The sequence below is a fragment of the Dendrobates tinctorius genome, unplaced genomic scaffold (assembly GCF_039654945.1).
Source record: "Dendrobates tinctorius isolate UK_male_01 unplaced genomic scaffold, ASM3965494v1 ptg000038l, whole genome shotgun sequence".
NCBI lineage: Eukaryota > Metazoa > Chordata > Amphibia > Anura > Dendrobatidae > Dendrobates > Dendrobates tinctorius.
The window spans coordinates 1,243,824-1,315,912 of record NW_027361706.1 but is presented as its reverse complement, the minus strand read 5'-3'; the positions used below and the strand labels follow the sequence as shown (position 1 = coordinate 1,315,912).

Here is a 72,089-nt window from a genome sequence, read left to right as displayed (position 1 = left end):
TGTTGGTACAACTTGTGCAACTGCACACGGGCGATGAGGTACATATATTAATTCTTATCTATCTATCTAATAGGATGACGACAGTTGTCCAGACCTGCATCCCACCACAACCACCACTCCGGAGTAATCCCTGGCGAATGCTATCCTCCTCAGTGACACAGTGAGGGGCTACGCGCCCCCTTCTGCTCTGAGGGTATGTACTCATCTAAGAGTGATGCTCAAACTGTTGGGGTGCAGCTGTGGGACCCTATTTTCAGAGATGATGTCCTCCACCCAAGTCTCAAAAGCTGAAAGGGTCTTCAGGAGAGGTGGGTAGTCGAGCTAGGCTATCAGACGGTCACCTCTGTAGCTGTAGTGTCATCCTTCCTATGGTTCCATTCAGGGGTGGAGAGGGGCGGACATGTTGTTGGTACAACTTGTGCAACTACACACGGGCCAAGAGTTAAGGGTACCAATTTCCACTTCCAAAGCTGATGAAGCTGTGCGTTATGATGAGTCATTGGGCTGATCATTAGCATAAAGACAGAATCTAAAATTTATCCACAACAAGACCATTAATATGAGGCATACAGGTAGGACTAGCTTAACATTTCTATTACCTGTATGCTCATATTAATAGGCCATATACGTCTCGCGGGGTGGGTGACAGATTCTATTTAAAGCATAAACAGACATATATAAATTCTTATCTATCAATTGGATGTCGACAGCTGTCCAGACCTGCATCCCACCACAACAACCACTCCGGAGTAATCCCTGGCGAATGCTATCCTCCTCAGTAACACAGTGACTGGCTACGCGCCCCCTTCTGCTCTGAGGGTATGTACTCATCTAAGAGTGATGCTAAAACTGTTGGGGTGCAGCTGTGGGACCCTATTTTCAGAGATGATGTCCTCCACCCAAGTCTCAAAAGCTGAAAGGGTCTTCAGGAGAGGTGGGTAGTCGAGGTAGGCTATCAGATGGTCACCTCTGTAGCTGTAGTGTCATCCTTCCTATGGTTCCATTCAGGGATGGACAGAGGCAGACATTTTGTTGGTACAACTTGTGCAACTGCACACGGGCAATGAGGTACATATATTAATCCTTATCTATCTATCTAATAGGATGACGACAGCTGTCCAGACCTGCATCCCACCACAACCACCACTCCGGAGTTATCCCTGGCGAATGCTATCCTCCTCAGTGAGACAGTGAGGGGCTACGCGCCCCCTTCTGCTCTGAGGGTATGTACTTATCTAAGAGTGATGCTCCAACTGTTGGGTTGCAGCTGTGGGACCCTATTTTCAGAGATGATGTCCTCCACCCAAGTCTCAAAAGCTGAAAGGGTCTTCAGGAGAGGTGGGTAGTCGAGCTAGGCTATCAGACGGTCACCTCTGTAGCTGTAGTGTCATCCTTCCTATGGTTCCATTCAGGGGTGGACAGGGGCGGACATGTTGTTGGTACAACTTGTGCAACTGCACACGGGCGATGAGGTACATATATTAATCCTTATCTATCTATCTAATAGGATGACGACAGCTGTCCAGACCTGCATCCCACCACAACCACCACTCCGGAGTAATCCCTGGCGAATGCTATCCTCCTCAGTAACACAGTGACTGGCTACGCGCCCCCTTCTGCTCTGAGGGTATGTACTCTTCTAAGAGTGATGCTCAAACTGTTGGGGTGCAGCTGTGGGACCCTATTTTCAGAGATGATGTCCTCCACCCAAGTCTCAAAAGCTGAAAAGGTCTTCAGGAGAGGTGAATAGTCGAGCTAGGCTATCAGACGGTCACCTCTGTAGCTGTAGTGTCATCCTTCCTATGGTTCCATTCAGGGGTGGACAGGGGCGGACATGTTGTTGGTACAACTTGTGCAACTGCACACGGGCCAAGAGTTAAGGGTACCAATTTCCACTTCCAAAGCTGATGAAGCTGTGCGTTATGATGAGTCATTGGGCTGATCATTAGCATAAAGACAGAATCTAAAATTTATCCACAACAAGACCATTAATATGAGGCATACAGGTAGGACTAGCTTAACATTTCTATTACCTGTATGCTCATATTAATAGGCCATATACGTCTCGCGGGGGGGGGTGACAAATTCTATTTAAAGCATAAACAGACATATATAAATTCTTATCTATCTAATTGGATGACGACAGCTGTCCAGACCTGCATCCCACCACAACAACCACTCCGGAGTAATCCCTGGCGAATGCTATCCTCCTCAGTAACACAGTGAGTGGCTACGCGCCCCCTTCTGCTCTGAGGGTATGTACTCATCTAAGAGTGATGCTAAAACTGTTGGGGTGCAGCTGTGGGACCCTATTTTCAGAGATGATGTCCTCCACCCAAGTCTCAAAAGCTTAAAGGGTCTTCAGGAGAGGTGGGTAGTCGAGCTAGGCTATCAGACGGTCACCTCTGTAGCTGTAGTGTCATCCTTCCTATGGTTCCATTCAGGGGTGGACAGGGGCGGACATGTTGTTGGTACAACTTGTGCAACTGCACACGGGCGATGCGGTACATATATTAATCCTTATCTATCTATCTAATAGGATGACGACAGCTGTCCAGACCTGCATCCCACCACAACAACCACTCCGGAGTAATCCCTGGCGAATGCTATCCTCCTCAGTGAGACAGTAAATGGCTACGCACCCCCTTCTGCTCTGAGGGTATGTACTCATCTAAGAGTGATGCTCAAACTGTTGGGGTGCAGCTGTGGGACCCTATTTTCAGAGATGATGTCCTCCACCCAAGTCTCAAAAGCTGAAAGGGTCTTCAGGAGAGGTGGGTAGTCGAGCTAGGCTATCAGGCGGTCACCTCTGTAGCTATAGTGTCATCCTTCCTTTGGTTCCATTCAGGGGTGGGCAGGGGTGAACATGTTGTTTTTACAACTTGTGCAACTGCACACGGGCGATGAGGTACATATATTAATTCTTATCTATCTATCTAATAGGATGACGACAGCTGTCCAGACCTGCATCCCACCACAACAACCACTCCAGAGTAATCCCTGGCGAATGCTATCCTCCTCAGTAACACAGTGAGAGGCTACGCGCCCCCTTCTGCTCTGAGGGTATGTACTCTTCTAAGAGTGATGCTCAAACTGTTGGGGTGCAGCTGTGGGACCCTATTTTCAGAGATGATGTCCTCCACCCAAGTCTCAAAAGCTGAAAGGGTCTTCAGGAGAGGTGGGTAGTCGAGCTTGGCTATCAGACGGTCACCTCTGTAGCTGTAGTGTCATCCTTCCTATGGTTCCATTCAGGGGCGGACAGGGGAGGACATGTTGCTGGTACAACTTGTGCAACTGCACACGGGCGATGAGGTACATATATTAATCATTATCTATCTATCTAATAGGATGACGACAGCTGTCCAGACCTGCATCCCACCACAACAATCACTCCGGAGTAATCCCTGGCGAATGCTATCCTCCTCAGTGACACAGTGAATGGCTACGCGCCTCCTTCTGCTCTGAGGGTATGTACTCTTCTAAGAGTGATGCTCAAACTGTTGGGGTGCAGCTGTGGGACCCTATTTTCAGAGATGATGTCCTCCACCCAAGTCTCAAAAGCTGAAAGGGTCTTCAGGAGAGGTGGGTAGTCGAGCTAGGCTATCAGACGGTCACCTCTGTAGCTGTAGTGTCATCCTTCCTATGGTTCCATTCAGGGGTGAACAAGGGCAGACATGTTGTTGATGCAACTGCACACGGGCCAAGAGGTAAGAGGACCAATTTCCTCCTCCAAAGCAGATGAAGCTGTGCGTTATGATGAGTTATAGGGGTGATCATTAGCATAAAGACAGAATATAAAATTTATACACAACAAGACCATTCATATGAGGTATGCAGGTAGGACTAGCTTAACATTTCTAGTACCTGTATGCCCATATTAATAAGTCATATACGTCTCGGGTGGGGAGGGAAAGATTCAGTTTAAAGCATAAAACATACATATATAAATTCTTATTTATCTAATAGGATGACAACAGCTGTCTAGACCTGCATCCCACCACAACCACCACTCCGGAGTAATCCCTGGCGAATGCTATCCTCCTCAGTGACAAAGTGAATGGCTACGCGCCCCCTTCTGCTCTGAGGGTATGTACTCTTCTAAGAGTAATGCTCAAACTGTTGGGGTGCAGCTATGGGACCCTATTTTCAGAGATGATGTCCTCCACCCAAGTCTCAAAAGCTGAAAGGGTCTTCAGGAGAGGTGGGTAGTCGAGCTAGGATATCAGACGGTCACCTCTGTAGCTGTAGTGTCATCCTTCCTATGGTTCCATTCAGGGGTGGACAGGGGTGGACATGTTGTTGGTACAACTTGTGCAACTGCACACGGGCCAAGTGGTAAGGGTACCAATTTCCACTTCCAAAGCTGATGAAGCTGTGCGTTATGATGAGTCATTGGGCTGATCATTAGCATAAAGACAGAATCTAAAATGTATCCTCAACAAGACCATTAATATGAGGCATACAGGTAGGAGTATCTTAACATTTATATTACCTGTATGCCCATATTAATAGGCCATAGACGTCTCACGGGGGGATGACAGATTCTATTTAAAGCATAAACAGACATATATAAATTTTTATCTATCTACTAGGATGACGACAGCTGTCCAGACCTGCATCCCACCACAACCACCACTCCGGAGTAATCCCTAGCGAATGCTATCCTCCTCAGTGACACAGTGAGGGGCGATTCGCCGCCTTCTGCTCTGAGGGTATGTACTCTTCTAAGAGTGATGCTCAAACTGTTGGGGTGCAGCTGTGGGACCCTATTTTCAGAGATCATGTGCTCCACCCATGTCTGAAAAGCTGAAAGGGTCTTCGTGAGAAATGGATTTTCAAGCTAGGCTATCATACGGTCACCTCTGTAGCTGTAGTGTCATCCTTCCTATCTCTCCATTCAGGGGTGGACAGGGGCGGACATGTTGGTGCAACTTGTACAACTGCAGACAGGACAAGAGATAAGGGGACCAATTTCCACCTAAAAAGCAGATGAAATTGTGCGTTATTATAAGTCTTTGGGGTGATCATTAGTATAAAGACAGAATGTAAAATTTATCCACAACAAGACCATTAATTTGAGGCATACAGGTAGGACTAGCTTAACATTTCTATTACTTTTATTCATTCAGTGACATCACTAGTAGAAGGTAATGGGGGTGAAACCAACAACCAAAACATTTAGTGACATCACAAGTAGTGTCTTATGGGGGCAAAGCTAACAACCAAAACATTCCGTGAAATGAAAAATAAGAGCTAATGTGAATGAAGCCAACAACCATAATCTTCCGTGACATCATATGACACAGCTATTTGGGGTGGATCAACTATCCCATCGCTCTAAGACAGTGTTCCCCAACTCCAGTCCTCAAGAGCCACCAACGGTTCATGTTTTCAGGATTTCATTCGTATTGCCCAGGTGATGGAATTTTTGCCTGTGCAGGTACTGCAATTATCACGTAGGCCATACTAAGGAAAGCCTGAAAACATGAATCCTTGGTGGCTCTTGAGGACTGGAGCTGGGGAACGCTGCTCTAAGACATAACAAGGAACAGCTAATGTGGGCAGAGCCAACAGTTACCACATTCCGTGACATCGCAAGTAGCAGCTAGTGGGTGCGGATCCAACAACCTCACTTCCACTGAAGTGCATTGTCCAATATATTAGAGATCAAACTATATGAATCCTACCAATGTGGGGGAATATTTGAATAGTTTTACTACATATGGAGCTAATATGTATATACATCGGTGTTGTACCAGGATTTCCCAATATTGGTTGGATTTATATTTTTGACCTGGACTGTATTTTACTATGTGTCTCTATAACATCCGACAATTACATAATTATCTTCATGTTACATGTGTTCCCTTTACAGGATGTAACTTTAATCTCCCAGATTTGGATGATTCTATAACAATACATGGCCTAAAAATCAAGAAGTCGTCATGTTCCAGTTATGGCTGAGGGGATTCTCTTAATTATAACTAATCTATGGACCTGATGAGCAAGAAAGTCAGAAACCAGTAAAATGTGATGGATAATCGGTAAATCATTGTCATTTCTGTACTTGAAGATAAATCCCGTCACATCCTATGTATCTCTTTACTGTTGGAAGAAAGGCTGTAAAATTTGGACATCTCCTAATATGAGGGGTTCACTATTTATTTTGGACCTGCTTGTATTATAGAGAATAAAGACTCCTTAGTGAATAAAAAATAAATGAGAAATAGATGATAGAAGAAAATGAAGGACACAACAAGAGATGACATAGCGCCGACTTATCTCTCTCCACCGTCTGCAACTGTCTGATGGAATGTTGGCTCTGCAGCTCTTTACACAATGTTTGTGTGTGATGTCATAATGCAAGGGGGCAGAGCCAGAAACCTCAACATTCCGTGACATCATCAGCAGGAGCAGCAGCTGTTTAAAGAGACCAGAGCAGGCCATACAACCAATTCATTACCATATACATGAAATGGACTCTAATTATCCACCTTGGCTTCTTAAAACTTTTATAAAATGCCACAATGTTACCATACACTGTAATTCCGGAGTAGTTCCTACTGATTTGAACAGTGATAAATCAATAATAATAACTCATATATCCCAGTATTATAGAAGATTAGATTATATGGATGGTTGGATGGGGAGGTGGACATGCTACTGTAGGATAATGTTACTATATACCAGGGTTGGGCTATTACTTATCCCAAGGGGCTACATGATAGACTGTAACATATTAATTACAATTATTATTTTATAGTAATAATAACTTTATAACTTAATATTGAGCAGAATTAAATATGCTGACACCCCATACATACCATATGAGCCCATATACAGCTCTCCTCTATACCTCTTTATACTGTAAGAGCTCACACTTAGCTTCCTACATACAGTATGATTCCTCACATAGCCCCTCTATATACGTTGTCAGAACCCACGTAGCCTCTCTATATATAGTATGAGCCCCCACATAGCCTCTATATATAGTATGAGCCTCCACATAGCCACTCTGTATATAGTATGAGCCCCCAAATAGCCTCTCTACATTCAATATGAGCCCTCACATAGCCTCTCTATATTCAATATGAGCCCTCACATAGCCTCTCTATATATAGTATGAGCCCTCACATAGCCCTTTGTATATAGTATGAGACCACACATAGCCTCTATATATAGTATGTGCCCCCACATAGCCACTATATATAGTATGAGCCCCCACATAGCCTCTATATATAGTATGAGCCCCCACATAGCCTCTATATATAGTATTAGCCCCACATAGCCTCTACATATAGTATAAGCCACCACATAGCCACTCTAAATATAGTATGAGCCCCCACATAGCCTCTATATATAGTATGAGCCCCCACATAGCCACTCTTTATATAGTATGAGCCCCCACATAGCCTCTATATATAGTATGAGCCCCCACATAGCCTCTACATATAGTATGAGCCACCACATAGCCTCTCTATATTCAATATGAGCCCTCACATAGCCTCTTTATATTCAATATGAGCCCTCACATAGCCTCTCTATATATAGTATGAGCCCTCACATAGCCCTTTGTATATAGTATGAGACCACACATAGCCACTCTATATATAGTATGAGCCACCACATAGCCTCTCTATATTCAATATGAGCCCTCACATAGCCTCTCTATATATAGTATGAGCCACCACATAGCCTCTATATAGTATGAGCCCCCACATAGCCACTCTATATATAGTATGAGCCACCACATAGCCTCTATATATAATATGAGCCACCACATAGCCTCTCTATATTCAATATGAGCCCTCACATAGCACTTTGTATATAGTATGAGACCACACATAGCCACTCAATATATAGTATGAGCCCCCACATAGCCTCTATATATAGTATGATCCCCCACATAGCCTCTCTATATTCAATATGAGCCCTCACATAGCACTTTGTATATAGTATGAGACCACACATAGCCCCCTATATACAGTATGAGCCAGAGGTGTATCTAGAAGTGATGAGCAAGCCTGCTTGCCACTGCTCAATACTTGATCAAGCATCGCGGTCAGTGGCGTAGCGTGGGGGGGGCAGGGGGGGTGGTCCGCCCCAGGCGGCACGTGTGTGGGGGCGGCGCGGTAGCAGCCGCAGCAATTCCTCTCCTCTGTGGGAGAACTCATTTCCGCCCAGTCTCCCTGGCTGTGGATGGTGCAGCAGTGCTGGAGGTCTCCTCCTTCCTCCAGTTATGGGGGTGGCTGGGATTGCTGTAGGCCAGCCCAGTCTGATGTGTATACACTGGATCCAGGGCAGGGTTTGCTCCATGCTCTCACTCATGCTGAATGTGCCCGGGACAGGAGCTGTACAGCCTGGGAACCAAGTCCTCTGCCAGGCTGATGCCCACTCCTGCCCTGCAGGTAAGCTGCCCCCCTGCTGTGCTGGGGGCACTGTGTGGGTGAGGGGCTATAGAGTGCCAGGAAGCTCTGCTGCAGGGATCTGTGCCCCAGGCATGGGGGGAGCAGGGCAGCCCTGCTAATCCTATTAGTATGTGCAACTAGTAGAAAACTCATGAAGTTTTTTTTTTTTCTTTTTTTATTATTAATGGAAAAAACTGCTTCACCAGGCTGCATGCCCTCTGTATGTGTGATCCCTGCCAAGAGGTTCTGCAGCAGCAGCTCAGAGCTGATAATAGTGATGTGGTTATGCACAGATATAGCAGAGTTGGGTGTGTCATATAACTGCATGCTGTACAAGCAGTGAAGCAATTGCATTGTAAGCACTTTCCCATTCCACATCTTGTAGCCCAGTTTAGGAGCCTGAATTTTACGTACCCTTACGACTTGACTTTTTTACACCCCTTGTGCATGTCGTACAGCAGGCGGTTGACACAACTGATGAGAACTGAGGGGAAAAAAAGAAAGATTGCCAGGGAATTGCTCACAATGCAATTGCTTGATATATAGTAGGACCCAATGCAAAAACAATTGCCTTATTATGTGACAACTAGCTGGAGAGCTCGGCGCTGCCCGGGCATAGTTACTAACTGTGGTTAGTTATAACAAATTATAATTATCCGCCATGCCATAGTCCCGTGCCCATATACCCATCACACATCCTCCATCCCATAGTTCCGTGCCCATATACCTGTCATACATATTCTCCATCCCATAGTCCAGTGCCCATATACCCATCACACATCCTTCATCTCATAGTCCCGTGCCCATATACCCGTCATACATATCCTCCATCCCATAGTCCAGTGCCCATATACCCATCACACATCCTCCATCCCATAGTTCCGTGCCCATATACTCGTCATACATATCCTCCATCCCATAGTCCAGTGCCCATATACACATCACACATCCTCCATCCCATAGTTCCGTGCCCATATACTCGTCATACATATCCTCCATCCCATAGTCCAGTGCCCATATACCCATCACACATCCTCCATCCCATAGTCCCGTGCCCATATACCCGTCATACATATCCTCCATCCCATAGTCCCGTGCCCATATACCCATCACACATCCTCCAACCCATAGTCCCGTGCCCATATACCCATCACACATCCTCCATCTCATAGTCCCGTGCCCATATACCCGTCATACATATCCTCCATCCCATAGTCCCGTGCCCCTATACCCATCACACATCCTCCATCCCATAGTCCCGTGCCCATTTACCCATCACACATCCTCCATCTCATAGTCCCGTGCCCATATACCCGTCATACATATCCTCCATCCCATAGTCCCGTGCCGTATACCCATTACACATCCTCCAACCCATAGTCCCGTGCCCATATACCCATCACACATCCTCCATCCCATAGTCCCGTGCCCATATACCCGTCATACATATCCTCCATCCCATAGTCCCGTGCCCCTATACCCATCACACATCCTCCATCCCATAGTCCCGTGCCCATTTACCCATCACACATCCTCCATCTCATAGTCCCGTGCCCATATACCCGTCATACATATCCTCCATCCCATATTCCCGTGCCCATTTACCCATCATACATATTCGCCATTTCATAGTCGAGTGCCCATATACCCGTCATACATATCCACCATCCCATAGTCCAGTGCCCATATACCCATCACACATCCTCCATCCCATAGTCCCGTGCCCATATACTCGTCATACATATCCTCCATCCCATAGTCCAGTGCCCATATACCCATCACTCATCCTCCATCCCATAGTCCCGTGCTCATATACCCGTCATACATATCCTCCATCCCATAGTCCCGTGCCCATATACCCATCATACATATTCGCCATTTCATAGTCGAGTGCCCATATACCCGTCATACATATCCACCATCCCATAGTCCAGTGCCCATATACCCATCACACATCCTCCATCCCATAGTTCCGTGCCCATATACTCGTCATACATATCCTCCATCCCATAGTCCAGTGCCCATATACCCATCACACATCCTCCATCCCATAGTCCCGTGCTCATATACCCGTCATACATATCCTCCATCCCATAGTCCAGTGCCCATATACCCATCACTCATCCTCCATCCCATAGTCCCGTGCTCATATACCCGTCATACATATCCTCCATCCCATAGTCCCGTGCCCATATACCCGTCATACATATCCACCATCCCATAGTCCAGTGCCCATATACCCATCACACATCCTCCATCCCATAGTCCCGTGCCCATATATCCATCATACATATCCACCATCCCATAGTCCCGTGCCCATATACCCATCACACATCCTCCATCCCATAGTCAACCATTATGACATCATAATGAGCGGAGGCAGGGCTTGCAACCTATGATGACATCAGCGTCGCCATGGCAACCATTGTGACATCATAATGAGGGGCAGGGCTTGATACGCACACACTGCTTCCCCAGGATGCAAATAGGGGCATTATGACATCATAATGAGGGGCGGGGCTTGACGCGCACACACTTTTTCCCCAGTATGTAGGCAGGGGCAAAATTGTTTGGTGAATTGGAACGCACAGGGTTAAAATTTCACCGCACAACATAGCTTAAGACGCTCTCGGGGTCCAGACGTGTGACAGTGCCAAATTTTGTGGCTGTAGCTGCGACGGTGCGGATGCCAATCCCGGACATACACACATACATACATACACACATACATACATACATACATACAGTTGTGGCCAAAAGTATTGACACCCCTGCAATTCTGTCAGATAATACTCAGTTTCTTCCTGAAAATCTTTGCAAACACAAATTCTTTGGTATTATTATCTTCGTTTAATTTATCTTAAATGAAAAAACACAAAAAGAATTGTCCTAAAGCCAAATTGGATATAATTCCACACCAAACATAAAAAAGAGGGTGGACAAAAGTATTGGCACTGTTCGAAAAATCATGTGATGCTTCTCTAATTTGTGTAATTAACAGCACCTGTAACTTACCTGTGGCACCTAACAGGTGTTGGCAATAACTAAATCACACTTGCAGCCAGTTGACATGGATTAAAGTTGACTCAACCTCTGTCCTGTGTCCTTGTGTGTACCACATTGAGCATAGAGAAAAGAAAGAAGACCAAAGAACTGTCTGAGGACTTGAGAAACCAAATTGTGAGGAAGCATGAGCAATCTCAAGGCTACAAGTCCATCTCCAAAGACCTGAATGTTCCTGTGTCTACCGTGCGCAGTGTCATCAAGAAGTTTAAAGCCCATGGCACTGTGGCTAATCTCCCTAGATGTGGACGGAAAAGAAAAATTGACAAGAGATTTCAACGCAAGATTGTGCGGATGTTGGATAAAGAACCTCGACTAACATCCAAACAAGTTCAAGCTGCCCTGCAGTCCGAGGGTACAACAGTGTCAACCCGTACTATCCGTCGGCGTCTGAATGAAAAGGGACCGTATGGTAGGAGACCCAGGAAGACCCCACTTCTTACCTCGAGACATTAAAAAAGCCAGGCTGGAGTTTGCCAAAACTTACCTGAAAAAGCCTAAAACGTTTTGGAAGAATGTTCTCTGGTCAGATGAGACAAAAGTAGAGCTTTTTGGGCAAAGGCATAAACATAGAGTTTACAGGAGAAAAAGAGAGGCATTCAAAGAAAAGAACACGGTCCCTACAGTCAAGCATGGCGGAGGTTCCCTGATATTTTGGGGTTGCTTTGCTGCCTCTGGCACTGGACTGCTTGACCGTGTGCATGGCATTATGAAGTCTGAAGACTACCAACAAATTTTGCAGCATAATGTAGGGCCCAGTGTGAGAAAGCTGGGTCTCCCTCAGAGGTCATGGGTCTTCCAGCAGGACAATGACCCAAAACACACACTTCAAAAAGCACTAGAAAATGGTTTGAGAGAAAGCACTGGAGACTTCTAAGATGGCCAGCAATGAGTCCAGACCTGAATCCCATAGAACACCTGTGGAGATATCTAAAAATGGCAGTTTGGAGAAGGCACCCTTCAAATATCAGGGACCTGGAGCAGTTTGCCAAAGAAGAATGGTCTAAAATTCCAGCAGAGCATTGTAAGAAACTTATTGATGGTTACCGGAAGCGGTTGGTCGCAGTTATTTTGGCTAAAGGTTGTGCAACCAAGTATTAGGCTGAGGGTGCCAATACTTTTGTCTGGCCCATTTTTGGAGTTTTGTGTGAAATGATCAATGTTTTGCTTTTTGCTTCATTCTCTTTCGTGTTTTTTAATTTAAGACAAATTAAATGAAGATAATAATACCAAAGAATTTGTGTTTGCAATCATTTTCAGGAAGAAACTGAGTATTACCTGACAGAATTGCAGGGGTGTCAATACTTTTGGCCACAACTGTACATATATACATACATACATACACACTTTGAGCTTTATATATTAGATGAGTGAGTTATGCCAAATGACAAACATGGCTCTGCTACATCTGTAAGTAAGCTGAATTTAAGCAAAAGCATTATAAATGCAGAATGGTCAAATTGCTGGATGAGCTTTCTGGATGCCCTGGTGCCGGTGTTTGCGCTGTCACGCTACTGCACACCAGGACGTACAGCAACGCGACCAACAGGTTTTGGATTTATTATTTTCTTCTGTGATATTTTATTGGATTGTTTCATTGCAGACAGGGTTTCGCTGTTAATCCACCTTTACTGGGGACGGCCAGATCTTTGTGGTATTAATACACAAACATCTTTAATCCACACAGCTCTTGCTAATACATGGGGGTCCTGGGCAGGTGACCACCTCGCAATGACGGGTATACAGGGTTTATCTTCGTGAGACATTTATTTTGGTTTCCTTTCTTTGGTAGCATCATGGTTGGCACTTGCTATGTGGTGGGGGCCCTCTGTGTGGTGCTGTAGGTGGGGGCCCTCTGTGTGACTGTGTTTGGTGGGGTCCTCTGTGTGGCGCTGTTTGGTGGGGGCCCTCTGTGTGACGCTGTTTGGTGGGGGCCCTCTGTGTGGCGCTGTTTGGTGGGGGCCCTCTGTGTGGCGCTGTTTGGTGGGGGTCCTCTGTGTGACGCTGTTTGGTGGGGGCCCTCTGTGTGGCGCTGTTTGGTGGGGGCCCTCTGTGTGGCGCTGTTTGGTGGGGGTCCTCTGTGTGACGCTGTTTGGTGGGGGCCCTCTGTGTGGCGCTGTTTGGTGGGGGCCCTCTGTGTGGCGCTGTTTGGTGGGGGCCCTCTGTGTGACGCTGTTTGGTGGGGGCCCTCTGTGTGGCGCTGTTTGGTGGGGGTCCTCTGTGTGGCGCTGTTTGGTGGGGACCCTCTGTGTGGCGCTGTTTGGTGGGGGCCCTCTGTCTGACGCTATAGGTGGGGCCCCCATCCCCTTATGTATTATCAACGACCAAAGGGGCGGCAAATTTTTCGACCGCCCCGGGCGCCACAAACAGTTGCTACGCCACTGATCGTGGTGCTTGGTTACACTCGTTACTCGATTGAGTATCGCGGGTGCTCAAGTGCCATTCTCAAGTAGTTTTGGATTAGAGGCATACAGGCAGGATTTATTGCCTTACAGGCCTTCCATAGGTATACTGCTGCTGTAAGCTAAAAACAAAAGTCCTTTTCAAGGCAACATATTTTCTTTTACCTATTAATACCAGAAAATTTGCATGCATAAATTATATACGTAATTTAAAAAAGCACAAGGCGTGGGGTAAGGGACAGAGAAGTTTACGTGCTGCTGATGGTGCACGCAGAGGCCAAAGCCGTTGGCCAAGTGAAACTATGCATGCTTTGGGAACACAACAAACATGATCATCCATGAGACGTAGGTTCCTGTCCCATTTTGCAGAGGGTTGCAGGACACCACTCTTAAAGCCAGATCAGTGGGTGGTTGGTTAAATGGCAGATAATGCTTCCAGTATTTCCCAGCACTACCTGTCTTCCACACGGTCCAGTCTCACTAGCCAGGAGTCTGGACCACAGAATCCTCACCCTGATCCTCTTTCCTCCCACCATGGCGAGTCCCAGGAGCAGTAACGGCGTTAGGGGCAGGCAGACCAGGCAGCTGCCTAGGTTCCCCGCTAACCCAGGGGCCCCCGGGTAGCGGCACATCACACATCCGCTATGGGGCCCGTGAGGCGGGGGGGCCCACCTGCCGCTAGTGGCGACTCCCCCCACCGCCGCCACATTGAACTATACCGGTGTCTGCATTAGTATAGAAGTTGAACCAAAGCAAATGCCGAAATTCTTAAGTGGATTCTATCACTGTGAACAAAAAAATCATACACCAATCAGATAGGAGAATGTATGCATATAAGATATGATTAATCAGAAGCTGTAAAGTGCATTTCTACAAGGACAGCTCCATGGTCTACTTCCATATTTTCACTTGCAGTATGATTAGAATATCACAATACTCCGAGCTCCTGCCCCACTGCTAAGCAGTTCAAATGCTTCATTGATTTTTTCCAGGTCTAGCTTCTTGCTTACTAAATGTTCCAGATTGTTCCTTTTGTTCATATAATTTGTAACCAGTTTTGGGATATCAGAACCCTTGTAGCCTCCAAATATAGATCCTTTCAAGGTACGCCCTGTGACAAGCAAACCTGGATGCAAACAAAGTGTGTCCTTGGGAGATGCCACACCCAACACAACAGCAACACCATTTCCACAGTAAGTACACTGGAGAGCAGTCAGCATGGATTCAGTGTGTCCTGCACATTCAATGGCAAAATCCACTCCTCCGTTAGTTAGCTCTGTAATGACCTCATGGATGGATTTATCATAATCCTTTGGGTTTAGGCACTCAGTGGCTCCCAGTTGTAGGGCTTTTGGATACTTATCCTTATGTGAACCTACGCCAATGATTCGTGTAGCGCTTGCATCCTTGCATCCTACAATTGCTGAACAACCAACTCCTCCCAAGCCAAAAACAGCACAACTAGAGCGCTTGGTCACCTTAGCAGTGTTGACAGCTGCACCATATCCAGTAGCAAATCCACAGCCTATAAGACAAACTTCAACAAGGGCACGGGCATCTGGGTCGCCCTCCAAGGGCTGTGGGGTACTCAGTACCGGGCCAGTGTAAGTGGGATAAGTCACAGCAGCTGTGACCCGGTCCGTGGCCCTGGGCGCCCAAATCAATGGTGGTTTGTAATATAGTTTATGTGATAGTTTGTGACGCCACCTGTGGTGTTTGGCAAGCAAGATGGTAAGCCAACGCTGCGTGCAGATCCTCTGGGGCTGATGGTGTGTTGCAGCATAGATGGTGTAGCTCCCCACAGGTGAAGCTGTAACCCCAGGACAGTGTATAGGCGTAGGCGGTGTGAGGAATGTTGGTAGCCAGATGTAGCGGTGCTGACGGTGTTGGCGCACAAATGAATGGAAGACACCAGGGCTTGCAGTTCCAAAGCTTTACTCACAGTTCATGGTACACACTGGTGCCTGACTCCGGGGTAGAGACTCAATCAACCTCCCGGGCTAGTCAGGATTATCCTCTCCAACACTCCGCCAACATGTACCTTTCCTGAACGACTCCTCTATTGCGCCTTTTAGTGTGAAGAGCTCGAGCACCGTGGTACTCTGAAGTTCCTCCTGTCAGATGTTCCTAACAACTCTACTCGTATGGCAGACAGCTGTAGCCTCTCTTGGGGACTCCCTTCTCCAGAGTCCTGGCTCTCTATTCAGTTGCTGTTATGCCCCAAGTCTTAGATGGGAGTAGTGCATTTACAGCCAACTACTCCACCGGTGTCTGCTGCAGAACCATAAGTGTCCATACAACCTCGGGGACCGGTCCCTGGCCTTGCGCTGAGAACCTATAGGCAGGGTTCCTCTTCCAACCCACAACTCCTCTCTGTTCTCCTACTCCTTCGTTCCGCACTGTTTCTTCTCTCTCTTATGGAAGCTTAGGTTGCAGTTCTACATCTTTCTCCTTCTGTTCCTTTTCCGTGCCAGATGGCTCAGGTCACTGAGGCAGCTGCAGCACTCCTTCCTCCATCCCTTCTTCCAGGGATCCCCACTCCTCCCGAGTGGCTCCTTTCCTTCCTTTCTGACCCTCTGTCAGACTGAACCTCCAGACTGATCTGTAATTCTAAACCTTCCCAACCTTTTATATATCTCAACTCCACCCACCTCCCAGCACATCTCGTGTTACGAAGCAAGGACCCACGAAAGGTGCGCTGCTACCCTCTAAGCATTGAGCCGCAATGTGGTCCTGCTGAACTATCCTGTGTGTGGGGTGCAGGTGTTGGAGTGTGGAAAGGAGTTCCCTACTTACCTAGGTGGTGGGGCACTACACCTTAGGAGAAGGTGCAGTACCTCTGTGGCGACTGAGCCTCAGGGGCGCCACACATCCACTTTGGCAGCGCAAATGTCAGACACCACTGTGTATTCAGTAAATGTACTTGTGCATGCGTAATGATTAGTGTTGAGCTATACCACCCGATACTGAAAAATATCGTATCGGAATGGATCGGCCGATCTAAAAAAAAGTATCGGGTATCGCAGATTCCGATCCCGGAAGTCCCATTCAAGTCAATGGAACAGAAATATCGGAATTAAAAAAAACCCTTTCTTTCCTTGTAGGTTAATTCTACATGAAGAAAAACAACTAATAATAATGTAGAATGTATTGTGGGAGGTGTAGGAGACATTAAAGCCATAGAGGTTTAGCCCAATCAAATGGAATAGCAGGATTTTTTTTTTTTTAAAGACGTTCGTAGTTACAAAGATATTGACTATGTTAAAGTCTTTAATTTTTTGTCAGATATGTATGTTTCACTACTTCCATGCTCTTTACCTTCTTTTTTACTTCTCCCATACTTTCTCCTTCATGATCCTCAGCAGCAGCATCTTTTTCATCAACTTCTTCTTCTTTTTCTTCTTTTTTTTCTTCTTTTTCTTTTTTTTTTTTTACATTCTTCATATTCTTCTTATTCAACTATTACTCTTCTTCATATTCTACTTCTTCATCTTCTTCCTATTCTTCTTCATCATATTCTTATTTGTGTCAGGCATTCCTGTAGTTGTTATCTATAAAAGTTTGAAGATTACACCTTCCGTTCAGCCTGTCACAAAAGATTTACAACAGGATTTGTCCACGTTCAGTTTGTCCTGCAGCAGCAGGCCTTTTCCAGGGGCACCACGAGGAGGAACGGACACACCCCTGTTGTGAGTTCATTTTCCCCTTCACCGTCGCTGTCTGATGAACTCCCTCTTCTGGTGAAGGAAGGTAGTGAGGCTGATTACCAAACACCTGATCTGGTAGATGATGACTGGGTAACAGGAAATTCTGACTGGATATAAGGCAGCCGACGCCCTTCTGAGTCGCTGGTGATTTCTCTGCTGGATTCTTGGAGACCAGTCTGATTCCTGCTTCCCAAAGATAAATTTTTGCTCTGCTATTGAACTTATTAGTTTTGTTTTGTTTACCTTGTTTTTTGGAGTTCAGCCATCCCCGGTCGGGGGTGTGCTGAGTTCCATTTTTGTCTCTTGGCTCTGTCTTCAGAATTTACCTGAGTGCTGATATAGCGACTTCAGGGCCTGTTTTTCCTATCAGACGGTTGGGACATTTTTTGGTAGGGTTTTTTACGGATTGCAGACAGCAGCTTTTCTATCCTGTCCTTTTTAGTTAGCTTGGGCCCCATCGTTTGCTCAACCTATCTTTCTATCTGTGTTAGTGTTTTCATCTTGCTTCACCGTCATTATTTGTTGGGGCTGCCTATTGCTTTGGGGTCTGCTCTGGGGCAGTTTAGATTTCCCCTTTCTTTCTTTAGGCCTATTTAGTTCTCTGGCTGTGATCGAGGGGTCTAGGGCATCGTAGGAACCCCCCACGGCTACTGTTAGTTGTTGTGGATAGGATCAGGGGTCTGCAATCTGATAGCTACCAACCTCTCCGGTTTTTCTGGACTTAGCTTGTATTTTTGTTTTTTCCTCCTTCGGTGACTCATTCATAACAGAATTACCAGCCATACCGCAGATCCTAGGGTACTCAATAGCAGGAAAGAATTGTAAAAAAAAAAAGAGAGTTTGTCAGAATGTTTTTTTTTTTTTGTGTATATTTCTTCCTCTATGTCTCTGAGGCCGTAGGGGGAATTTTTTTTTTTCTTTCTCAATGGAGATGAAGCAATTGTCTGATCGTGTGGAGCAGCTCACTGCTGAAGTGCGGGGAATTTCCGCCTATCTTGCTCATTCTCATGCTGCTGAACCAAAGAACCCTACTCCTGATGTGTTTTTGGGGATCGGTCTAAATTTTTGAATTTTAAGAATAATTGTAAATTATTTTTTGCCTTGAAGCCTAACTCGTCGGGGAGCTCCGCGCAGCAGGTTAAAATTGTCATCTCTTTGCTGCGCGGCGATCCCCAGGATTTCTTTGAAACCTGATGATCCTATTCTTACTAATGTGGACGCATTTTTTCAAGCCTTGGGGTTGTTGTATGATGAACCTAATGCTATTGATCAGGCTGAAAAGGCCCTGTTGGCATTGAGCCAGGGTCGGGATTCTGCAGAGTTGTACTGTCAAAAATTCCAAAAGTGGGCGGTCCTTACTACCTGGAATGATGGTGCCTTGGCAGCTCTCTTTCGGAAGCGTTTGTCAGAAACCGTAAAAGATACTATGGTGGTCTCTTGGCTCTGTCTTCAGAATTTACCTGAGTGCTGATATAGCGACTTCAGGGCCTGTTTTTCCTATCAGACGGTTGGGACATTTTTTGGTAGGGTTTTTGGTAGGGTTTTTTACGGATTGCAGACAGCAGCTTTTCTATCCTGTCCTTTTTAGTTAGCTTAGGCCCCATCGTTTGCTCAACCTATCTTTCTATCTGTGTTAGTGTTTTCATCTTGCTTCACCGTCATTATTTGTTGGGGGCTGCCTATTGCTTTGGGGTCTGCTCTGGGGCAGTTTAGATTTCACCTTTCTTTCTTTAGGCCTATTTTGTTCTCCGGCTGTGATCGAGGGGTCTAGGGCATCGTAGGAACCCCCCACGGCTACTGTTAGTTGTTGTGGATAGGATCAGGGGTCTGCAATCCGATAGCTACCAACCTCTCCAGTTTTTCTGGACTTAGCTTGTATTTTTGTTTTTTCCTCCTTCGGTGACTCTTTCATAACACACCCCCATACACTGCTTAGTCTTCTTCTGCTAATAAATTTGATAATATCCTTTGCTCAGATTTTTAGTCTTATGCTTAATGTTCTTCTGCTTTTGTTTTTTATGCTTCTTGGTCTTCTGTCTCTTGTTGTTCTGCATCTTGGTGGTTGTCTTCCTGTTCTTTGTCCTCTTGGTCATCTTATTCAGGGTCATCTTTTAGGTATTCTTCTGTGTGGTCTTCAGGGTATTTGTCTTCAGGGTCATTTTCATGGAGATCCAGAGTTAGAATCAAAAACCATTTCCACAAGCTTGAACTTGGAAAAGTAGCAGAAGTTACAAGAAGGCTGAGGAACTGTCGAGAACCAGCTGACGGTACTGGAACCCGGAGTGGCAGCAGAATGAACAAGAGCCAATGGCGCAACCGTGGACCAGCTGACTGTGCTGGAACACAGTTACTAAGCAGGAGGTACCTGTGCTCCAAAGCACTACCAAGGACCAGCAGACGTTGCTGGAACTCGGATACCAAGAAGGAGGCACCTAGGCCAAAGGCACTGCCGAAAACCAGCTGACGGTGCTGGAACCCGGATGGGTAGCAGAAGGAACAAGAGCCAATGGGACAACCGTGGAACAGCTGACGGTGCTGGAACACCGTTACTAAGCAGGAGGTACCTGTGCTCCAAAGCACTACCAAGGACCAGCAGACGTTGCTGGAACTCGGATACCGACAAGGAGGCACCTAGGCCAAAGGCTCTGCCGGGAACCAGCTGACGTTGCTGGAACCCGGATGGGTAGCAGAAGGTACCCATGATTAACAAAGTTTTGCATCCGCGAGCAGGCCGCAGTTACCGAAACCCACAGTCCTACAGGGGGTGCTTGTCCTATTGGCACTATGGAACCAGCCTTTTTTACCAGAACCCGCAGCCCAAATAGGAAGCACCGAAACTGCAGGCACCATAGACTCGGCTAACCCTACCGCAACACAACAGGACAACGTATCGGTGGCAAAGTGACGTTGACACTACCCGGAAACAGCAGGCGTGCTGTAACAAGGCTGGGCAGGAGGGAGTACCCGTGCCAAAGACACTGCCGAGAACCAGCTGACGGTACTGGAACCCGGATGGGTAGCAGAAGCTACAATACTCAATGGAACTACCGAGAACCAGCTGACGGTGCTGGAACCAGGAGGGGCAGCAGAAGGAACAAGAGCCAATGGCCCAACCGTGGACCAGCTGACGGTGCTGGAACACGGTTTCTAAGCAGGAGTTACATGTGCTAAAAAGCACTACCAAGATCCAGCAGACGTTGCTGGAACTCGGATACCGACAAGGAGGCAACAAAGCCAAAGGCTCTGCCGGGAACCAGCAGACAGTGCTGAAACCCGGATTGGTAGCAGAAGGTACCCATGATCAACAAAGTTGCAAGGCCGCGAGCAGGACGCAGTTTCCGAAACCCACAGTCCAACAGGGGGTGCTTGTCCTATTGGCACTACAGAACCAGCCTTTATTACCAGAACCCGCAGCCCACATAGAAAGCACCAAAACTGCAGGCACCATAGACTTGACAAACCCGACCGCAACACGACAGGACAACGTATCGGTGGCAAAGCTACGTTGACACTACCCGGAAACAGCAGGCATGCTGGAACCAGGCTGGGCAGGAGGGAGTACCCGTGCCAAAGACACTGCCGAGAACCAGCTGACGGTGCTGGAACCCGGATGGGTAGCAGAAGCTACAAGAGTCAATGGAACTACCGAGAACCAGCTGACGGTGCTGGAACCCAGAGGGGCAGCAGAAGGAACAAGAGCCAATGGCACAACCGTGGACCAACTGACGGTGCTGGGACATGGTTTCTAAGCAGGAGTTACCTGTGCTGAAAAGCAATACCAAGAACCAGCAGACATTGCTGGAACTCGGATACCGACAAGGAGGCAACAATGCCAAAGGCTCTGCCGGGAACCAGCAGACGGTGCTGGAACCCGGATGGGTAGCAGAAGGTACCCATGATCAACAAAGTTGCAAGGCCGCGAGCAGGACGCAGTTTCCGAAACCCACAGTCCAACAGGGGGTGCTTGTCCTATTGGCACTACAGAACCAGCCTTTATTACCAGAACCCGCAGCCCACATAGAAAGCACCAAAACTGCAGGCACCATAGACTCGGCAAACCCGACCGTAACACGACAGGACAACGTATCGGTGGCAAAGTTACGTTGACACTACCCGGAAACAGGCGTGCTGGAACCAGGCTGGGCAGGAGGGAGTACCCGTGCCAAAGACACTGCCGAGAACCAGCTGACGGTGCTGGAACCCGGATGGGTAGCAGAAGCTACAAGAGTCAATGGAACTACCGAGAACCAGCTGACGGTGCTGGAACCCAGAGGGGCAGCAGAAGGAACAAGAGCCAATGGCACAACCGTGTACCAGCTGACAGTGCTGGAACACCGTTTCTAAGCTGGAGTTACCTGTGCTGAAAAGCACTACCAAGAACCAGCAGACGTTGCTGGAACTCGGATACCGACAAGGAGGCAACAATGCCAAAGGCTCTGCCGGGAACCAGCAGACGGTGCTGGAACCCGGATGGGTAGCAGAAGGTACCCATGATCAACAAAGTTGCAAGGCCGCGAGCAGGACGCAGTTTCCGAAACCCACAGTCCAACAGGGGGTGCTTGTCCTATTGGCACTACAGAACCAACCTTTATTACCAGAACCCGCAGCCAACATAGAAAGCACCAAAACTGCAGGCACCATAGACTCGGCAAACCCGACCGCAACACGACAGGACAACGTATCGGTGGCAAAGTTACATTGACACTACCCGGAAACAGGCGTGCTGGAACCATGCTGGGCAGGAGGGAGTACCCATGCCAAAGACTCTGCCGAGAACCAGCTGACGGTGCTGGAACCCGGATGGGTAGCAGAAGCTACAAGAGTCAATGGAACTACCGAGAACCAGCTGACGGTGCTGGAACTCAGAGGGGCAGCAGAAGGAACAAGAGCCAATGGCACAACCGTGGACCAGCTGACGGTGCTGGAACACGGTTTCTAAGCAGGAGGTACCTGTGCTAAAAAGCACTACCAAGGACCAGCAGACGTTGCTGGAACTCGGATACCAATAAGGAGGCACCTAGGCCAAAGGCTCTGCCGGGAACCAGCTGACGGTGCTGGAACCAGGCTGAGCAGGAGGGAGTACCCGTGCCAAAGACACTTCTGAGCTGCAACTGGCGATGTTGGAGCCCAGGGGTCAATCATGCAGCAGGCTGAGGCCTACTTCGAGCTAGTTTTATATTGGTTGTACACAACTACTGATTTTAACCGGGCTCTACTTGGGCCTCTGGTTCTACTGTCTCTAGTATTTCCCCTGGCCTACAACCCCGCCAGTCGCCGCTCTGAAGTGGCGTGTGCACAATCCACACTTGTTCCTGTGTGACTGGGGCTCAGTCACGTCAGTTGATCCACTGATGTGTGTCCGGCAAGGTCTCCTGCTCTGTCCACATTCCGACTACTAGTAATGGGAATGGGGACAGAGCGGCAGACATTGCCGGACACACATCAGTGAATCAACTGACGTGCCTGAGCCACAGTAACACAGGAACAAGTGTGGATTGTGCACACGCCACTTCAGAGCAGCGACTGGCGGGGTTGGAGGCCAGGGGAAATACTAGAGACAGTAGAGCCAGAGGCCTAAGTGGAGCACGGTGGAAAATCAGTAGTAGTGTGATTTTGGAGGCAGCAGGAGACTTTGCCATCCACATAGCAGGGGAACAGCAGGCGTTACTGAACACCACAGACACAGGAGCGAGTGTTTGAATCTGTGCGGACAGCACTTCCAAGCTACAACTGGCTGTGTTGTAGCCCAGGATCAATGCTCCGAGCAGGCTGAGGCCTACTTGGAGCGAGGAGAAAATGCGTTGCAGTGTGAGTTTGGAGGCAGCAGGAGACATTGCCATTCACACAGCAGGGGAACAGCTGGCATTACTGAACCCCACTAACACAGGAGCTAGTGTGTTTTGCTCTGTGAAGACGGCACTTCTGAACACCAACTGGCGTTGTAGGAGCACAGGATGAGGCATGGAGCAGGCTGAGGTCTGATGTTGTTGGCATGTGGATGGAGCAGGAGACTTTGCCGTCTACACAGCAGGGGAACAGCTGGCATTACTGAACCCCACTAACACAGGAGCTAGTGTGTTTTGCTCTGTGAAGACGGCACTTCTGAACACCAACTGGCGTTGTTGGAGCACAGGATGAGGCATGGAGCAGGCTGAGGTCTGATGTTGTTGGCATGTGGATGGAGCAGGAGACTTTGCCGTCTACACAGCAGGGGAACAGCTGGCATTACTGAACCCCACTAACACAGGAGCTAGTGTGTTTTGCTCTGTGAAAACGGCACTTCTGAACACCAACTGGCGTTGTTGGAGCACAGGATGAGGCATGGAGCAGGCTGAGGTCTGATGTTGTTGGCATGTGGATGGAGCAGGAGACTTTGCCGTCTACACAGCAGGGGAACAGCTGGCATTACTGAATCCCACTAACACAGGAGCTTGTGTGTTTTGTTCTGTGAAGACGGCACTTCTGAACACCAACTGGCGTTGTTGGAGCCCAGGATGAAGCATGGAGCAGGCTGAGGCCAACTTGCAGCACGTTTTATAGAGGTTGTAGACTACTACTGATTGTAACCGTGCTCCACTTAGGCCTCAGGCTCCACTGTCTCTAGTATTTCCCCTGGCCTCCAACCCCACCAGTGACAGCTCTGAAGTGGCGTCTGCACAATCCACACTTGTTCCTGTGTTACTTGGGCTCAGTCCTGTCAGTTGATCCCCTGATGTGTGTCCGGCAAGGTCTCCTGCTCTGTCCTCATTCATACTACTAGTAATGGGAATGTGGACAGACCAGGAGACCTTGCCGGACACACATCAGGGGATCAACTGACGTGACTGAGCCCCAGTAACTCAGGAAGAAGTGTGGATTGTGCAGACGCCACTTCAGAGCAGCAACTGGCGGGGTTGGAGGCCAAGGGAAATACTAGAGACAGTGGAGCCAGAGGCCTAAGTGAAGCACGGTTAAAAATCAGTAGTAGTTTGAATGTGGATGGAGCAGGAGACTTTGCAGTCCACACAGCAGGGGAGCAGCTGGCATTACTGAACCCCAATAACACAGGAGCTAGTGTTTTTCTCTGTGCAGACGACACATCTGAGCGACAACTGGCTGTGTTGAAGCCCAGGGATTATAGTTCAGGTGGTAGAAACATGAACACAACAGGAGACCTGGATACAGTTGCCAACCAATTATTTAGTCGGGAAGAGGACTGGCAAATTCTGGGGAGATCCAGGCCTTGTTCATTTTCAGAAAAGTAAGCCGGTCAACGTTATCGGAAGAAAGTCGCGTGCGACGGTCTGTTAGTACACCACCTGCGGCACTAAAGACGCGTTCCGATAATACACTGGCAGCAGGGCAAGCCAGCACCTCCAATGCATACTGGCTAAGCTCTGGCCATGTATCCAGCTTAGAGACCCAAAACTTGAAGGGGGAAGAGCCATCTGGGAGTACACTCACAGGGCAAGACATGTAGTCTGTCACCATCTGATGGAAACGTTGCCTCCTGCTGACTGGAGCCGTCAGTGATGGTGTAGACAATTGTGGCGGACACACAAAACTTTGCCACATTTGGGCCATAGTGGTCTTGCCTTGTGCTGAGGCGCTGCCTCTGCTCCCTCTTTGTGCCGAGTTTCCTCCACTGGCTCGACGCACAGAGGTGCTTTGTAAAGCACTAGCACCACTGCTGTCGGGTGGAATGGAAAACATGATGGACTGCACCAGTGTGTCTTGGTACTCCCGCAGTTTACACTCCCGGTTCAACGTTGGTGTGAGGGTTTGCAAGTTGTCCCGGTAGCGAGGATCTAGGAGGGTGTACACCCAATAATCAGCCGTATAGAGAATGTGGGCGATGCGACGGTCGTTTCTCAGGCACTGCAGCATGAAGTCAACCATGTGCTGAAGACTCCCAACTGCCAAAGAACCGCTGTCCCCTGCTTGAGGCGTGATCTCTGCCTGCTCTGCATCACCCCACCCTCGCTGTACATACTGACTAGAGCTTTGTGTACCTCCCTCCTCTGGAGAGATGTCTTCCTCCTCCATCGACTCCTCCTCATCCGCCTCACAAAGTGTCCCCTGCCTAGGCCTTTGTGAGGAAGCACGTAGCGCAGACTGTCCAGTAGCAGATGGCATTTGGGACTCCTCATCCTCCACCTCTTCCAAAACCTCATCCCTTAGTGCTTGCAGTGTTTTTTGAAGCAGACAGATAAGGGGGACAGTCATGCTGACTAGTGCATCATCTGCACTCGCCATCCGCGTGGAATCATCGAAGGCACGCAAAACGAGGCAGATGTCCTTCATAGAGGCCCAGTCAGTGGTGCTGAAGTGTGACCGGCGCACAGTGCGACTTGTTTGCGCCTGATGCAGCTGGTACTCTATGACTGCTGCCTGCTGCTCACACAACCGCTCCAACATATGTAACATAGAATTCCACCTGGTGGGTAAGTCACATATGATGCGATGTTCCGGAAGGCGTAATCGGCGCTGCAGAGCAGCAAGGCGCGACCTTGCCGTGCTGGAACGCTGCAAGTGAGCGCACTCTATGCGGACCTTGTGCAGCAGTGCATCAAGATCCGGATAGTCGCTCAGAAAGCTCTGCACGACCAAGTTGAGCACATGTGCCAGACATGGGATGTGAGTGAGGTTGCAAAGGCCAAGAGCTGCCACCAGATTTCGGCCATTGTCACACACTACCAAGCCCGGCTGGAGATTCGCTGGCAGAAACCACACGTCGCTCTCCTGCTTGATGGCATTCCAGAGCTCCTGCGCTGTGTGGCTTTGATTCCCCAAAGAAATTAATTTCAGTACGGCCTGTTGACGTTTGGCCACGGCTGTGCTCATATCGGTCATAACAGGCTCCTGCTGCGCTGTTTCAGAGGAACTTGAGTAGGAGGAGGAGTCAATGTGTACAGACTGGATTCCTGCAATCCATGGAGTTGGCAGAACACGTACAGCGCCACTCTCCAGATCTGTACCCGGCTCAGCAACATTGACCCAATGGGCAGTGAGGGAAAGGTGTCGTGTCCCTGTCCATGGTTACTGGTCCACGCATCGGTGGTCAGGTGGACCTTGCTACTGACGGCGTTTAGTAGCGCATGTTTTATGTTTGCCTCCACATGTTTCTGCAGGGCAGGGACGGCTCGCCTGCTGAAATAAAAGCGGCTGGGCACGGTGTATTGTGGGACCGCCAATGCCATGAAGTCCCGGAAGGTGTCAGTCTCCACCAGCCTGAATGACAGCATTTCAAGTGCCAGTAGTTTGGCAATGCCAGCATTCAGAGCCTGTGCTCGGGGATGGTTTGCCGAGTATGGTCACCTTTCTCCCATGCCTGTGCTACCGATGGCTGTCGAGTGGCCTGGGAGTGTGAGGATGACTTGGAATGTGGTGCTGTGGGTGGAATGTCACAGGGTCTCCGGACAACAGTGCCAGAGGTTCTTCCTTGGCGATCCTGTGAGGAAGCCGAACCAGCTGTGTGTGAGCTGGAGGAAGAGGCCCCAACACGAGCTGAAGAGGTGGTAGGTGGTGCTGTACGTTGGCCTACGTCTTCAGTGTGTCTGTGTAACTCCACCTCGTGCTTGGTCCGCACATGTTTCCACATATTAGTGGTATTGAGGTTGCTGACATTTTTCCCTCTTTTGACTCTCTGATGACACAGCTTGCATTTGACAAAGCAAATGTCATCTGCAACTGTGTCAAAAAAGGACCACGCACTGCAAGTCTTGGGAGCGCCCGTTTTGCCTTTTGAAAGTGGAATGCTCCTAACGTGTGCCGAAGTGGAGGCTACAGGCAACCAAGTCTGCCCCTCTCCCTCTCCCTCCGGTTTTGGCCGTTCGGGGAATCTCTTCCTCAGAGTTGCTCCCACCACCTTCCTGTTCCTCACGCCATGATGGGTCAAGGACCTCATCATCTACACTCCCCTCTTCAAACACCTGCTTCTCCTGGGTTGTCTCGCCAGCACCGTACGCAACAGAAAGTGGCAACTGTGTCTCGTCATCATCTGATGCGTACTGAGGTGTGCTGACCATAGGCACTGACCCACCCGCCTCTTCAGATTCAGAGGGACAAAGAAGTTGCGCATCACTGCATACTCCCTCTTCTTCACAATCTGGAATGCTGCTTGGCTGGCCCCCTCTTTCCAAACCAACAGATTCCAAGAACAGAAGTAGAGACTGTGATGGCTCCTGTCCAGTGCTCTCTGACTGCCTGGGCACTTTGGCAGGTGGTGAAGAGACAGATGGTTGCTCTTCGGTGCTCTGGCCCTGAGAGGATGTGGAAGTAATTGAAGTCGATGCGTTAGCTGGCATCCATCCCACAACGGCTTCAATTTGTTCCTCCCGCAGCAGTGGGGTACGGTGAGGTCCTACAAAGCTGCGCATAAAGGACTGTTGCCTGCTAAAACTGGGGGATGCTGACTCACTGGTGCCAACAGCAGGCACAGACTCTCCACGTCCTCTCCCTGCAGAATCCCCACGTCCTCTCCCTGCAGAATCCCCACGTCCTCTCCCTGCTGAAACTCCACGCCCACGTGCCTTACTCCCTGCCTTCTTCATCTTGCTAGACTGAGAAAGATAGGCAGAAAAGTACAAAGGGGGGCCTTAGTGTGATTATTCCTGAACAGCTGGTTACAGGTATAAGAAACACTAATTTTATGAAGTGTGTGTATCGACTACACTTTAATGGGAGCTAATGTGGCCTACACAACTTTCAACTGTAGTGTTTGGTGAACTTTGCTGTTTTTTTGGGGGGGAAAAAAAACTAAAATGATGTGATCAAAGATTTGAAAGTGAGAGTATCACCAACTTTCTGGAGCTATTACAATGCAGGCAGGTAACCTACAATGCAAAAGATGAGGCTCCAAAAAATTTGGGTAACACTAATCTGGCTGCAGCTGAAGGGCACAAGCCAGAAAAAAGGCTTCTCTACTCCTATATAGTGTTTGCAACCAACCAATGTAGATGGATATGGATGGATGCACACTAATAGGAGAAGAAAAAATGAGCTGCAATTAAAGAAAAATATGTGCGAGGCAGTGACGCACGCTGAGCAGCCTACAACCAGACGTAGCTGCCGGACACACTACTCAGCGTGAGCTGCACTCACACACAGTCAGAGACCTCTCAGACAGCCGTGAACAGTGCAGCTAAGTGGGCACTAGCACTGACAGGCTGCAGAAAGGCTCCGCTGTGTACTCCTAGAGTGTTTGCAACCACCATATATGGATACGGATGGATGCACACTAATAGGAGAAAAAATGAGCTGCAATAAAAGAAAAATGTGTGAGGCAGTGACACGCTGAGCAGCCTACAACCAGACGTAGCTGCAGGACACACTACTCAGCGTGAGCTGCACTCACACACAGTCAGAGACCTCTCAGACAGCCGTGAATAGTGCAGCTAAGTGGGCACTAGCACTGAAAGGCTGCAGAAAGGCTCCGCTGTCTACTACTAGTGTTTGCAACCAACGTATATTGATACGGATGGAAGCACACTAGATAGAATTTTTTAAAAATAAGCAGCTCAAAAAGAAAAATATGTATGAGGCAGCAGTGAGGCACGCTGGGCGGCCTACAACCAGACGTGGCTGCAGGACCCACTCCACAGCGTGAGCTGCACTCACACAGCCCTTGCAGACAGCTGTGAACACTGCTGCTAGGGAAAAGAAAGCTACAGTGGTGGTTTATGTAGCCTGGGTAAAGCACAATATTGTTTTGAGAATCGCTATTTCTAACTGTCCCTCACAGTCTTCAACAGCAGCCTGTCCCTAACTGAATTCACAGCCGAGTGACCAGAAATGGCGGCGGCTTTTATAGTGCATCATGACATCATTTCAGCAGCCAATCACAGCCATGCCAATAGTTTACATGCCTAACAGGATGTGCCCACACTTCTGAGGATTCCCATTGGCTGAATCAAAGCGAGCGGGCTGATAGCATTATGGGAACTTCCCATTCCGTTATCCGATACGAAAAAAGTATCGGAAGTCAGTATCGGAATTCCGATACAGCTAATATCGGCCGATACCCGATACTTGCGGTATCGGAAAGCTCAACACTAGTAATGATAAATCGCTTTCCCTTTACAGGTAAATCTGCTTGCACCATCATCCATCAGTCCTGATTGAGCTCCAAATGCAAACTCTAATTTTTTGCAGATGTTACTGTGTGGGCCATCGCAAGCTCTGCACGATTTCTTTTGACTTCATGAGCAAACAAGCAACACCATTTCCACAGTAAGTACACTGGAGAGCAGTCAGCATGGTTTCAGTGCGTCCTGCACATTCAACGGCAAAATCCACTCCTCCATTAGTTAGCTCAGTAATGACCTCATGAATGGGTTTATCGTAAGCCTTTGGGTTTAGGCACTCAGTGGCTCCCAGTTGTAAGGCTTTTGGATACTTATCCTTATGTGAACCTACTCCAATGATTCGTGTAGCGCTTGCATCCTTGCATCCTACAATTGCTGAAAAACCAACTCCTCCCAAGCCAAAAACAGCACAACTAGAGCGCTTGGTCACCTTAGCAGTGTTGACAGCTGCACCATATCCAGTAGAAAATCCACAGCCTATAAGACAAACTTCAACAAGGGCACGGGCATCCACTTTGGCAACGTAAATGTCAGACACCACAGTGTATTCAGTGAATGTACTTGTGCATGCGTAATGATAAATCGCTTTGCCTTTACAGGTAAATCTGCTTGTACCATCATCCATCAGTCCTGATTGAGCTCCAAATGCAAACTCTAATTTTTTGCAGATGTTACTGTGTTGGCCATCGCAAGCTCTGCACGATTTATTCTGACTTCATGAGCCTTTGGAGGAGCTACTTCAATATCTTCAATGCTGAGGGGCTTGCATGGTTCCCAGGCAATAGCGGCCTTGCATTTAATAGCCTTTCCTGCGGTGCTCATGGTGGTTCCGGTTCAAAGCAATGATGGAGGAGAGAGCGTCAGCTGATGCCTCCTCTCCCATCATTCCCCTCTGCCTCTGACACTGCGGGTGTGTGATGACGTCATCGCGCACTCACTGTGTGCCAGGCAGTGCAGCCGTTGAGACAGGAGCCCCCTGAGGAAGCGACGAAATATCAAGCGAAACGTGCGTTGGGGAACGTGGTCACAGCACGGGCAGTCATTATGGGTAATTAACCTCTTCATTCTTTACTTAGTCATGTAGCGGTCTTTGCATACGTAATGTATACATAAATATATTTATTGTTGATACTGTGGTAATTGCAGGTATGCAGGATGCAGTGACGAGTCGCGAGACAATTTGGTGCTTTCTATAATAACTTTTATAAGACTAGAGGGAACTTTCCTCAGTCACGGCTTGATCACCAAAAGCGGTAATGGAGCGCCGACACCAGGGCCTAGCGGGGTACTCGGTATCGGGCCCGTTGATCTCAATGGGAGTGTCACGGAAGCTGTGACCCGGTCCGTGGCCCTGGGGCTCCATGGCAAAAAAGGGGGTGAATGAACAATGAAATAAAGTTTATAAATAGTTTGTGACGCCACCTGTGGTGTTCGGCAAGTGAGGTGTTAGACCGACGCTGCATGCAGATCCTCTGGGACTGGTGGTGGGTTGCAGCCAAGATGGTGAAGCTCCCCACAGGTGGAGCCGTAGTCCCAGGGCAGTGTAGATGTAGCAATGGAGGAGAGGCACAGGCGGTGTAGAGGCCGTTGCCCAGATGTAGCTTTGCAGGGTGTAGTGATGCGGGAATAAGTGGAGGACACCAGGGCATGTAGTTCCAAAGCTTTACTCACAGTCTGCAGTTCACACAGATGCCTGCCTCCGTGCTGTGTCCTCCGGGTCCTGGGCTCAGTCAACCTCCAGGCAAGATAGGATGCTCCCTTCGAACACTCCGCCAACATGTACCTTTCTGAATGTCTCCTCTATAGCGCCTTTTACTGAAGTACTCCTAGTACTGAGTTACACTGGAGTGCCTCCTGACAGATGTTCCCAAGAACTCTACTTGTACAGCAGACAGCTGTAGCCTGCTTCGGGGACGCCTTACTCCTGAGTCCCAGCTCACTATCCAAGTTGCTGTTGTGCCCCCAAGTCTTAGATGGGAGTAGCTCACTACTCCACCGGTGTCTGCTGCAGAGCCTTCAGTATCCATACAACCTCGGGGACCGGGCCCCGGCCTTGCGTTTAGAACTTCTAGGCAGGGTTCTTCTCTAACCAACGTCCTCTCTGTTCCATTTTTCTCCTTCATTCTGTACTAATCCCTCTCTCTCATAGAAGGTCAGGTTTCAGTCCAATGTCTTTCTCCTTCTTTCCTTTCCTGTGCCAGCTGGCTCAGATCACTGAGGCAGCTGCAGCACTCCTTCCTCCATCCCTCTTCCAGGAATCCTCACTCCTCTCCGAGTGACTCTCTCTCTCACTGACTGACTGACTAACTAACTCTTCCTGCTCTTTATGTAGTCTAAACTCCACCCGCCTCCCAGCACGTTTCGTGTTCCAAGCAGGGAACCACCAAAGGTGCTCTGCTACCCTCTAAGCAAGGAGCCGCAATGTGGCTTTGCTGAACTACCATGTTGTGTGGGATGCGAGTGTTGCAGCGTGGTCAGGAGTTCTCACCTTACCTGGATGGTGGGGTACCACACCTCAGGAGGAGGTGCAGTACCTCTGTGGCGACTGAAGCCTCCGGGGTGCCACAGTAACACGGGTTGCCCTCGCAGGGGCTCTAAAACAAGCAAACACAAACGGGTAGAACACGACTACTTCCGGCAATAGCCGGTCACTATAGGGCCGCGGTATGGCTGACTACGGGTCCGTAAATATATAGTCAACTTAGCCGTCCAGGCGTCCCTCGCCATTCGGGATGGTGGTCTTTCGGCGTAGTAGTCGCTGGGCCCAGTTGCTGAGGCGTTGGCGTAGTCTTCGCACGCTCCAGCGCTCTGATGACACTGGAGCCCCACAGGCCCCGGCTAAGTCCTTGGACGGATGGGCCGCAGTTCCCAGACTGGGGCAAGTGGCAGCGATGTAGGGTGGCGAATCACAGACCACCCACGCAGCTAACAGCTGCGACGGGGAGTCCACGGCCAGCAGAGGCTCGGCCCCTGCTGCGAACCGCTGCGGGACAGTGGTGGCCGGCGGCGGCACTGTACTTGCCGCGAACACTGGTGAGAGCAGGGCGACTGCGGGTGGCGGGTAACAGGTCGCTGCCGCGGGGTGGAGCGAGATGGCAGCGGCCGCGGGCGACCGCGGGTAGGCTGCATCCGCGGGCTGGAGCGGGGCAGCAAATCTCGGATGATCGCCCTGCCACCGTCCCTCTGGAGTCCTCAGTCGGCATCTTCCCTGGCACTGGTAGGTCGCTCTATCTTGCAGTCGCTCCCACAGTCTCCTGCTGCCTCTGTCACAGTCTGCTCACTCATCGTCCCGGGGATTCCCCGCCTCCTTTATATTGTTCCCTCCTCCAGCCCATCTGTCTGTCACAACAGCTTGTCCTCGAACTCTGTGCCCCGGGGACAGTTTCCCCCGGAACCCAGATGACGGCTCCCTTGGTTCCGGTCCGGACACTCGACGGGGGCCATTCCTCCCACACTACCATGGTGATGTTTATGATTTAGGGGCACTTGTTCAGCATACCATTGCACTGCATGGTTGGCTATATGAGCCTCCTGATACTGAGTGAATCAGCTGCCTGATGTTTACATTAACTCTTTCTATTACTATTGGTTTGACATAGGTTATTTTTTGCTCTGTCCTGCTATCATGTTCTGCTCATAGTCTGTGGCCATCAGTCTTGTGAATCATGTGTATTCATACATACTAATTGACATATGATATATTTTATTGTACATTTTACTATTTATGTAATTGATGAACTTCTGTATTAATAAATACTTATTTTTCGTTGTATATGGTAAACTCATTTTTTTCTCTGTATTTTCTGATATGTATCTGAGTTTATATACATGAAATTTTCTTGACTTTGTGCTGGTACTTTTTATGTTTATGTAGGAGCCAGACGGAAGCAGCGCATGGCACGAGGAGAGGTGAAAATTGTGGAGTTTTTTAATATATCAGTGAGTTCTGGACTGTGGGGCCATTCTCGGGGGGGGGGGGATGTGGACTGTGTTATATATTATGTGGGCTGTGTTAGATTCTATGTGGCTGTGTTATATACTATGTGGGCTGTGTTATATACTATGTGGACTGTGTTATATACTATGTGGCTGTATTATATACTATGTGGGCTGTGTTATATATTATGTGGGCTGTGTTATATTCTATGTGGCTGTGTTATATACTATGTGGCCTGTGTTATATTCTATGTGGGCTGTGTTATATACTATGTGGTTGTGTTATATACTATGTGGACTGTGTTATTTACTATGTGGGCTGTGTTATTTACTATGTGGGCTGTGTTATATACTATGTGGACTGTGTTATTTACTATGTGGGCTGTGTTATATATTATGTGGCCTGTGTTATATACTATGTGGCTGTGTTATATTCTATGTGGCTGTGTTATATACTATGTGGGCTGTGTTATATATTATGTGGCCTGTGTTATATATTATGTGGCTGTGTTATATACTATGTGGCTGTGTTATATACTATGTGGCTGTGTTATATACTATGTGGGCTGTGTTATATACTATGTGGCCTGTGTTATATACTATGTGGCCTGTGTTATATACTATGTGGCCAGTGTTATTTATTATGTGGCCTGTGTTATATACTATGTGGCTGTGTTATATACTATGTGGCTGTGTTATATACCATGTGGTTGTGTTATATTCTATGTGGGCTGTGTTATATTCTATGTGGCTGTGTTATATACTATGTGGCTGTGTTATATACTATTTGGCTGTGTTATATACTATGTGGACTGTGTTATTTACTATGTGGACTGTGTTATATATTATGTGGCCTGTGTTATATACTATGTGGCTGTGTTATATACCATGTGGCTGTGTTATATTCTATGTGGCTGTGTTATATACTATGTGGACTGTGTTATTTACTATGTGGGCTGTGTTATTTACTATGTGGGCTGTGTTATTTACTATGTGGGCTGTGTTATATACTATATGGCTGTGTTATATACTATGTGGACTGTGTTATTTACTATGTGGGCTGTGTTATTTACTATGTGGGCTGTGTTATATACTATGTGGACTGTGTTATTTACTATGTGGGCTGTGTTATATATTATGTGGCCTGTGTTATATACTATGTGGCTGTGTTATATTCTATGTGGCTGTGTTATATACTATGTGGGCTGTGTTATATATTATGTGGCCTGTGTTATATATTATGTGGCTGTGTTATATACTATGTGGCTGTGTTATATACTATGTGGCTGTGTTATATACTATGTGGGCTGTGTTATATACTATGTGGCCTGTGTTATATACTATGTGGCCTGTGTTATATACTATGTGGCCTGTGTTATTTATTATGTGGCCTGTGCTATATACTATGTGACTGTGTTATATACTATGTGGCTGTGTTATATTCTATGTGGGCTGTGTTGTATTCTATGTGGCTGTGTTATATACTATGTGGCTGTGTTATATACTATTTGGCTGTGTTATATACTATGTGGACTGTGTTATTTACTATGTGGACTGTGTTATATATTATGTGGCCTGTGTTATATACTATGTGGCTGTGTTATATACCATGTGGCTGTGTTATATTCTATGTGGCTGTGTTATATACTTTGTGGCTGTGTTATATACTATGTGGGCTGTGTTATATACTATGTGGGCTGTGTTATATACTATGTGGCTGTGTTATATACTATGTGGCTGTGTTATATACTATGTGGCTGTGTTATAAACTATGTGGCTGTGTTATATACTATGTGGGAAGTGTTACATATTATGTGGACTGTGTTATATACTATGTGGACTGTGTTATATACTATGTCGGCTGTGTTACATACTATGTGGACTGTGTTATATACTATGTGGACTGTGTTATATACTATGTGGGCTGTGTTATATACTATGTGGCCTGTGTTATATACTATGTGGGCTGTGTTATATACTATGTGGACTGTGTTATATACTATGTTGGCTGTGTTATATACTATGTGGCCTGTGTTATATACTATGTGGCCTGTGTTATATACTATGTGGCTGTGTTATACACTATACTATGTGGATGTGTTATATACTATGTGGCCTGTGTTATATACTATGTGGCTGTGTTATACACTATACTATGTGGCTGTGTTATATACTATGTGGGCTGTGTTTTATACTATGTGGCTGTGTTGTATACTATGTGGGCTGTGTTATATACTATGTGGACTGTGTTATATACTATGTTGGCTGTGTTATATACTATGTGGCCTGTGTTATATACTATGTGGCCTGTGTTATATACTATGTGGGGCTGTGTTATACACTATACTATGTGGCTGTGTTATATACTATGTGGGCTGTGTTTTATACTATGTGGCTGTGTTGTATACTATGTGGGCTGTGTTATATACCAGGGTTTCCCAACTCCAGTCCTCAAGGCACACCAATAGATCATGTTTTCAGGATTTCCTTAGTATTGCTCAGGTGATAATTGCTTCACCTGTGCAATACAAAGGAAATCCTGAAAACATGATCTGTTGGTGTGCCTTGAGGACTGGAGTTGGGAAACCCTGTTATATACTATGTGGCCTGTGTTATATACTATGTGGCTGTATTATATACTATGTGGCTGTGTTATATACTATGTGGCTGTGTTTATATACTATGTGGGCTGTATTATATTCTATGTAGGCTGTATTATATTCTATGTGGGCTGTGTTATATACTATGTGGCTGTGTTATATACTATGTGGATTGTGCTATATACTATGTGGCTGTGTTATATACTATGTGGGCTGTGTTATATACTATGTGGCTGTGTTATATACTATGTGGGCTGTGTTATATATTATGTGGGCTGTATTATATTCTATGTGGGCTGTGTTATATTCTATGTGGCTGTGTTATATACTAAGTGGGCTGTGTTATATACTATGTGGACTGTGTTATATACTATGTGGACTGTGTTATATACTATGTGGTTGTGTTACATACTTTATAGGCTATGTTATGTGGCCTGTGTTATATACTATGTGACTGTGTTATAAAGTATACTATGTTGCTGGGTTATATACTATGTGGCTGTGTTATATACTATGTGGACTGTGTTATATACTATGTGGCTGTGTTATATACTATGTGGGCTGTGTTATATACTATGTGGGCTGTGTTATATACTATGTGGACTGTGTTATATACTATTTGGCTGTGTTATATACTATGTGGACTGTGTTATATGGGATTTGGATGTTTCGCCCCCCGCAGTTCGCCCCCAGCAGTTCGCCCCCGCACATTTCGCCCCCAGCATTTTGCCCCCAGGGTGTTTCGACCCCGCACATTTCACCCCCGCACATATCGCCCCATACCCAAGGAGCTGCAGCTGTGACAGGTAAGTATGTCAGTTTTTTTGTGTTCTAGGGTGATAATACTCCTTTAAGGCCAGCCAGATGAGACACTGGGTGAGCTGCTGAAAAGGCAGCCACAGGAATCCCCAGCAATTGGGGTCCTGTATATTTTACCCTCAGGTATGTTCAGCCCTAGATGTTTTGTTCCCTGCATGTTGACCCCAAAAGCTGAGGGTGAAACATCAGGGGTCAACATGCTAGGGGCGAAACATCAGATGGCGAACCATCCAGGGACAAAATGCTGTAGGTGAAACATCCGGGGGCGAAACATCCAGGGGCGAAACGCTGGGGGTGAAATGTGCGGTGGCGAAACATCCTGGGGGCCAAATGCTGGGGGCAAAATGTACCTGGGGCGAACTGATGGAGGCAAATTGCTGGGGGCGAAGCTTCCTATAACCGCTCTTAATAGGGTGCATTTCCTGGAGTTGGACAATGCATTATTCTGCACATTGCTTCCTTCTAGAATTCCTGCCCATGATAAGGAGATTAAAGATTTTCTCTATTTCCTATTTTCAGTAACAAAACAAAGGTTCAGGAAGAAGATGAGCTGATAGAAATAATAAGTGATGACCCAGGTAAGTACAATAATGTGGGTCTATAAAAAATAAAGCAAATGAACTGCATTTTTTTTTTTGCTGCTTAAAGGGTAGGAGAACTTATTTTTTGGATAGAGGAAAAAACGATTGTACCGTGATGGAAAAAGCGGACACATTGACCAAAAATGGATGAAAATTTTCTCTTTGCATGCAAAAACAACCCCAAAACATCTGAATGAGGCCTAAAGGTACTGTCACACTTAGCGATGTACCAGCGATCCCGACCAGCGATATGACACGGTCAGGATCGCTGGTGCATCGCTAAGTGGTCGCTAGTGAGCTGCCACACTGGCAGATCTCACCAGCGACATCGCTGGGGACGGGGGTCGCTACTTACCTGTCACACCAGGCGATCCTGCGTCCTCCCGCCCGGCTCCACGCGTCGCTCGTCATCACAACAGGAAGCTGACGACGAGAAGCGGTCCTGAACGTTCTCGCGCGATCAGCGATAACCAGGGGGGAAGCGGGTTGTAGGTAAGTATCACACACAGCGATATCGCTAGCAATATCGCTATAACGTCACAAGTTATAGCGATATTGCTAGCGATATCGCTTAGTGTGACAGTACCTTTACTAATTTTGAGTTGGCCTCCTCCATTACACCCAAAGAAATAATTACATTATCTTCTCCTGTTTTTCACAAACAGAGCGTCCCTTCAATATCAGAAAAGAGGAAATAGTGGACTGGGTAAGGTCAGTGGAAGGCTGAAAGAGACGAAGAAAGAATACAATCAAGATTTATAGACAACATTATTATTATTATTATTATTATTATTATTATACAATTTATAGCGCCATTTATCCATGGCGCTTTACATGTGAAAAGGGGCAAATATAGACAAGTACAATAAACATGAGCAGTACAAGACACACATAAGTACAAAAGGAGAGAGGACCCTGCCCGCAAGGGCTCACAATCTACAGGGTTGGGTGAGGATACACTAGGAGAGGGTAGAGCTGGTTGTGCGGCGGATCAGTAGACTGTGGGTCACTGCAGGTTATAGGTTTGTCGGAAGAGCTGGGTCTTCAGGTTCTTTTTGAAGGTTTCCATGGTAGGCGAGAGTCTGATGTGTAGGGGGAGGGAATTCCAGAGAATCGGGGAAGCACAGGAGAAGTCTTGTATGCGGTTGTGGGAAGAAGAGATAAGAGGAGAGTAGAGAAGGAGATCTTGAGAGGATCGAAGGTTGCATGCTGGTAGGTACCGGGAGACCATGTCACAGATGTAAGGAGGAGACAGGCTGTAGGTGGCTTTGTATATCATAGGGTTTTGAACTGGAGCCTCTGCACAATAGGAAGCCAATGAAGGGCTTGGCATAGGGGAGAGGCTGGGGAATAACGGGGAGACAGGTGGATTAGTCGTGCAGCAGAATGTAGGATGGATTGGAGTGGTGCCAGAGTGCTAGAGGGGAGGCCAGAGAGTAGGAGGTTGCAGTAGTCAAGGCCGGAGATGATAAGGGCATGCACTAGTGTTTTTGCGGTGTCATGGTCAAGGAATGCACGGATCCGGGAAATATTTTTGAGATTGCGACAGCAGGAGGTTAGGGTTTGGATAAGTGGCTTGAAAGCGAGGGCAGAGTCGAGGATCACCCCGAGGCACCGAGCATGCGGGACTGGGGAAAGTGAGCAACCATTGACATTGATGGATAAGTCTGGTGGAGGGGTAGAGTGAGATGGGGGAAAGATTATGAATTCTGTTTTGTCCATGTTCAGTTTTAGAAAGCGAGCAGAGAAGAAAGCTGAAATAGCGGACAGACATTGTGGGATTTTGGTCAGTAAGGAGGTGAGGTCAGGTCCAGATAGGTAGATCTGCGTGTCATCGGCATAGAGATGATACTGCAAGCTGTGGAATTCTATGAGCTGTCCCAGGCCAAAGTTGTAGATGGAGAAGAGTAGGGGTCCTAGAACTGAGCCTTGAGGAACACTGACAGAGAATGGGAAAGGTGAGGAGGTGGTGTGGGAGAGGGAGACACAGAATGATCAGTCTGTTAGATATGATGAGATCCAGGATAGGGCCAAGCCTGTGATACCCAGAGATGAGAGAATCTGGAGCAGGAGGGAATGGTCCACAGTGTCGAAGGCAGAAGACAGGTCCAGGAGAAGAAGGACTGAGTATTGTCGCTTGCTCTTGGCGGTTAGTAGGTAGTTGGTGACTTTAGTTATGGCAGTTTCAGTTGAGTGGTGCAGTCGGAAGCCTGATTGTAAGCGGTCAAAGAGGGAGCAGGAGGAGAGGTGGGAGGACAGTTCAAGATGGACAACATCAACAATATCATCATTACCACCAGTGAGATCATCACTACCATCATCATCATTACCACCAGTGAGCTCATCACTACCATCATCATCATTACCACCAGTGAGATCATCACTACCATCATCATCAATACCACCAGTGAACGGTTTTGTCAGCAGATCGTCAGTATTCTCACAAATAAATCTAAAGAGAATAGAACATCAGAAAGTTTCCTGAATGCAAAAAACTTTCTTAAAAATAAAAGCAGAAAATGTGATAGTTTCACATTTATACCTGTACTTACTGTGACAAATATTGTCTGTGTAATCATATTATAATATTTATTGCCCCCAATTTTTTTTAACTCTCAACTTTTTTTTTTATTTCAGTCTTTGACATATACCCTTCACTTTTCTACTGTTGGGATATGGGTATTTTTTCCTTAAAATTCATGTATTTGGGGCTAAAAATCATTTTTTCAACTAGGTTTTATTAATGAACTTTACACCAAATGAGATGTCCCTTTTCAGAGATTCCTTGACGAGGTGGGTTGGGTTGATCTTTGAGGGATGCGTCCGCCATGCAGGGTCGGTTTTAGACAAAGTGGGGCCCTTGGCGAAAGCTTAAAGTGGGTCTGCAAATGCTCACATATCGCTCCATCACTCAGAAACATTTCTGTTGTATTTACTTGCGCTGAGTTCAGGCCGCTAAACGAGCCCGATCGACAATATTGAAGTCATTCAACGCTTGTTTCCTGGAATTTTTAGGGTATCTGCACACGTTCAGTAATTGGCAGCGATTTGTATGCAGCGCATGTCCGCTACGTCCATAGTGTTGCCAGCTATTGAATGCAGGTGATTCTGAATGTGTCCATTGAACTGTGCGGAATTAAACCTTCAAATACATTGTACGGGTGAGATTTATCTTACGGAGGCTTGTGTCTCTGCAAGATAAATAGACATGCTGCGAACTGGAGAGACACGCCACATGTCCATCTCTGGGTGATCCGCGGGCATCGGTGCACGCACAGTAGGCATGGGATTTCTTGAAATCCCATCCGCTATGCTGTAACATCTGGATGCTGCACAGGTACGCAGCATCCAACCCACATCATTTACTGACCGTATGCACCTACCCTTACTCTGGCTGAGGGAGAATGATTGGTGCAGATAGTCCTTGATACTGTATAATGCAGGTCCCATATAGTACATATAGTAAAATGCGCTCCCATGGTCCTTGATAGAGTATACTGCAACCCCCCTCAGAGTATAAAGCAGCCCCTCAGAGTATAATGCGGCCCCCCACAAACACACACACACACATAGTGCAGCCCTCACACACAGTATAATGCAGAACCCACACCCACAGTATTATGCAGCCCCTTCAGAGAATAATGCAGCTCCCTCAGAGTATAATGCAGCCCTTTCAGATTATAATACAGCCCCCCCACACACACAGTATAATGTAGACCCCCAGAGTATAAAGCAGCCCCCTCAGAGTATAATGCAGCCCCACACACACAGTATAATTCATCCCCCCACAAACACACACAAAGTATAGTGCAGCCCCCACACACAGTATAATGCAGCCCCCCACACAGTATAATGCAGCCCCCACACACAGTTTACTCACTAGAGGACGGAGACGTGTGAGAACCAATCTCTCTAGTACCTTCATCAGGTGTGATGTCAATGCTAGAGGTCTATAGTCATTAAGGTCTTTCGGATAAGGTTTCTTCGGAACTGGTACCACACACGATAATTTCCACAATTGTGGTACTATACCTATTCTCAGGCTCATATTGAACAGATATGTAATGATCTCACTCAGCTGGTGCCCGCAGGTTTTGATTAGCCTTGCACTGATGCCGTTGTGAAGTACAGTATTCAGATGTACAGGACATCTTGTTCTCCGGGATCCATTTTTGTGCTTGCGACTCCAATTTGCTGTTTACGAGTTAAATTTTGTAACTTAACTAGATGAAAGTTCACGGCTGTTATGAAACCAGACTGTTCCAGCTTGTACAAGATATAAGATATGAGATGAGACCCTAAAAGAATGTGCTATTGTTCTATATTCTACGTCACGCAGCTAGGGACATATTCGGATTCTCTTACAATACTATTGGCTTACATGTATTACGATTCTATTGGTAGCTGTATACTTTGCATAATTAAGCAGAATGCTATGTAATGTGAGATTCAGTAAAGGGGCTCAGTGATCTGCCTCGATCCTCCCGTACAGAGACCCCCGTCTCCGTGTGGTCATTCCCAGTTGCTAGCAACGCCCTGTGAATTAATTTGGAAATCACTGGCTAAACCGTGAAGGGTTAATTTAGCCCTACCTCAACACCGTCAGGACCTGCAGCCTTCAAAACTTTGATCTTATCCAGTTCTTTTGCAACCTGGGTACTTGTGAAGAACAGACCCTGGCTCAGTTGACAAGTTGCAGCAGGGGGTGAGGTTATTGTAGCAGAGAGGTGTGAATGATATGCAGGGGCAGGAGCAGCCAGTGTGTGATTAAATCTGTTAAAGAATAGATTAAGTTCATTAAGCCCCTCTTTATCTACAACCATCCTGGTGACAGTCTGTCTATGCCCAGACATAGGCTTTAGACCCTCCCAGACTTCATGAATCCTTTTCTGTGACAATTTCAGTTCAATCTTTGCCTTATAATTAGCCTTTCCCTGCCTGATTAGATTCTTCAGATCTTTCTGCACCTCTCTCAGCCTGCCCTTGTCACCTGATCTGAAGGCCAACTTCTCTTTGAAAAGAGCCTTTATTCCGGGGCTGATCCCTGGTTTATTGTTAGAGAAGCACCTCACTACTTTTGTGGGTACCATGTTGTCTACACAGAAATTAATGTAGTCCGTTATACAGTGTGTGAGACCATCCATGTCATCACCATATGAATCTTGCAGCACTTCCCAAGTGGTTGTTTCAAAGCAGTCTCTCAGAGCATCATCACTCTCCTCAGTCCATATCCTCACTGTGCGAGTGACAGCAGGTTCTCTGTACAAGTGGCTTGTACACGGGTTGTAGGTGCTCAAGGTTGTGATCCGATCTTCCAAGGGGCGGTAGGGCTGACGAGGCATATGCCCCTCTCACATTGGCAAAGAACAAGACCATTGTTTTGTTGTCTCTAGTGAGGCAGGTAACATACTGTGTGCAACTGGGTAGTATGGATGCTGGAGACTAGGAGACAAGATGACTAGTGTCATCTTGTGGATTGATATGAGCCACAAAGTCCTTCAAAATGAAACTGTTCTGGATGTAATGATGCTTGCATTAAAGAACTGATTGGCCAGATATGTACGGGGTCAGGATGACCGGGCTGCGGGTACATGTGCTGCATCGGGTCCGGAATTGTCAAGGCTGCGTCCCCTATTTCCCAGGGGAAGGAATAGGGGAACGGACAGACCCCATTACCCAGGAAGAGGGGGCATGTTTAGACAGGGAACCTGTCCGGAAGCTGAGGAAAAAAATGCAAAGTAGGAGTGAGTCCCCAGCTGTGAGCGTGTGAGCAGGAAGGGGGGCAGTGCACTACGCACCCAAAGTGCCAACGCCGCGTCAAACTGTAGCAGACGTACAGACCCAGTGACCTAGAGGCAGGGGGCCAGCTTAAGAGAAAGCGGGCATGACAGCAGAGATTTTTGGCGTGGACAAGCAGCGCATAGGAGGCTGAGCAGTGTGCTCCATCCTTAGAGCACTGGCGCTGCAAAGGGCTGTTCCCGTTGGCTCCCGCCACTAAAAGTGATACTGCCAGAGAGCGAGGCGCTGTGTGCCCACTGACCACCAGAGAGCGAGGCGCTGTGCGTTCCTTGACCATGAGTACCACGCACGTGCGCAGTAGAGAGAGCAAGTTCATGCCACGTGTTCAGTGTGGATAACCAATAATTATAAGGCACAGAGGAATGACAGAGGACGTTGGTGCGGTCAGCAAGGTACTTCCACAGCATTTTCCCAAACTTTGCACTCTTTGTGAGAGTCCCCCGTGCCTCGGGGTCAGGGCGATGGGATGGTCTGAGAAAACTCTCCCCGAACTTTGCCAGTGTACCACTGCGTCTGCTGGATTGGAGTTGTGTCTCTCTCACCTGTACTCCTTGCTTCGCCAATGAACTGAGACCTCTGCTGTCAGCGTTTTCATATGGGAATTTTTTTAATAATTCCGCAAGAAGGGCCCTCTGGTCCTCCAACATTTTAGTACACCTGTCTGCCTCTGGAATAAGAGATATAAAGTTCTCCTTGTAGCGTGGGTCTATAAGTGTCACCAATCAGTATTGCCCATCAAGCAAAATTTTGAAAATGCAAGGGTGACGGGAAAAGCAGCGTAACATAAACTCAGCCATGCGTGTAAGACTGCTAACAGTCAATACTTCCGTGTCCTTACCAAGAGTATGACTGACCATGATCTCTTCCTCCTTGTCCTCAGGCCTCCACGACTTTCAACTAACCTCAGTAATATCATTGTAAAAACATCATCTTATATATAAAGCTCAAAGTGTGTATGTATGTATGTGTGTGTGTGTGTATGTCCGGGATAGGCATCCGCACCATCGCAGCTACAGCCACAAAATTTGGCACAGTCACATGTCTGGACCCCGAGAGCGTCCTAAGCTATGTTGTGAGGTGAAATTTTAACCCTGCGCATTCCAATTTACCAAATAATTGTGCCCCTATCTACATAATGTGGAAAAAGAGTGTGCGTGTCAAGCCTCGCCCCTCATTATGATGTCATAATGCCCCTATCTACATAATGTGGAAAGAGTGTGTGCGTGTCAAGCCCCGCCCCTCATTATGATGTCATAATGGTTGCCATGGCGACGCTGATGTCATCATAGGTTGCAAGCCCTGCCGCTCATTATGATGTCATAATGGTTGACTATCGGATGGAGGATGTGTGATGGGTATATGGGCACTGGACTATGGGATGCAGGATATGTATGACGGGTATATGGGCACGGGACTATGGGATGGAGGATGTGTGATGCGTATATGGGCACGGGACTATGGGATGGAGGATAATTATAATTTGCTATAACTAACCACAGTTAGTAACTATGCCCAGGCAGCGCCGGGCTCTTCAGCTAGTTGTAAATTCATTCTTGTAAATATACCCCTGTAGTTTTTATCTCCCCCACCTCATTGTAAATTGTAAGTTGTCACGAGCAGGATTGCATTTTTGGGGGTTAATTATTGATATCGTTGTTACTTAGTGTAGAATGCAAGCTGTCACGAGCAGAGTCATTTTATTTTGGTTTAATTATTGTAATATTGTTGTCGTTATTACTTAGGACTGTTGTGCTTGAAACTGTTAAACTGCAAATATGTTTGCTCTATATAAATAACCACCAACTTGGTGGATTCCTCAAAGTTTTGGAGGATGGCACATATGTCTGAAATCCATGTCCACTCCTGAGATCTTATGTGTGAAGTCAGAACTGATTACCGACAACCTTGTTGATGCTGGTAGATTAGTCACCAAATGCCCTCTTCTGCTCACAAATCCTTTCCAACATCTGCAGTGTAGAGTTCCATCCCCTGAGGACATCACACACCAGTCAGTGAGCCAGAAGCTGCAAGCGCCGCTGAGGCACAGCAAGGGCGGATGAAGATGGAGATGACTTTCAAAATGGGTACGCAGAGAGTTGTACTTTTCTAGCAGATCTGTCAGCTCTGTGTCGCTTTTCAGAAAACATTGACTAATGAGATTAAGCGCATGAGCCAGCCATGGCACATGTGTGAGCTCGCATCGCCACAGACCAGCCACCAGGTTCCAGCCATTGTCACACACAACCATGCCTGGCTGTGGGTTCAGCGGTGTCAGCCACAGATCTATTTCAATGTGAAGTGAAAAAAGGAGAAATATGCAGCACTCACCGATATAGCTGAAAAACTGTGCGTCTTTATTTCACATAAATTCCATCAATAGTTAAGTGGACATGCAGGATGTTAGAGGAATGCTAGGGGAGGGAGGTGCCGGACAACGGCCATTTCGCGATTACTCGCTTCTACTGGTCCAAGACTGGAGTGCTGCATATTTCTCTTTTTTTTGCTTCACATTGAAATATTCATATTTTCCATTTCGTCCCTCTGGACAACACCATGGAGGAAGTCCTCCCTTGACCTATAGCGGGACAGGATCACAGAGAGGTTAAAAGGTCCCTCCAGCCTCCAGTGTTTTTCCTGTCCCAAAGGGGACGGTCGTAGGAGAGGTTGCTCCAGGAGGAGTGAAGATAGAAGGTGAACGTTTGACGGGGCCCAGGGGGATCGGGCGGCTGGGCCAAACCTTCCCCCTGTCAAGCAGCCCGGGGCTGAAACCATCCTAGGGGGGTCCCTCAGCCACAGAGACCAGGGTGCGGACGAGGCTCCTGGGTAGAGCCGCTTCCTCCCACTTTCGAGGCTCTCGGCTCTGACGCCGGCCTGCAAGCCACTGCTACTTACGGAAATCGGGGGAGAAGAAGGCGTCGCTCCTCCGGTAATGCCAGAGCAGGTCGGCGTGCGTTCCGCTGTAGAACGTGGTTGTGCAGAACGAGACAGGCAACGGGCGAGTTGCCTGGATCTCGTGGGGCACAGGAGAAGAAATCATTGGCAGTAATGCAGCATGCCTGACGGGACGCCGCTTCCCTCCATGGTGGGCACTCGGCATTACCAGCTCCCCCTGTTTTCTAGCAGGTATGGAGCCAGCACAGGTAAGTGCACGGTGGAATGCTGTTGATGGCCTAGGCCTCTGGACGGATGCTAGTCTCATGCCTTTGTGCTGAAAGCTGCTCAGGTGATGAGGTATTTGTTCACATATATGCAGCTAAGCCTTGCACCTCTAGGCTATAATAAGGCCATATGTCCAGGTTACATCTCATGGTTCGACTTAACTACTCTATCCATAGGAGGACACAGGGGGTTAATGCAGCACAGTGTCTCCATGAAGGCCCTCCAGCTGCAGCTCAGTAATTAGCTCCTTCGGGTGGGGTCAGGCTGACAAATGAGATGTTCTGTTCAGAGTGGCAGCTCATGGCCCTAGCCGTAGAGACACAGAGGGAAAGGAAAAGAAAGAAAATCACACCACTCAACAGGATTGAGAGCAACGGTTGGGTCTACGGATTATATTGAGCATCTATGCTTTAGATTGCATTATAGCGTTTCCATGCTTTATATTGTGGGCCTCTGTACATCATATTGCATCAGACTGCCTCTATGCATTACATTGAGTGTTTCTCTGCACCATATGGCTTCTATGCAATATATTGGGTGCCTCTATGCTTCATATCGCATTAGAGTGCTTTTATGTTTTATATTGAGGGCCTCTGTCCATCATATTGCATAGTGCCTCTATGCATGGCACTGAGTATCTCTATGCATCATGTTGCTTCTTTGCATTGAGTGCCTCTATGCTTCATATTGCATTATAGTGCTTTTATACTTTATATGGAGTGCCTCTGGACATCATATTGCATCATACTGCCTCTACGCATTACATTGAGTATCTCTATGCATCAGGTTGCTTCTATGCATTGAGTGCCTCTATGCTTCATATCGCATTATAGTGCTTTTATGCTTTATATGGACGTGTCTCTGTGCATATCATTTCAACATAGCATCACATTGAGTATCTCTATGCATCATATTGCCTCTATGCGCTATATTGAGTGCCTCTATGCTTCATATTGCATTATAATGCTTCAATGCTTTATATTGAGTGCCTCTATGGATCATATTGCTTCAGGATGCCTCTGCATCATATTACATCATAGTGCATCATATTGCATCCATAGTGCCCGGGGCATCAGATGGCATCATAATGCCTCTGTACATAATTACATCATAGTGCCTCTATGCATTATATGGAGTGCATCACGTTGCACCAGATTGCATCATAGTACCTCTGTCATACTGCCTCTAGACATTATATTGAGTACATCAGGTTGCACCATATGGCATAGTGCTTCATAGTGCCTCTGCATATTGAACCATAGTACTTCTCAGTAATTCGACATCATATTGCATCAGAGTGTTTCACAGCAACGCTGCATCATATCGCATTATAGTGCATCATATTGCCTTTAGGCATCATAGTGCTTCATAGGCCTCTGTGTATTTTGCAGCATAATGTTTCACAGTGCCCCTCATCATATTACTTCATATTGCTTCATATTGCATCATAGTGCTTCATAGGCCTCATGCCCCTCATCATATTACTTCATATTGCAACATAGTACCTTTTTGCATCATATTGCATCAGTGTTTCAGGGTGCCTTTGTGCATCATATTGCATCATAGCGCTTCATAAGTGCCTTTTTTCATATGGCATCATAGTGCTTCATAGCGTCTCTATACATCATATTGCGTCATAATGCTTTGGTGCATCATATGGCATCATAGTGCTTTGGTGCCCCTGTGCCTCAGGGTGTATCACTAGTGTTTCATAGTGCTTCATGGTACATCATGGTGCCTCATAGTACTTCGGGTGTTGTGGCTTTGTGCCGCTGGCTGTGGGCCTCTGGCTTAGACCATCTGACTTGGGCCTTGTTGTGTGGCCGCACCCTGTTTTGTTGGCCTACCACTTCACGTTTTATCTCAGGCCCAGAGTCCTTCAGTTTGGACCCAGATCCAACTTTTGTTGCTTCATTCTTGGCATCCGAGCTTAGCCAAAACAAAAAAAAAACACCTATGCTTGAATTGGCCTAGTAAAGTAGCATTTCTTCCGTCTGGAACAGAACTCTCAAGGAGCTACTGCCTTGAGTGCTAAGGGCAAGTCTCTTGCATAATTAGCTTTAAAGGGAGATATACATCTTTGGGTTCATCCTACAAAGGACATACTATGGTCCTGGGAGCAGTAAATCCCATGAGGTGGAAGGAGAGAATCTTTCCCAGCTCCACATACGGCAATCAGACTAGTTGCCTTGATCAACATCCAGTAGACAGATTTTTGTCACATAAGTCTGTTGTATTATGTTTACCAGGAACTGCATCATTGCCTTTGTAAAAACAAAAGAGAACATTCAGCTCACCCCCGAGATATAATTCCAAGCACAAGAAGGAGCACGGCTTCCTCACTGCTGCACAGCCTCCAAGGCAATAGGGAAAATAGAAGTGGATCCAGCCCACTCACAAGGCTTATTTAAAAATGTAAAAAAAAAAAAATTTTATTGGATGATCCTTAAAAAATTCAAAATGACAAAACAGACATCTCAGATGGCACAGCAATGACAGGGGGTGGTGTGTAATGAGACCATATGCGTTTCGAGCAACACGGCTCTTAAACACTGTTTTTTTCATTACCTTGTGGCGAAACAGCAGCACTGCGTCAGGTGTCAGAGGATACCACACACACTGTCCTTACAGCAGTCAGGGCTCCTGAGATAAAGAATCTGTAACCTGGACGCTTAGAGTTGAGAACTCATAGTCCCATTGCCTCACAGTAGGTAATCCCCCTCTGTGATGGGGAGAAAACTACTCTCTCTAGCTATAGGGTATGGTTACTCCCACCATGGCAGTCTGGGTGTATAAATATCACTGAGAAAATTGCCTTTTAGGCTACGCGTGTATATATGTGTGTATATATAGATAGATAGATAAGTTGACTTATATATAATGTCCGGACTAATGACTCGTATAGAGGCAGTTCGAAATAATCTCTCGTATTACAGGTTTTTTACCAACAACCCCCCCACCAACACCACTTTCATCGATTCCAGAGTCCAGACTCCCTGTATCTAACATACTGTAGGAAAACAGGCGTGATCCCCGTTTCCCTTTCAGTGCTTCTAATAAGAAGCCCTATGTGGGTAATGGCAGGAGATATTACCTGGCAGATAGCATATTTCCTTAGCTTCAATAATAATCAACCCTTAGGCCGGGGTCACACTGGCGAGGAATACGGCCGAGTGAGAGGCGCTAAAAGCACGCATTAGACACGGACCAATGATTCTCTATGGGGTCCCTCGCACCAGGCGTATATTACTCATCCGTATTCTAGGCTCCGTGCCAATCGCAGCATGCTGAGATTGTCAGCGTACTACGGCCGTAGTACGCCAATGCAAGTCTATGGGTGCGCAAAAAATACGGATTACGCACGGACCACACATGTGACCTGCGAGAAATACACACCCGGTGTCTTTTAGCAAAGCCGACAATTCAGTGCGCTTTACAGTAAACTCACACTGACAGTTTTAATAAAGAAACGAATGAATAGATATATACACATAGAATACATATATATATATATAATAATAATGATAATAATCTTTATTTATATAGCGCCAACATATTCCGCAGCGCTTTACAGTTTAACAGTTTCAAAACACAAGTCATAAGTAACAACGCTAACAATACAATAATTAAAGCAAAATAAGACGAAATAAGACGACCCTGCTCGTGAGAGCGTACAATCTACAATGAGGTGAGGGAGATACAGAGTACAGGTGTGTATTTACAATGGTGTATTTACAATGAAGGTCCAGCCATCTTGCAGGAGTGAAGGATGGATGGAGATAGTGAATGGGCTACGCACGCACACTTACACAGAGAATGACTTTGATTAGTGAATGTGATAGGCCGCTCTGAACAGGTGTGTTTTGAGGGAGCGCCTAAAACTATGCAAATTGTGGATAGTCCTGATTTCTTGGGGTAGAGCATTCCAGAGGATAGGAGCAGCACGGGAGAAGTCTTGGAGTCGGGAGTGGGAGGTACGGATTAGTGCAGAGGTTAGTCGAAAGTCGTTTGCAGAGCGCAGCGATCGGCTAGGCCGATAGACAGAAATGAGAGAAGAGATGTAAGGGGGTGCCGCACTGTGGAGAGCTTTGTGGGTGAGAACAAGTACTTTGAATTGGATCCTATAATGAATGGGCAGCCAATGTAAGGACTGGCGAAGAGCGGAAGCGTCCGAGTACCGATTACCCAGATGGACGATCCTGGCTGCTGCATTGAGTATGGACTGGAGAGGGGATAGTCGAGTGACGGGGAGGCCAATTAATAGAGCGTTGCAGTAATCCAGGCGAGAGTGGATCAATGCAACAGTGAGGGTTTTTGTTGTTTCCATAGTGAGAAAAGGGCGGATTCTAGAGATGTTCTTTAGGTGTAAGCGGCAAGAGCGGGCAAGGGATTGTATATGGGATGTAAAGGAGAGATTGGTGTCAAACATAACACCCAGACAGCGCACCTGCTGCCGGGGTGTTATTGTGGTACCACCCACGGAGAAGGAAATGTCAGATTTAGGGAGGTTAGTAGACGGCGGGAGCAGAAGAAGTTTAGTTTTGGAGAGGTTGAGTTTCAGATAGAGAGCGGACATGATATTGGAGACTGCGGACAGACAGTCACTGGCGTTCTGTAGTACAGCGGGGGTAAGGTCGGGGGAAGACGTGTATAGTTGTGTGTCATCAGCATAAAGATGGTACTGAAAGCCAAATCTGCTGATGGTCTGTCCAATTGGGGTCGTGTAGAGAGAGAAAAGAAGGGGGCCAAGGACTGAGCCCTGAGGTACCCCGACAGCAAGAGGAAGAGGAGATGACGTGGAGCCAGAGAACAAAACACTGAAGGAGCGGTCAGAGAGATAGGAAGAGAACCAGGAGAGTGCAGTGTCCTTAATGCCTAGTGACTGGAGCCTAGAGAGTAGGAGATGGTGGTCAACAGTATCGAAAGCTGCAGATAGGTCAAGAAGAATGAGCAGAGAGTGGTCACCGTTACGTTTTGCTGTCAGAAGGTCATTGGTCACTTTGATGAGTGCAGTTTCAGTCGAATGTAGGGGGCGGAAGCCGGACTGTGAAGGGTCTAGAAGGGAGTGAATGGAGAGGTAACGGGTAAGGCGGGAGTAAACTAGGCGTTCCAAAAGTTTAGAGATGAAGGGGAGATTGGAGACTGGTCTGTAGTTGTTTGTGCAGGATGGGTCGAGAGCAGGTTTCTTTAGTAGTGGAGTAACGATGGCGTGTTTGAAGGAGGATGGGAAAATGCCCGAGGAGAGGGAGAGATTAAAGATTGTAGTTAGGTGGGTTGTGACGACTGGAGAGAGAGACTGGAGGAGATGTGAGGGAATGGGGTCGGTAGTGCATGTAGTCGGACGAGAAGAAGAGAGGAGTCTGGAGACTTCTTCTTCTGTTATGGGATCAAATGTGGAGAGTGAGCCAGGGGAGATGTAGGAAGGGATGGGAGTCACAGCACTTGGTGGTTGGGAGCAGATTTCTTGACGGATATTATCTATTTTTTCTGTAAAGTGGGAGGCCAGGTCATCAGCACAAATGTCTGTGATAGGGGCTTGTGCTTTTGGCCTGAGGAGGGAGTGAAAAGTGTCAAAAAGTTTCTTGGGGTTGTTGGCTAGTGAGGAGATCAGGGTGGTGAAGTAGGTCTGTTTGGCAAGGTGAAGGGCAGCGTTATAGGTTCTTAACATAAATTTGAAGTGGATGAAGTCTTCTGGTGTGCGGGTTTTTCTCCATAGGCGTTCAGCACTCCTGGAGCATCGCTGGAGAAGTTAAGTTTGCGATGTGAGCCAGGGCTCTTTTACTCTGTGTTTGGAGGTTCTGAGGGTGAGGGGAGCTACTTGGTCAAGGGTGCTTCTAAGAGTGTCATTGTAGTGATGAACAGCCAGATTAGGACAGGAAAGAGAGGAGATTGGGGACAGAGATGAGTGTAGGGAATCTGAAAGTGTCTGAGGGTTAATAGCTTGTAGATTTCTGACTGTGTGGTAGGTAGGAATGAGCTGGGGTGGGCGAGGATTTGTGAGCGTGAAGGAGAGAATGTTGTGGTCAGAGAGTGGAAGCGGTGAGTTGTTTAGGTGGGAGATTGAACAGAGCCGGCAGAAGACCAGATCAAGGGTGTTACCGTCCTTATGTGTCTCAGAGGTTGAAAGCTGTGAGAGGCCTAGAGAGGTGGTTAGTGATAGAAGCTGGGATGCAGATGTGGAATTAGGGCTGTTAATGGGGATGTTGAAGTCTCCCAGGATGAGGGTTGGTAGTTCTGAGGACATGAAGTGTGGCAGCCAGGCTGAAAAGTGGTCAAGGAAGAGGGTGGGTGAGCCTGGGGGCCGGTATATGACCGCTACCCTGAGGGAGAGGGGACGGAAGAGCCTGATGGTGTGGACCTCAAAAGAAGGGAATAAGAGTGATGGGACTGGGGGGATGACCTGGAAAGTGCATTGTGGGGACAGGAGTATGCCAACTCCACCACCAGGTCTGTTTGTGGGTCTCGGGGAGTGAGAGAATTGTAAGCCACCGTAGGAAATGGCAGCAGGAGAGACAGTGTCAGAATCCTGAATCCAGGTTTCAGTGAGGGCCAACAGATTAAGAGAGTTGTTCAGAAAGTAGTTGTGTAGGAAAGGAAGCTTGTTACAAGCAGACCGTGGATTCCAGAGGGCACAATTAAAAGATTGAGATGAGGGAGTGCAAGTAATGTTAGTCAGATTATTGTGGTTTCGATATGAGGTAGGGTAGGGGTCGAGGTTGGGGGATGGTGGACCAGGGTTGGGGGAGATGTCCCCTGAAATCAGTAGGAGAAGGAAGATAAAGAGCCAATAGTTGTTGGAATTGTAAGTAGTTTTTTTCTGCGATGTGTTTGGGCAAGATGGGCTGAGGTTTCTCAGGAAGGTGAGGAGTGTGTGGGAGCTGTACATGGGAGAGGGAAGTATAGAGGGGCTGATGTGTATGAGTCGTGATGGAGGGGGGATAGGGTGATGAATGTGGATGGCAAGGGAACACAGGAGGATAAAAATAAAGCACATGGTTAAAGGGGAAGGCAAGGTGTGGGTTACCTGACTCCTGCCCTGACTAACTGCCATGTATAACTGCCGTTTTGCTGGATGCTTATCTTCTGTGATGCTTTGCTTATGGGATGCTTGCGTGCTGTACCCCACACTGCGTGCTTCCCCTTAGCAACTACTACATATATAGGCCACACTACAGGGTCAGGAGAGAGGGATTGTGGGAGATGGTTGGGTATAATTTGGCAGCTGGGGCCAGCACACCAGGGGATGGTTTGATGATCAAAGGCACTAGACCAAGATGTGGCAAAATGCTATAGCACCTTCCACCTGATAAGATCTAGAAAGGCCCCAGTCACAGATCTAAAGCAGTAAGTATTACATACAGTGCAACAAATGAATTATACCAAAGCTTTAGCAAGCACATTTAAATATGCAGCAAAATGGTCAAGCAGCAGAAGTATGGAGTTGTACCATTTGGATATATTACAGCAGAGAAATAGAGGCAGCAGAGGTGGGAAGTTGTATCATTCAGGCTGCTTGCTGGCAGTGAATGGAGTAAATACATGCAGGGTGGCTCAGTTGATTACCATTTGGATATATTACAGCAGAGAAATAGAGGCAGCAGAGGTGGGAAGTTGTATCATTCAGGCTGCTTGCTGGCAGTGAATGGAGTAAATACATGCAGGGTGGCTCAGTTGATTACCTGTGTGAAGAGAGAAGATGAATGTTAATTCCATGCCATGTATAACTGCCGTTTTGCTGGATGCTTATCTTCTGTGATGCTTTGCTTATGGGATGCTTGCGTGCTGTACCCCACACTGCGTATATATATATATATATATATATATATATATATATATATATATAATATATATGCATTCTATGTGTCTATATCTATTCTTTGGTTTCTGTTATAAACCCTGTCATAGGGCTTCATTATATGTCCATTTTGCAAGCCGGCGAGAAAATCTCAGCATACGGATGCCATACGGATTACATACGGATGCTGACATGCGCAAAATACGCGACGACATCTTGCTTACGGATGACATACGGAGCACTATTTAGGGGTAATTCATCCGTATTACACATGTAAAATACGGACTGTGTTTTGCGTCGGTTAGTGTGACCCCGGCCTTACTTAGGGGTTTAGACATCAAAGGGTTCGGAATAGATGTGATCTCCTGGATGAGTAGTGTATGTGCATCCCAATGCTCTGCCCATTATCCATGAACTAACTTATTGGTTTGATCTTCCCGCAGTCCAGGGTCTCTGTCTTGCAGATTTCCTTGTACTATGGTAAGCTGATCTCTAACCAGGGTTTAACCTTAGCCCAGGAGGACCAACGAAGGAACAACCTTTTGTCGTTAACCACATGCAGCGGATTACTAGTCTGTACAGTCCTCATTGTGTTGTGGCTGCGGCTATCACCATACTTTGCTGGGCAATAAGGTTTTTAAACCTATTCTGTGGCTGCGGTGTTTTTTAAGTATCTATCACAACAACTATAATTCACGGCTGTTGGTTATTGGTATTGGGGGTACGGCGGGTGTGTTTCACTCTGTTTCTGCTGCATACCTTGTTTACCACATTCATACTGAAATTGGAGATTATAGACATAGATCAGACACTCACTACGGTGTTTATCTTTGCGCTTTTCTTTAGACATCTACTGTATATTTCTTTGATCTTGCAGATCATATCTATATCTGGCCTGTTTCTTGCCTGGGACTTTGGTCCTTGGGTTTCTGTACCCACCCTGGGATCTTTCCTTTGGTATTCTCCATGGTGCTGTCCAGAGGGACGAAATGGAAAAAGGGAATTAGACCTACCGGTAATTCTGTTTCCAGTAATCCCTTAGGACAGCACCCTTAATTCCCTCCCTTATGTTTGTCTTTAGGCTTGCACGGAATCAATCTTCCGGCAGATCGTTCGTCCGTCAGGTCGCCATGGCTCCAGACTAAGATGAAGTTATTAAATGGTCTCTTATAGATGCGTTTGTAAGGGCGCGTTTGGACCATTTCCATCCATCCTCGGTGGTACTTTGAAAAAACACTGGAGGGTGGAGGGACCTTTTAACCTCTCTGTGATCCTGTCCCGCTATAGGTCAAGGGAGGACTTCCTCCATGGTGCTGTCCTGAGGGACTACTGGAAACAGAATTAACGGTAGGTCTAATTCCCTTTTTTTCATGCAAGCACCTCCGTTTTTTGACTGAAATATATACCGTAATACTTCAGATAAATAGCTCTGTCTGTTAATGTGGTGATTTGTGTGCCCTAGTATGCCTTTCATATGTTTGCTCTTTGCTGGGATCAGCCACAGATCTGCCTGCTCTTTTACAGCTGTCCACAACTCTTCATCATTTTGCGGTTTGTCACCTAAGCATATTAGCTTCAGCACAGCCTGTTGCCGCTTGGATGAGGCAGTGCCTCAGTATTTCCAGCTTGTGACTGATGTGCTACTTTTGGAGATGGAAGCTGAAGAGGTGGCGAAGGAGGAGGAGGTGCAGGAGCTGTAGACTGTGTGGGCAACCCAGATTGATGTAGGATCCGCAATACTCGGGGTTGGGAGGATGTGCACGATACCAAAGTCGGAGTGGGTCCCGGCTTCCACTATGTTAATCCAGTGTGCCTCAGTGAGATGTACCGTCCCTGACCACAAGCACTTGTCCACGTGTTTGTTGTTAGGTGGACTTTCCCAGTAACAGCATTATGGAGAGCACGGGTAATGTTATGGGACACGTACCTGTGTAATGCCGGGAAGGCACACCGGGACAAATAGTCCCACATGTTCGTGGCCTCGGTTTGATCCTCGACTCTGCCCTCTCTTTCAAGCTACAAATCCAAGCCCTTGCCTCCTCCTGTCCACTACAACTCAAAAACATTTCCTGGATCTGTACATTCCAAGAAACTTCAGAATGTTTGTGCACGCCCTCATGATCTCCCGCCTCAACTATTGCAACCTTCTACTCGCTGGCCTCCCCTCTAGCACTCTTGAACCACTCATATCTATCCTATCTGCTGCCAAAGTAATCCAACTGTCCCTCTGTTATTCCCCAGCCTCTCCTCTGCCGGGCCCTTCAATGCCTTCCTATTGCCCATAGGCTACAGTTCAAAATCTTAACTATGACATACAAACCCTTCCACAACCTGTCTCCTCCATACATCTATGACATGGACTCCCAATGTCCATCTGGGTCATGACTTCTTCTACGGTAACCCAGTGTGCCATCAGCGAGATGTACTGTCACTGCCGAAAAGCACTTGTCCAGGTGTCTGTGGTTAGGTGCACTTTCCTTGTAACAGCATTGTTGAGGGCCCGGGTAATGTTGTGGGACACGTGCTTGCTTGTGTAATGTCATGACGGCAGACCGGGAGAAATTGTGGTGGGTGGGGACCAAGTACCTTGTGACGGTCACCACCATCAGGTTGCGGAAAGCTTCCGTCTCCCATGAGCCTAAAATGCAACATTTCAAGTGCAAGCAGATGAGAAATGTGTGAATTAAGTTCTGTGGAGTTGGCTGCGTAATTACGCTTGCATTCCAAGGACTGGGGTATGGAAGACTGAATGCTGCGTTGGGACAAGGACGTGGACGTGCTTGTTAATGGTGCTAGTTGAGTTTGTGTGCAACTACAGATGCAGGGCAGGAGGCATCTTTGCATGCACCATGGGCAGGGGATTGGCTTGCACGCACAACAGTGGAAGAAGCAGTGGTATCACCCGTAGACACTGTTCATGGAGCCTGATGTTCAACCAACAGTCGGGTGCTTTGCTGCCATGTGCCTGATCATGCTGGTGGTAAGGCTGGTAGTTTTGCTACCCTTGCTGATGCGGCATGGCCGGTGGTGAAAATGGCCTTTTAGGGGTTATCGGCAGAGTCTTTAAAAAACAACAAGACTGTTAGGGGGACATTCATTTTCTCCCTCTCCCACACCACCTCCTCACCTCGACACCTGTCTTTCGGTGTTCCCCAAGGCTCATTTCTAGGATCCCTACTCTTCTCTATCTAAACCTTTGGCCTGGGACAGCTGATGTAATGTCACGGTTTGCAATATCATCACTACGCCGATGACACACACATCTACCTATCTGTACCTGACATCACCTTCTTGCTGACCAAAATCACATGTCTCCAGGCTGTATCATCCTTCTTTTCTGCTCGCTTTAAAAAGTGGACATGGACAAATCAGAACACATCATCTTTCAAGCATCTCACGCTGAGTAGACATGAGAGCTTTGTATGCATCATTCAGTACCACTTTAGTAAGAGGGAAACTTTGCCCAAGAGAAAATGATTTTCCAAACATTCACGGACTTTTTTGCACATTTTTTTGCAGCTGTGATCTTCATCTTCTTGGTGTGGATATGGTAAATTTCAAAGTTGTCATCAATACCATCATCTTCCATAATTTGTAAAGAGGAAATCTGGTGTTACCAAGGGTCGTGGTTATGTACGTTTAGTGGCATTCCTTAGTGTTCGTTACACTAGGACAAATTATTTTCGACTGGTACATTTGGATATTATTGGTAATATGTATGGGTGAAGATAAAGAAGCTTATGCCACGGGTATGTTTATACACCGTGTGCAGAATTATTAGGCAAGTTGTATTTGAGAGGATTCTTTTTATTATTGAATAACAACTATGTTCTCAATCAACCCAAAAGACTCATAAATATCAAAGCTTAATATTTTTGGAATTTGGAGTGTTTTTTTTTTAGATTTGGCTATCTTAGGAGGATATCTGTTTGTGCAGGTAACTATTACAGTGCAGAATTATTAGGCAACTTAATAAAAACCAAATATATACCCATCTCATGTGTTTATTTTCACCAGGTAAACCAACAGAGCAACACAAAATTTAGAAATAAACATTTCTGACATTCAAAAACAAAACAAAAAAATTAATGACCAATATAGCCACCTATCTTTACGATGACACTCAAAAGCCTTCCATCCATAGATTCTGTCAGTTGCTTGATCTGTTTACGATCAACATTGCGTGCCGCAGCCACCACAGCCTCCCAGACACTGTTCGGAGAGGTGTAATGCTTTCACTCCCTGTAGATCTCGCATTTTATGAGGGACCACAGGTTGTGTATGGGGTTCAGATCAGGTGAACAAGGGGGCCATGTCATTATTTTTCCTTCTTTTAGACCTTTACTGGCCAGCCACGCTGTGGAGTATTTGGATGCATGTGATGGAGCATTGTCCTGCATGAAAATCATGTTTTTCTTGAACGATACAGACTTCTTCCTGTACCACTGCTTGAAGAAGGTGTCTTCCAGAAACTGCCAGTAGGTCTGGGGGTTGAGCTTCACTCCATCCTCAACCCGAAAAGGTCCCACAAGTTCATCTTTGATGATACCAGCCCATACCAGTACCCCACCTCCACCTTGCTGGCGTCTGAGTCGGAGTGGAGCTCTCTGCCCTTTACTGATCCAACCTCGGGCCCATCCATCTGGCCAATCAAGAGTTGCTCTCATTTCATCAGCTCATAAAACCTTAGAAAAATCAGTCTTAAGACATTTCTTGGCCCAGTCTTGACGTTTTATCTTTTTTGTTGAAAGGTGGTCGTTTTTCAGCCTTCCTTAGCTTGGTCATGTCCGTGAGTATGGCACACCTTGAGCTTTTTGATACTCCAGTAACGTTGCAGCTCTGAAATATGGCAAAACTGGTGGCAAATGGCATCTTGGCAGCTTGACGCTTGATTTTCCTCAATTCATGGGCAGTTATTTTGCGCCTTTTTTATCAACACGCTTCTTGGGACCCTGTTGAATATTTGCCATGAAACGTTTGATTGTTCGGTGATCACGCTTCAAAAGTTTGGCAATTTCAAGACTGCTGCATCCCTCTACAAGACATCTCACAATTTTTGACTTTTCAAAGTCCGTCAAATCTTTCTATGGACCAATTTTGCCAAAGGAAAGGAAGTTGCCTAATAATTAAGCACACCTTATATAGGGTGTTGATGTCATTAGACCACACCCCTCATCATTACAGAGATGCAAATCAACTGATTTACATAATTGGCAGTTGGCATTCAAGCCTATACAGCTTGGAGTAGGACAACATGTATAATAAGGATGATGTGATCAAAATACTGATTTGCTTAATAATTCTGCACCCAGTGTAGTCACGGACGGTGCACTCCTCTTTAAACTTAGTTTTCCACGAGCATCAGTTTGTTTGGTTTTCCTCCAACACTAACCTGCTTTCTCTAATTTAGCATCTCACGAACATGTTGCACTTTGCCCTTTATACAGACACGTGCATCTTTGGCAACATATTTTGGACGGGCAATTTTTAGGCCGAGTCTCACACGTGCATCTGTTTCACCGATCTTCTGACGGGCATGAAAACCATTCTGGTAATTAATGGTGGCTAAACGACGAATCATTGTAGGCTGTATCCTAGATCTCATACCTCCCATAGCCACTACTGTTATTAATCATGTATGTTCCCATTCCTGTCATCACCATGCCCTTTTTCCTGATCACTTCATCCAGTGATTCGTCTGCCATATTTTTACTGAAAACCTGCACCTTCCCAGCAGCAACTGTGTAGTAAACCACATTACAGTTTTGCAAGGTGTTTATGATGCCCCTAAAAAAAAAAATTACATGCTATGTTGATATGTACCCCCAGGGGGAAATGTTTGTGTATGGGCATTCCAAGTATAGATGAAATGCTCCTTTGTAATGTGAATTTTTTATGAAAGCCTCCCCCATGTTTCTTACAAGGGGGATTGTGGTGAGTGCAAATTAGGGCCAGGTCTTGCATTCACTTTAGGGACAAACTTTATGGTAATAAAAACTAAAATAATAATGGAAACTTTTGTTTCATGTGACTATCCAGTACGTGGTTTCAGATTCTTATTGGGGTGCATATGACTTGGCAGCGGGCCAGGCCTTGCAGTCAATGCATAAGAAAAGAATATGGGAGTACAAAATGAATAATGTGCAGTGGATTTTCCTGTGCCCATCCAGTACCTGGGTTCAAAGGCTTATTGAGGTGCATATGACTTGGCAGCAAAGCGCTCTGCCCATTCATGTGCAGCAAGACATTTCTTAAGTGCTGTTCCAGCTATGGCCATTAGATGTCATAGTTGCCCTTCTTTTTCCTATTCTTGGAGTTAGGGGCTCCTTCCCCTTAATTGTTATTCTGTTCAGAACCGCCCCTTCATCTTCCAGTGCTGAAGGATGTAGCCATTTTCCCTCAGATCCCAGAGCTGCTCACACGTGTCCAGCTCCCTGCAAAATCACTGCTTATATCAAGCGGATTCCGGTGAGGGTTTAATGCAGCTATGTGATATGTGTTGTGTATCTGTGTTGGCTGGCCATGATGCAGCCCCATGATGTTGCAATGTATTTTCAGTTCCTTGTAAAGCTTTTACACTGCATGTTAGACAGATGCCCCATTATTCAGTTAGCACAATGCTTGAAGCCTAAGTTGTTTATATATCTCTTTTCTCTTTTCACTGCATTGTGTATTGTATTGTTCAGCCTCTGTGGTGATGCCTACTGATGTAACAGCAATTTGTAATAATGCCTGCTGTGTATCATTGCTTTACTGTTATGATAGCACCTTGTATTATTGCTGTGATGTTATCTGCCAGCACTGACATATTGCACTGTCTATTTATTTATAGTTTTTACCCAAAATCATCCACTTCTATATCTCCGATATCATCCACTTCTATATCTCCGATCTCATCCATATTGTGTTCACCAATCTCCTCCAATATATCATCTTTTATCATTTACCATTGTTGTTCACATCATCCTAATAAATATGGACTTAAGCAACCAATACAGTCTTGTTACTGGGAGTGGATGAAGGGTTTAGCCGTATGCTGGAATCCACACAGCGTCATACATGGAAGAAGGCAGAACAACAGGCTTTGCTGTCAATGTATAAAAAAATAGTATTGGAGTACGAAATGAATAATGTAAAGTGGATTTTCCTGTGCCCTTCCGGTACATGGCTTCAAAAGCTTATTGGGGTGCATGTAACTTTGGGGCAGGGCAGGCCTTGCATTAAATGCAACATTTTTTCAGGAAGCCCTCTTGTACCTCTCGTGAAAGGGGTATTGGGGTGTGTCGTAATTCTTGGCAGTCCATCCACTCACTGCATAGGCAATAACAACATAGGAGACCCACTGTTTAATAATGTCCCTTTAAGAAGATTAATGCTGCCTGATGCCCCTGTAAAAATAGGCTCTTTCACTTTAAGAGTCCATCCTTCATAAATGAAACAAGATGTGTCTGCTTATGTGTCACAAACCACATGGCCAGCTAGGGTTGTGAAATGTTGCAATGACATTTCCTAGTGGGGAGACAGTGCTTTTCGTTCCTCCATAACAGAGCCAGAGTCATTGTCCACGGTCTATGACGTCGGCGGGAGATATTCCAGCCTTCCCCCAACAAAATCTTCAAGCGATAAGTTATCTCTTTTTCGATCACCCTTTTCAAAATATTGTGTTTTTTGTGGAAGTCCTGTTGTTGCGCTCAGAGTTTCTGCATTTTCCCACTGTTGATTTGATCTCCCTGCGCTGAGTATTCCTTGTACTTCCATAACCTGTTGTAGTAAATCTTGTTAACCCCTTCTCTGCCTCCGGCTCTTCACTGCATCCAACTATCCTCTTACAATATTACACAAGGGAAATCTGTTTACTGCAGGTGTGTAAGTGACCTTCTACAGGTGTCAGTAATAGAGGGGTCCTGTTTTGGATAGTAAGCCAACATGATCACAGAAGTTCCAAGTTAAAAAAAAAAATAGTTTATTACAATAAGAGTTTGTTCACATAACCATATAATATGGCCTAGAACTATCTGATGTTTTATCAGATAGCACAAGACCCAATGTTATACCCCTGGGCAGAGCAGATCTGCTATTTTTTTCTCATACTAATTTGGCATGAGAAAAAAAATCGCAGCAATGCCACCTGGCCACGTCCTGATGGGCACCATCAAGAATGTTCATGAAGTGACCAGATAAAGTCCATTATCATCCTTCTCCGTGGTTCAGCTGGACGTGGCTCTTCTTTAGCACATGAGGTTCACGAAGGAGTCACAAAAGCATTTTTTTACTAAGCAGATATTCCATTTGTTGCTCAAACTGTTTTTATTGAAAATGTTCTAATTATTATATAAAATGGAGTTAAACAACATGAAGTAAGAGAAAAGGAAAAATATGGTGAAACAAGGGAAAATAAAGGAAAATGGGAGAAGGAACTATCACAAAGCAATAACAGTTATTGTGTCTCTGATACATGTACCAAGAGATATTAAGATCAAGGGTAAAACAATGGAATTATCATTTCTTTGACAGTATCTCACCAGTTTGATAGTTTCATTATCACATATTATGAAAGCTAGCTATGTTCCTGATCAGGGCTACCAAAAGGAATTTCAGGGCCCCATAATGGCAAAATTTTCGGGCTCCCTTGAGACTCCACCCAGGCTCCACCCCAGTTCTGCCTCTACCCCCAAGCCCCGCCTACACCCCTCGAACTTTGCACAGTCCCATCGCCCACTCTTGGAAAAACTCTTCTGCCCCGTCGTCACCAATCACACATTAATAGTTCCCATGTAACGATACCACAAACGTAACCATCAGCTTTTGTTTTGACCAACAGGTTTTTTAAGCCTGCCACCACGACAAGGTAGACTCTTTTGGCAGGGCCCTACTCTACTCTAACGTATTAAACATTTCTTAAAATATCCAATAATCTTTTTAGGTATATTTTTTACTTATTTTTCTTTAAGGGAATGTGTCACATACATTTATAAAATTTTTAAACTAATTGAAATCAGATTGTTATAATCTTTTGTATAATCTGTATTTCTGATTGCAGATCATTGTATTCTGTTTCCTGTACATTTATGGAAGCTGCTCTCTTGCCTGTTTGAAGATATGGACATTGGACATATACATGTACAGTATATATATCATAAGACATTATAAGGGACTCTATTTCCTTGGCAGAGTTTTCTATTCATGTTCTCATGTTTAGTGACATGCAGATGTCATTGTGCAGGAAGGGGGAAGAGGTGAGCTGTGACACTACCTACTGTGAATGGTGAATTCTATTAACTCTCATTGTAATCCTGCCTATTATGATAATGAGGTGACTGCTAATAAGGGATCTCTTCTGGACATGCCAGTCTATTAGAAAAGTCGTTTCTTTTGATTTATTATTTTATGATACAAGGGGTGACAAAATTTAAAGTAAATTCTTGCAAAACTTTAAACTATGATTAAAAGGATTGGACATTTTCTGGTTATTGTTGACGAATGTTTTTGAGATGATAAGGCTGACGTTTTTAATGATACCACTTTTGCGGAGATATTTTCTTTTGATCGACCGTTATTGCATTTTAATGCAATGTCACAGCGACCAAAAAAAAGTAATTCTGTTTTTTTTATTTTTTTCCCGCTACACCGTTTAGCGATCAGGTTAATCCTTTTTTTTATTGATAGATCGGGCGATTCTGAATGTGGCGATATCAAATATGTGTATGTTTAATTTTATTTTTATTGTTTAATTTTGAATGGGGCATGATTTAAACTTTTATATTTTTCTATTTTTTTTCATCTTTTTAAATACATTTTTTTTTTACTTTTAGCATGCTTCAATAGCCTCCATTGGAGGCTAGAAGCTGCCAAAGCTTGATCGCCACTGCTACATCTAGGCGGTGAGCAGATCGCCTACATGTAGAAGAAATACAGCATTGCTATGAGCGCTGTCCACATTGTGGCGCTCATAGCAATCCGGCATCAACAACCATAGAGGTGTCCAGGAGACCTCTGATTGTTGTTCCAACGCATTTGTGACCCCCTTATCACGTGACGGAGGACAGCGGTGCGCGTATTTCTGACCACGCGGCCAGAGTGCTTGTTAAATACCGCTGTCAGTGTTTGACAGCAGCATTTAACTAGTTAATAGGCGAAGGTGGATCGCGATTCCACTTGCGTCTATTGCAGGCACATGTCAGCTGTTCACCGCCGGAGCCCTCATCAAAGCGGGGGAGATGTCCAATGATGGACTATGTCCGTCATTGGACATTAAGGGGTTAAGATTGTTGTACTTGTGTTTATTATGGACACCCCTTTTCACATGTAAAGCACCATGGCACGATGGAAAAAATGGAGCTATAATAATAAATAATGGCAATAATATACACATTGGTTAATAATAACCAGATAGTGGTCAATGTCCAAAACCTAAAAGCTTAATAACACATTCCGACTAAACATTTTGCTAATTAAATCTATTTTCTTTAGAGTCATTTAGTTTAACCCTTTGGTCAAATACATAAAGTGCAAAATTACAGTACCAATAACAGAAAAGAAAACAAACAAATAAAGAAAACAGACAAAACAAAGACAACACTTATAACCAATCAGAACAATGAAAATAAGGTCATTTTGTGGGATCAGAGAAACAACAAAGCATTATCATAAAGACAGAATATAAAACTTATCCACAACAAGACCATTAATATGAGGCATACAGGTAGGACTAGCTTACCATTTCTATTACCTGTATGCCCATATTAATAGGTCCTATATGTCTCGCGGGGGGGGGGTGACAGATTCCATTTAAAGCATAAACAGACATATATTAATTCTTATCTATTTAATAGGATGACGACAGCTGTCCAGACCTGCATCCCACCACAACCACCACTCCGGAGTAATCCCTGGCGAATGCTATTCTCCTCAGTGACACAGTGAGAGGCTACACGCCCCCTTCTGCTCTGAGGGTATGTACTCATCTAAGAGTGATGCTCAAACTGTTGAGGTGCAGCTGTGGGACCCTATTTTCAGAGATGATGTCCTCCACCCAAGTCTCAAAAGCTGAAAGGGTCTTCAGGAGAGGTGGGTAGTCGAGCTAGGCTATCAGACGGTCACCTCTGTAGCTGTAGTGTCATCCTTCCTATGGTTCCATTCAGGAGTGAACAAGGGCAGACATGTTGTTGATGCAACTGCACACGGGCCAAGAGGTAAGAGGACCAATTTCCACCTCCAAAGCAGATGATACTGTGCGTTATGATGAGTCATTGGGGTGATCATTAGCATAAAGACAGAATATAAAATTTATCCACAACAAGACCATTAATATGAGGTATACAGGTAGGACTAGCTTAACATTTCTATTACCTGTATGCCCATATTAATAAGTCACATACGTCTCGGGTGGGGAGGGAAATATTCAGTTTAAAGCATAAAACATACATATATAAATTCTTATCTATGTAATAGGATGACAACAGCTGTCCAGACCTGCATCCCACCACAACCACCACTCCGGAGTAATCCCTGGCGAATGCTATCCTCCTCAGTGACACAGTGAGAGGCTACGCGCCCCCTTCTGCACTGAGGGTATGTACTCATCTAAGAGTGATGCTCAAACTGTTGGGGTTCAGCTGTGGGACCCTATTTTCAGAGATGATGTCCTCCACCCAAGTCTCAAAAGCTGAAAGGGTCTTCAGGAGAGGTGGGTAGTCGAGCTAGGCTATCAGACGGTCACCTCTGTAGCTGTAGTGTCATCCTTCCTATGGTTCCATTCAGGGGTGGACAGGGACGGACATGTTGTTGGTACAACTTGTGCAACTGCACATGGGCGATGAGGTACATATGTTAATTCTTATCTATCTATCTAATAGGATGACGACAGCTGTCCAGACCTGCATCCCACCACAACCACCACTCCGGAGTAATCCCTGGCGAATGCTATCCTCCTCAGTGACACAGTGAGGGGCTACGCTCCCCCTTCTGCTCTGAGGGTATGTACTCATCTAAGAGTGATGCTCAAACTGTTGAGGTGCAGCTGTGGGACCCTATTTTCAGTGATGATGTCCTCCACCCAAGTCTCAAAAGCTGAAAGGGTCTTCAGGAGAGGTGGGTAGTCGAGCTAGGCTATCAGACGGTCACCTCTGTAGCTGTAGTGTCATCCTTCCTATGGTTCCATTCAGGGGTGGACAGGGGTGGACATGTTGTTTTTACAACTTGTGCAACTGCACACGGGCGATGAGGTACATATATTAATCCTTATCTATCTATCTAATAGGATGACGACAGCTGTCCAAACCTGCATCCCACCACAACAACCACTCCGGAGTAATCCCTGGCGAATGCTATCCTCCTCAGTAACATATTGACTGGCTACGCGCCCCCTTCTGCTCTGAGGGTATGTACTCTTCTAAGAGTGATGCTCAAACTGTTGGGGTGTAGCTGTGGGACCCTATTTTCAGAGATGATGTCCTCCACCCAAGTCTCAAAAGCTGAAAGGGTCTTCAGGAGAGGTGAGTAGTCGAGCTAGGCTATCAGACGGTCACCTCTGTAGCTGTAGTGTCATCCTTCCTATGGTTCCATTCAGGGGTGGACAGGGGCGGACATGTTGTTGGTACAACTTGTGCAACTGCACACGGGCGATGAGTTACATATATTAATTCTTATCTATCTATCTAATAGGATGACGACAGCTGTCCAGACCTGCATCCCACCACAACCACCACTCCGGAGTAATCCCTGGCGAATGCTATCCTCCTCAGTGACACAGTGAGGGGCTACGCGCCCCCTTCTGCTCTGTGGGTATGTACTCATCTAAGAGTGATGCTCAAACTGTTGGGGTTCAGCTGTGGGACCCTATTTTCAGAGATGATGTCCTCCACCCAAGTCTCAAAAGCTGAAAGGGTCATCAGGAGAGGTGGGTAGTCGAGCTAGGCTATCAGACGGTCACCTCTGTAGCTGTAGTGTCATCCTTCCTATGGTTCCATTCAGGGGTGGACAGGGGCGGACATGTTGTTGGTACAACTTGTGCAACTGCACACGGGCCAAGAGTTAAGGGTACCAATTTCCACTTCCAAAGCTGATGAAGCTGTGCGTTATGATGAGTCATTGGTCTGATCATTAGCATAAAGAAAGAATCTAAAATTTATCCACAACAAGACCATTAATATGAGGCATACAGGTAGGACTAGCTTAACATTTCTGTTACCTGTATGCTTATATTAATAGGCCATATACGTCTCGCGGGGAGGGTGACAGATTCTATTTAAAGCATAAACAGACATATATAAATTCTTATCTATCTAATTGGATGATGACAGCTGTCCAGACCTGCATCCCACCACAACAACCACTCCGGAGTAATCCCTGGCGAATGCTATCCTCCTCAGTAACACAGTGACTGGCTACGCGCCCCCTTCTGCTCTGAGGGTATGTACTCATCTAAGAGTGATGCTCAAACTGTTGGGGTGCAGCTGTGGGACCCTATTTTCAGAGATGATGTCCTCCACCCAAGTCTCAAAAGCTGAAAGGGTCTTCAGGAGAGGTGGGTAGTCGAGCTAGGCTATCAGACGGTCACCTCTGTAGCTGTAGTGTCATCCTTCCTATGGTTCCATTCAGGGGTGGACAGGGGCGGACATGTTGTTTTTACAACTTGTACAACTGCACACCGGCGATGAGGTACATATATTAATCCTTATCTATCTATCTAATAGGATGACGACAGCTGTCCAAACCTGCATCCCACCACAACAACCACTCGGATTAATCCCTGGCGAATGCTATCCTCCTCAGTAACACAGTGACTGGCTACGCGCCCCCTTCTGCTCTGAGAGTATGTACTCTTCTAAGAGTGATGCTCAAACTGTTGGGGTGCAGCTGTGGGACCCTATTTTCAGAAATGATGTCCTCCACCCAAGTCTCAAAAGCTGAAAGGGTCTTCAGGAGAGGTGGGTAGTCGAGCTAGGCTATCAGACGGTCACCTATGTAGCTGTAGTGTCATCCTTCTTATGGTTCCATTCAGGGGTGGACATGTTGTTTTTACAACTTGTGCAACTGCACACGGACGATGAGGTACATATATTAATCCTTATCTATCTATCTAATAGGATGACGACAGCTGTCCAGACCTGCATCCCACCACAACAAACACTCCGGAGTAATCCCTGGCGAATGCTATCCTCCTCAGTGACACAGTGAATGGCTACGCGCCTCCTTCTGCTCTGAGGGTATGTACTCTTCTAAGAGTGATGCTCAAACTGTTGGGGTGCAGCTGTGGGACCCTATTTTCAGAGATGATGTCCTCCACCCAAATCTCAAAAGCTGAAAGGGTCTTCATGAGAGGTGGGTAGTCGAGCTAGGCTATCAGACGGTCACCTATGTAGCTGTAGTGTCATCCTTCTTATGGTTCCATTCAGGGGTTGACAGGGTCGGACATGTTGTTGGTACAACTTGTGCAACTGCACACGGGCCAAGAGTTAGGGGTACCAATTTCCACTTCCAAAGCTGATGAAGCTGTGCGTTATGATGAGTCATTGGGCTGATCATTAGCATAAAGACAGAATCTAAAATTTATCCACAACAAGACCATTAATATGAGGCATACAGGTAGGACTAGCTTAACATTTCTGTTACCTGTATGCTCATATTAATAGGCCATATACGTCTCGCGGGGGGAGTGACAGATTCTATTTAAAGCATAAACAGACATATATAAATTCTTATCTATCTAATTGGATGACGACAGCTGTCCAGACCTGCATCCCACCACAACAACCACTCCGGAGTAATCCCTGGCGAATGCTATCCTCCTCAGTAACACAGTGACTGGCTACACGCCCCCTTCTGCTCTGAGGGTATGTACTCATCTAAGAGTGATGCTAAAACTGTTGGGGTGCAGCTGTGGGACCCTATTTTCAGAGATGATGTCCTCCACCCAAGTCTCAAAAGCTGAAAGGGTCTTCAGGAGAGGTGGGTAGTCGAGCTAGGCTATCAGACGGTCACCTCTGTAGCTGTAGTGTCATCCTTCCTATGGTTCCATTCAGGGTTGGACAGGGGCGGACATGTTGTTGGTACAACTTGTGCAACTGCACACGGGCGATGAGCTACATATATTAATCCTTATATATCTATCTAATAGGATGACGACAGCTGTCCAGACCTGCATCCCACCACAACAACCACTCCGGAGTAATCCCTGGCGAATGCTATCCTCCTCAGTAACACAGTGACTGGCTACGCACCCCCTTCTGCTCTGAGGGTATGTACTCTTCTAAGAGTGATGCTCAAACTGTTGGGGTGCAGCTGTGGGACCCTATTTTCAGAGATGATGTCCTCCACCCAAGTCTCAAAAGCTGAAAGGGTCTTCAGGAGAGGTGGGTAGTCGAGCTAGGCTATCAGACGGTCACCTCTGTAGCTGTAGTGTCATCCTTCCTATGGTTCCATTCAGGGTTGGACAGGGGCGGACATGTTGTTGGTACAACTTGTGCAACTGCACACGGGCGATGAGGTACATATATTAATTCTTATCTATCTATCTAATAGGATGACGACAGCTGTCCAGACCTGCATCCCACCACAACCACCCTTCCGTAGTAATCCCTGGCGAATGCTATCCTCCTCAGTGACACAGTGAGGGGCTACGCGCCCCCTTCTGCTCTGAGGGTATGTACTCATCTAAGAGTGATGCTCAAACTGTTGGGGTGCAGCTGTGGGACCCTATTTTCAGAGAAGATGTCCTCCACCCAAGTCTCAACAGCTGAAAGGGTCTTCAGGAGAGGTGGGTAGTCGAGCTAGGCTGTCAGACGGTCACCTCTGTAGTTGTAGTGTCATCCTTCCTATGGTTCCATTCAGGAGTGGACAGGGGTGGACATGTTGTTTTTACAACTTGTGCAACTGCACACGGGCGATGAGGTACATATATTAATCCTTATCTATCTATCTAATAGGATGACGACAGCTGTCCAGACCTGCATCCCACCACAACAACCACTCCGGAGTAATCCCTGGCGAATGCTATCCTCCTCAGTAACACAGTGACTGGCTACGCTCCCCCTTCTGCTCTGAGTGTATGTACTCTTCTAAGAGTGATGCTCAAACTGTTGGGGTGCAGCTGTGGGACCCTATTTTCAGAGATAATGTCCTCCACCCAAGTCTCAAAAGCTGAACGGGTCTTCAGGAGAGGTGAGTAGTCGAGCTAGGCTATCAGACGGTCACCTCTGTAGCTGTAGTGTCATCCTTCCTATGGTTCCATTCAGGGGTGGACAGGGGCGGACATGTTGTTGGTACAACTTGTGCAACTGCACCCGGGCGATGAGGTACATATATTAATTCTTATCTATCTATCTAATAGGATGACGACAGCTGTCCAGACCTGCATCCCACCTCAACCACCACTCCGGAGTAATCCCTGGAGAATGCTATCCTCCTTAGTGACACAGTGAGGGGCTACGCGCCCCCTTCTGCTCTGAGGGTATGTACTCATCTAAGAGTGATGCTCAAACTGTTGGGGTGCAGCTGTGGGACCCTATTTTCAGAGATGATGTCCTCCACCCAAGTCTTAAAAGCTGAAAGGGTCTTCAGGAGAGGTGGGTAGTCGAGCTAGGCTATCAGATGGTCACCTCTGTCGCTGTAGTGTCATCCTTCCTATGGTTCCATTCAGGGGTGGACAGGGGCGGACATGTTGTTGGTACAACTTGTGCAACTGCACACGGGCGATGAGGTACATATATTAATCCTTATCTATCTATCTAATAGGATGACGACAGCTGTCCAGACCTGCATCCCACCACAACCACCACTCCGGAGTAATCCCTGGCGAATGCTATCCTCCTCAGTGACACAGTGAGGGGCTACGCGCCCTTTTCTGCTCTGAGGGTATGTACTCATCTAAGAGTGATGCTCAAACTGTTGGGGTGCAGCTGTGGGACCCTATTTTCAGAGATGATGTCCTCCACCCAAGTCTCAAAAGCTGAAAGGGTCTTCAGGAGAGGTGGGTAGTCGAGCTAGGCTATCAGACGGTCACCTCTGTAGCTGTAGTGTCATCCTTCCTATGGTTCCATTAAGGGGTGGACAGGGGCGGACATGTTGTTGGTACAACTTGTGCAACTGCACACGCGCGATGAGGTACAAATATTAATCCTTATCTATCTATCTAATAGGATGACGACAGCTGTCCAGACCTGCATCCCACCACAACCACCACTCCGGAGTAATCCCTGGCGAATGCTATCCTCCTCAGTGACACAGTGAGGGGCTACGCGCCCTTTTCTGCTCTGAGGGTATGTACTCATCTAAGAGTGATGCTCAAACTGTTGGGGTGCAGCTGTGGGACCCTATTTTCAGAGATGATGTCCTCCACCCAAGTCTCAAAAGCTGAAAGGGTCTTCAGGAGAGGTGGGTAGTCGAGCTAGGCTATCAGACGGTCACCTCTGTAGCTGTAGTGTCATCCTTCCTATGGTTCCATTAAGGGGTGGACAGGGGCGGACATGTTGTTGGTACAACTTGTGCAACTGCACACGCGCGATGAGGTACAAATATTAATCCTTATCTATCTATCTAATAGGATAACGACAGCTGTCCAGACCTGCATCCCACCACAACAACCACTCCGGAGTAATCCCTGGCAAATGCTATCCTCCTCAGTAACACAGTGAATGGCTATGCGCCCCCTTCTGCTCTGAGGGTATAGAATCATAGAATCGTAGAGTTGGAAGGGACCTCCTGGTCCATCTGGTCCAACCCCCTGCTCAAAGCAGGATTCGCTAAATCATCCCAG

At 46.6% G+C, this 72,089-nt stretch overlaps 1 protein-coding gene across 1 annotated transcript; it reads right to left on the bottom strand.

The window, feature by feature from the left end:
* Positions 1–14,793: 14,793 nt before the first annotated feature.
* On the bottom strand, positions 14,794–49,647 carry LOC141088165 (NADP-dependent alcohol dehydrogenase-like). The gene is made up of 5 exons (XM_073574090.1): positions 49,634–49,647; positions 29,799–30,340; positions 29,628–29,683; positions 16,744–16,818; positions 14,794–15,441 (listed from the first exon to the last, which is right to left on the bottom strand). Exons 1-5 carry the CDS (start codon positions 49,645–49,647, stop codon positions 14,794–14,796), a joined length of 1,335 nt encoding a protein of 444 aa, XP_073430191.1.
* Between the last annotated feature and the right edge of the window lie 22,442 nt (positions 49,648–72,089).

Excerpts from the sequence above, each read along its gene's own strand:
- LOC141088165 (XM_073574090.1), bottom strand. Across the intron at positions 16,819-29,627 it reads TTACCTGTAAAGGGAAAGCG|ACTAATCATTACGCATGCAC; the intron begins ATTTATCATTAC and ends GTATAGCTCAAC. Across the intron at positions 15,442-16,743 it reads TTTGCGCTGCCAAAGTGGAT|GGCGACCCAGATGCCCGTGC; the intron begins GTGTGGCGCCCC and ends CAGCCCTTGGAG.